This window comes from Triturus cristatus, chromosome 3_2, assembly GCF_964204655.1.
Source record: "Triturus cristatus chromosome 3_2, aTriCri1.1, whole genome shotgun sequence".
Taxonomy (NCBI): Eukaryota; Metazoa; Chordata; class Amphibia; order Caudata; family Salamandridae; genus Triturus; species Triturus cristatus.
In genome coordinates this window covers 345,206,128-345,277,041 of record NC_140584.1, presented here as the reverse complement: position 1 = coordinate 345,277,041, position 70,914 = coordinate 345,206,128, and the positions used below count along the sequence as shown (strand labels likewise).

Genomic DNA, 70,914 nt, shown 5'->3' with positions numbered 1-70,914 from the left:
GTCTAGACCTTCAAAGAATCCTAAAACATCAACAAAATGTCCTCATTATATTCTGGGAATGGGGTCAACCCTACTGGCCTATCCATTCACAGCACACTTCACCAGTGACAAGTGCTGCCCCAGTACCTCAATGCCAGGATGAAAGCCAGTGTGTCTTCATCGGGCACCGTGGAGCTGAGGGCGACCAGGCGGTGGTCTGACTGCTGAATTTTGCAGAGAGTCCAAGCCTCGCGTGACTTCCCTTGCTTCAGCCCATACTGCAACCTATTGCTGCTGCAAGTTCTGAGCCCTCAAGCTAGCAGCGGTTTTAAAAGGCTATGGTGGCTGATATTCAACGACGTCTGTGCGTGCACACAATCAAATGTATCCCGATGAACGGACCGTATCCTGTAGGCATCATGGGTGCACACTTTCTTTTTCTTTTTTTTTCTTTTCTTTTCTTTGTCCTCATTTATAGGATTAGTAAGGTATAGTTAGACAACATCCCCATCATTTGTAAGATTTCTAACTGGGGATTCAACTCACTTTTCTAGTGAGGGGATTGCCCTCCTTTCCCATAGTGAGATCGTGTCTTAAGACCTCCAAATTCTTTGAAGTAATCAATCGCGGAGCCACCATGATGATTCTCCTGAATTCTTTTTATCGCGTAATCATTGGACTTCCTTCCCTACCCTACGTTATGTTTCTGTCCCATATTTCCCAAAATTTAGCTTTCTTACTCTTTCCTCTAGACTTAGCTAATTTTCGAAACTTCTCTACAGAAAACTGCCATTCAAATACCCTTGGGGGAATTTCAATTACCCACTTCATGCAAATCTCTCTTCTAGCTAATAAAATTAACATAAATAATAATTGTTTCATGTTCTTTTTTTAATACAGGCAGAGAACCATTACTTTCTATTACCCCAAAAATAATAGTTAATGTGCTTACCTCAATATTCAACTCTAAAACTTTATCAATAATCTTACCCACTTCTTCCCAAAATATGGTCAGATGAGAACAGTGATAGAACATATGAATGTCATTCGCTTTTGGTTCCCCACACTTTGGACAGTTTTTAACCACCTGCCTGTTCATTTTGGTTATCCTTTTTGGTGACCAATACGATTTGTGTAAAGTAAAAAGATGTTTTTTTCGGAGAGGTACAGAAACCACAATTTGCCATAAAAAAGTGCAGGATACTTGTGTAACGTCCTGGCTTTCTCGGGGTTGGGACAAACAGACAACGGACCAGAGAAAGGGAGGTTAAGGAGGATTTAATAAACAGATAAACAACTACAGACAACAAAGAATACCGGTACTGGAATCACCAGTTAAAGTACGATACCCATTCACAGCTCTTCTAACCGTCCTCCGCATGCACACCGGTCCCGGTATGCTCCAACGGAGGGCACAGTGCTAAGCAGTGGCCGACAATGCCACTCGACCGCTGTGAAGGGTAGTTCCAAGGTTGTTGAATATACGGGGGCACGTGGGAGTCACCCGGCCGGGCTCTCTACCACCTGGGAACAGCCGCTCTACCAGTTTCCCCCAGAGTACTGCCACAACACAAAGACGCTGGGAACACCTCCTAGTGTGCGTCTCTTGTATCCGGGTTTAAGTGATGATACCCAAGGTGGTGCAGAGAATGGATGGGAGCAGCCGCTCTACCTATCCCAGTTCTCCTACGAGTGTCGATGGCTAAGACGCAGAAACACCTCCTGGATAGCGTCTTAGCTCTAAGCGTGTGTTCACCCAAGTAACGAGGGTTGGGAGCTTCGGCTCGCACCAACCTCGATTTCTCCAAATTGTCAGGCCGTTGGGAGCTTCGGCTCTACCAACGGTACTTGTGCCCAATGACGTTGAATAGGCTCTCAGAACGGGACAGGACACGGGCAGGAAGCACACGCCAGCACCTCTTCTCCGCTCCTTAGAATGTTCCTTCCGCCGCTCCACTCTCCAACGGGTCCGTGTACCTCAACCAGGTACTCCGGCAAAGATCAGAATATCCGACGCCGAGTCCCAGTGATCTTCTCCTTAAGTAGTACTCTCGGCGTTGTATAACATGAAAACTAGGCGTTACCCTTGGTGTTATGCAACCAGAACTCTTGAGTTGCATAACATGAAAACTAGGCGTTACCCTTGGTGTTATGTAACCAGAACTCTTGAGTTCCATGAGGCAATTGTTGCCGGAGGGCATTCTGGGAGTTGTAGTCCGCTCTCCTCCAAGCGCACCAGGTTCACGGAAGTGGCATCGTGGGAGGGAATCCATGTGCGGGAGGGGATTCCTGACAGTACATCCCCCTCCCATCAGCGCCCCCCATCAGGACCAGCACAGGAAGGATATCGACGATGGAACGACGATACCAGACGAGGAGCGTGAACCCCCGCCGCAGGTTCCCATGACTGCTCCTCGGGTCCGTACCCCTTCCATGCCACCAGATACCATAGTTTGCCCCTGCGCCACTTGGAATCCAAGATACCAGCCACCTCGTACTCCACCTCCGAATCCACAGTCACCGACACCGGCGTACGAGGCCTCACCGCGTTCGCGGGTTTCAAGAGGGAAACGTGGAACACGGGATGGATCCGCAGGGACTGGGGCAGGCACACTTTCACGTTCACCGGGCTGATGCATCGAAGGATCCTATATGGGCCCATGAAGCGGGGATGGAACACGCTACTTTTCTTGAATCTCATGTGCCGTGTAGAGACCCAGACGTAATCTCCAGGTTTGTAGACCGGTCCAGGCCTTCTCCTCCTATCAGAAAAGGCTTTATACGTGGCTTTAGCCCCCTCCAGGGCAACTCGAGAACTCATCAAGGCCTCCTTGATGCGGGCCACCCTCTTGGCTGTTGTCGGCAATCTGTCTTCCCTGACCGGGTGCAGAAACGGCAAGAACCGGGGATGATGGACGTAGTTACTATAAAAAGGGGAGGCCTTGGTGAAACAATGTGTGGCGTTGTTGTACGCGATTTCCGCGATCCAAAGTAGGTCCACCCACTCATCCTTCCCTTGCTCTACAAAACAACGCAGATATTGTTTGAGCGACTGGTTCAGGCGCTCCGTCTGGCCGTCCGTCTGCGGGTGATAACTCGTGGACATGGCAGACTTGACGTGTAACGCCGAACACCAAGTTTTCCAGAAGTGCGACGTGAACTGAGACCCCCTGTCCGACACGATCACGTTGGGTAGGCCATGTAGTCTCACTACATTCTTCAATAACAACGACGCCAGCTCTCCTGCCGAAGGTACCTGTTTGCAAGCGAGGAAGTGCCCCATCTTCGTGAGATAGTCCACCACCACCAGTATGGCCGTCTTTCCTTGATCCTTTGGTAGCCCGACAATGAAGTCCAAGGATATGTTTTCCCAGGGTTTGGTCGGTGTAGGAAGGGGTTGGAGGAGTCCTTGCGATCTTCTGTGGTCCGATTTCATGGATGCACAAACGGTACATGATGAACACCAATTCCGGACGTCTGTTCTCATGGCAGGCCACCAGAACTGCCGTCCTAGGCTCGCTACCGTCTTTTCGACACCCAGATGGCCGGCACAGGGAGACACGTGGCACCAGGTGAAGGCCTGTTTTCGAAGCCTAGGCGTGGGTAACAACATACATCGTCCTTTCACCGGAATCCCGTCCTTCATCTGCCACTCCTTGTGACTGTGAAGCCACCTCCGCCACATGAAGGTATGGGTCCCCTTCTGGACCCCCCTGAGGAACGTCTGTGGTTGAATCACCCCTATCACAACTCCTGGAGGGATGATGGAATGTTCGGCAACCGGCTGCGGATCCCTGGCATTCGATTGCCTCGAAAGCGCGTCCGCTTTCCTGTTCTCCGTACCGGGTCGGTATGTGATGTGGAAATTGAAACCGGAGAAAAAGATCATCCACCTCATTTGACGGGGAGATAAATGCCGCGCCGCCGTCAGAAACTGGAGGTTTCTGTGGTCCGTATACACTGTAACCACGTGTCTGGCCCCCATTAACAAATGCCTCCACTCAGCAAATGCGTCCTTTATTGCGAGTAGTTCCTTCTCCGCAATATGGTAATTGCGTTCCGCGTCGTTCAATTTACGAGACATGTACGCCACAGGATGGAGCAAACCCGACACCTCATTCCTCTGAGATAGAATGGCACCCAGCGCCACATCAGAGGCGTCCGCTTCTACCACATAGGGTAATTCCGGATTCGAGTGAGCTAGCACCGGGGCGGTGCTGAAGGCCTTCTTGAGGGCCACAAATGCCTTTTGTGCTTCTGGTCCCCACACAAACTCCTGAGACTTCCTTAGTAGTTGCGTGATCGGGGCAACCAAGCCAGAAAACCCCTCAATAAAACGCCTATAAAAGTTGGCGAAGCCTATGAAGCTCTGGACTTCCTTTACTCCTCGGGGCACCGGCCACTCCTCCACCGCTCTGATCTTGCGTTCCGCCATCTCCTGTCCGTTGGGGCTCAGCATCACCCCAAGGAATTCCACTGATGTGACGTGGAAGTCACATTTGCTGAGTTTGCAGTATAGCATGTTTTCCCTCAGTTTTGTGAGAACCGCGGATACGTGCTGTACGTGTTCTTCCTCTGAGTTGGAGTAGATGAGTATGTCGTCTATATAAACGACCACGTAGATATCCAATACCTCCCGGAACACCTCATTGAGGAAGTATTGGAAGGCGGCAGGGGCATTGCATAGTCCGAACGGCATGACGAGGTACTCAAAGAGCCCGAACCTGGTCTTAAAGGCGGTTTTCCATTCGTCACCGTCCCTCATGCGCACTAGATGGTATGCCCCCTTGAGATCAAGCTTTGTGTATATTTGGGCCTTTTTTACCTGTTCCAGGAGAACGCTTATGAGAGGCAAGGGGTACCGGTTTTTTATGGTTATCGCGTTCAAGGCCCTAAAGTCCACGCAGGCCCTCAATTCGCCATTTGCTTTCGGGATGAAAAAGAGAGGCGATGCGGCAGGGGATTTCGACGGCCTGATGAACCCCAGCCCTAGTAACTTATCCAAATATCCCCGTAGATGTACATTTTCGGGTTCTGTGAGCGCATACAGTCTGCCGCTTGGAACGCTAGCCCCCGGAACCAGGTCGATTTGGCAGTCGAACGGTCTATATGGAGGGAGCACCTCCGCTCGGATTTCATCGAAGACGTACCCGAAACTGTGATACACTCTGGGCAACTTTACGGCCTTTTCTGCTGCCGTGGCGACCATGTGCCCTTCGCCTACCTCACCTACGTGGGGGTCCTGCCGCATGCCGCACCATTGTTCACAAAACGGGGAAGTCATCTCAATGTGATGCGTAGGCCAATCCACCGTTGGGTTATGTTTTTGGAGCCAGGGTAGACCCAATATGACCCCGTACTGCGGGGCTCTGATTATGCTAAAATCGATACGTTCGTTATGCAGTTTTCCGAACTTCACCAGTACTTCTCCTGTGTGCTGTCCGATAGGTCCGGTCACCAGACTTCTCCCATCCACTGCATACACCTCCTCTGGTATCTGTTTGGGAAGGAGAGTGAGACCCAGTCTCCGTGCTTCATTGTAGTCCATGAACATGCCCGTGGCTCCTGAATCAACCATGGCTACCACAGGTATCCACTGGTCCTGCACTCCTACGTGTAAGGTAATAAACAAATGTCTTCGCCCTTTTTGATTCGGGCTCAACATGGAAGGGATGTGGGTGTGACTCCAAGATGCCCCTTCCCTAGACCCGGAGTCCCTCAGTTTTCCGCCGGTGCGTCCACCACTGCTGTCACCGTTTTGTTCGCTCGGTATCGTGAGGTCTTTGGCTTGGCTGGACACTCGCGTACATAGTGCCCCTTTTTTCCGCAGTAAAGGCAAAGGCCTTGCTTGCGGCGTGATTCTTTTTCAGTGGCTGTAAGGCTCGCCCTTATAGCTCCTATGTCCATGGGTTCTGTCCTGGTGGAGGAGTTGGTCTCAGGGCCACCCATCGAAACATACGATGGCAGCGCTTTCCCTTTCCTCTTGTGATCGCCCTTTCTTTCGTTCTCCAGCCGTAGCACCAGGTTGATCAAGCTCTCACATGTCTTGGGTTGGGGGTCGATTTGTGCTACCACATCTTTGAGCTCTTCGCTCAAGCCCTGGTGAAACTGCGCGGTTTGTTTGGCTATGGGCCACTTGGTTTCGGCCACTAACCGTCGAAAAGCATTAAGGTACTGCACCAGATCATTGTTGCCTTGCCTCAGCTCCAACATCTCTCGATCGGCAGTATACGAGTCCGCCCTTCGATCAAACACCTTCAAGAATTCCTCGCGGAAGGCTCCCCAATCACATAGGATAGGGTCGTCCCTGCTCACCAGTGGGACTGCCCATTGCGCCGCGTTCCCAGCAAGATACGAGATCAGAAAGGCCACTCTGGCTTGGCTGGTCGGAAAGGCCTTTGGTTTGCAGGACAGATGCAGTGCTACTTGAGTGAGGAATACCTGCACTGTGTTGGGGTCTCCGCTGTACCTCTCTGGTGTCGCCAAAGGAATGGCTACGGGCATCTCTACCACAACCGCAGGAGCCGTGGCCGTGTGAGAGGCACACGCCTGTAGCGGATCATTCTGCAGAGCGTCCAGTCTAGCCTTAACGTCTGCTGTTTCCTTTCTGGAAGCGGTGAGCTCGATTTGCATCGCGGCTAAGACTGCCAACACATCCTCAATCGTGGCCATGTCGTTCGCCCAACCAGGAGATAGTTATGGAAGAGGTCGGATATTATGTAACGTCCTGGCTTTCTCGGGGTTGGGACAAACAGACAACGGACCAGAGAAAGGGAGGTTAAGGAGGATTTAATAAACAGATAAACAACTACAGACAACAAAGAATACCGGTACTGGAATCACCAGTTAAAGTACGATACCCATTCACAGCTCTTCTAACCGTCCTCCGCATGCACACCGGTCCCGGTATGCTCCAACGGAGGGCACAGTGCTAAGCAGTGGCCGACAATGCCACTCGACCGCTGTGAAGGGTAGTTCCAAGGTTGTGGAATATACGGGGGGCACGTGGGAGTCACCCGGCCGGGCTCTCTACCACCTGGGAACAGCCGCTCTACCAGTTTCCCCCAGAGTACTGCCACAACACAAAGACGCTGGGAACACCTCCTAGTGTGCGTCTCTTGTATCCGGGTTTAAGTGATGATACCCAAGGTGGTGCAGAGAATGGATGGGAGCAGCCGCTCTACCTATCCCAGTTCTCCTACGAGTGTCGATGGCTAAGACGCAGAAACACCTCCTGGATAGCGTCTTAGCTCTAAGCGTGTGTTCACCCAAGTAACGAGGGTTGGGAGCTTCGGCTCGCACCAACCTCGATTTCTCCAAATTGTCAGGCCGTTGGGAGCTTCGGCTCTACCAACGGTACTTGTGCCCAATGACGTTGAATACGGCTCTCAGAACGGGACAGGACACGGGCAGGAAGCACACGCCAGCACCTCTTCTCCGCTCCTTAGAATGTTCCTTCCGCCGCTCCACTCTCCAACGGGTCCGTGTACCTCAACCAGGTACTCCGGCAAAGATCAGAATATCCGACGCCGAGTCCCAGTGATCTTCTCCTTAAGTAGTACTCTCGGCGTTGTATAACATGAAAACTAGGCGTTACCCTTGGTGTTATGTAACCAGAACTCTTGAGTTGCATAACATGCAAACTAGGCGTTACCCTTGGTGTTATGCAACCAGAACTCTTGAGTTGCATAACATGAAAACTAGGCGTTACCCTTGGTGTTATGTAACCAGAACTCTTGAGTTCCATGAGGCAATTGTTGCCGGAGGGCATTCTGGGAGTTGTAGTCCGCTCTCCTCCAAGCGCACCAGGTTCACGGAAGTGGCATCGTGGGAGGGAATCCATGTGCGGGAGGGGATTCCTGACAACTTGCCATTGTTGTTGCAAGTCTTGTGCTGGAAAAGACTTTCCCCATAGGTCTTCGGGAGAGTAAATTCTTCATCTCCTGCTCGTATCAGGTGCCAATACCACTTTGATACTTCTTTCTTGCTGGGTCACATTGTATTTCCTTTTCCAGCTCTACTGTATTTCCCAACGTTTTTTCCTGTTCCTTGGTCCAACTTGCCAGTTGATAATATTTGAACCTGGACCGTTTTCCTTCTGTTCCTTCAAGCAATGAGTCCCAACTTTGCAGTGTTCCTGCTTAAAGTAGTTTTCCCCATTTTGTTATTCCTGCCTTCTTCAATGGCCTTGCCAAAGTCTTTTAAACACTCGGGCGTTCCGGGTGAGTTCCAAATAGGTACTAGACAACTATAGTATTGAATCTTCCATATCCTTCTCATGTCATACCATAACTTACATACTGCGGCCAATAATTTTAACTTGATTTTTTAAAAGTATTTTGGGTGACCAAATTTGTATAAGCAATAGCTCTTATCAGAAACGGCTTTCCAATATGAAGAGTAAAAGGAGTGAGCTCTGAAAAGAATTCTAAAAATTTTTCAATGAAAGACTCTATAATAAAGAAGAAAATTGGGACTTACAATACCTCCCTGATTTTTCCTCCTGCGTAACTTTTTCCATACTATTCGCATGCATTTCAAGGCCCATATAAAACCATTTATTTTGCCTTGGATCTTTTTAATCCATTGGGTCTTGAAATCCAAGGGTATAGCATTAAAAATAAAGGTAAATTTGGGTAGGATGGACATTTTTACGATGTTAGATCGCCCCATAAATGAGAGGGATAGACCGCTCCAGGAACTGAACAGCTTTCTTGTTTCCTTCACCTTTAGATCAAAAGTTACTTGGGCAATCTCGTCAATATTTTTTAAAATCTCTATCCCCAAGTATTTAATTCCATTCTTTTCTCCCACTACTAATGACTGAGAGCCCCATTGCATTATTTCTGTTTTATGATGGTTCACTTGATACCCAGAAATCTGGCCAAAATCATTTAGCAAACTTGTAATGATAGGGAGAGATGTATTTATATCGCTAGTAAACACCATCAAGTCCTCAGCGTATAAGGCCACCTTCCTAACCCTTCCTTTAAACTTAAAGGGGATGACCTCTTTAGATCTTCATATTATGTTTGCTAGGGGCTCTATATATAGGTTGAAGAGGTGAGGAGAGAGGGGCAGCCCTGCCTTGTGCCTCTTTTAATTTGAATTTCTTTTGTTAAGTTACCTTTATGAGTATTTTTGCCACAGGGGCTGCGTATATACTCTTTATTGCTCTTAAAGATTTGTCACCTAAACCAAAGTGAGAGATTACCCTGCGCAAAAATGTCCAATTAACTCGATCAAATGCCTTAGCGGCATCAAAAGTAAGGACCATGATTGGGATCTTTTCTTGGATGGCAAGATCAATGGCTCCGACTAGTTGGTGAGTGAGGTCGTACATTTGTCTACCTTTAATAAAGCCCTATTGGTCGTTGTGTTTTAGTTTGTCTGTTATATTCCCTAGTCTTGCTTCCAAAATCTGTGTGTAAATTTTGTAATCATTATTTAAAAGGGATATGGGTCTATATGACTCACACATCAAGGGGTCTTTACCTGATTTTAGTATCAAACTAATGGTGGCATCATTCCACGATTTTGGGAGCGCTAAACCTTCACTAAAAATGCCATTGAAAAGATCCACCAATCTAGGGGTCAGTATTTCTTTTAATGCCATATATAACTCGTTTGGAAGAGCATCTGGGCCTGCTGCTTTCCCTCTTTTCACCATTTTAAAAACCCCTAACACTTCCTCAACAGTGATTTCTGTCTTTAGTCTTTCACATAACTCGGCTTCTAGCTTTGAAATCGCCGATTCTCTAAGATAGGAGTCTACTAAGTTACTAGGGACAGCCACGTCATCCTCATATAGAGATTGGAAAAAGTATGTGAGCGCTCTCCCAATCCCCTGTCTATCCACTACCTGTCCACCCGTGGGATCTCCTTGTATTGCCGTAATTGTATTTCTATTAGAGTCAGTCTTACTTTTCCATGCAAGAAGTTTCCCGCTGCCTTCCCCGTACTCATAATTTAGCAAACTACTGGCTTCCCACCTTTTCTTTACTCTTTCTTCCAAACAATTTGACAAGTTGCACTTCATTTTAGCAATTTCTTCCCTTACTCGTTCTTGTTCCGTACTAGAGGTTACCGCTTCGTGAATTCTGTATTGATCTAGAATATCAGTCTCTAATTGGTTTATCTTATGTCTAATCTCCTTGTTACTTCTCACTGCCAAACCTATCAAAGTGCCCCTTATAACCGCTTTGTAAGCATCCCATACTACCTGGATGGATGTACCTTTATTAGAGTTATTCTGGAAGTAATCTTCCGTTATGTATTTCAGTTTCCCAATAACCTGTTCATCTAAAAGAAGAGTACGATCCACAGTCCATCTTATTTCACCCTGGGACAAACCCTGGTTTATCTCTAAGTAGACTATGGAGTGGTCCGATAGATGGGCTGGTATGTGTTCGATTTTTATTACGTTGTTGCTCAATATTTTATCTATAAAAAAAGAAATCAATCCTTGACGCATGAACATACTTTTTTATAAGTAAATTTATTATTTTGATTGCCCTTATTCTTCCAAACGTCCACCAAACGCAAATCATCTCTAAATCTATTCAGCCATTCCCTCATTTTAGGAAGATGTAAAGCTTTCCCTGGGGATACCTGTAATTTTTAGGGTCTAGTAACATATTAAAATCTCCTCCCAAGATATATTAATTAATTGGGCATATGAAGATTGGAGCGGTGCTGGATCGTCCACGTTTGGTCCATAATACCCAACAATAACATATTGATTACAGTCTGGTTTAATTTTTGCCGCTGCCCATCTTCCCTTCGAGTCTACATATTCCTCTAAAATTGTTATTCCTGATTTTGTTTTTTTAAACTATTATAGCCACTCCCTTAATACAACAGGCTTGGTTTGTGCATACCTACCTAACTCTCCACCCATTTTTGGTATTTTATCATTTCCATCCACTCAGATTTTAAAAGATGTGTTTCTTGTAGAATTATAACAACACTTTTTACCATTTTCAGATATTCCATTTTTTTTGTACTTCTCCTCACTCTAAGCCCGTTTACATTCCAAGATATGATTTTAATTCTATTTCTGCTCAGGGGTTCAGTCATTATTTCTTATTCTCTCTCCCTTGCCCAGCCTAGAGATCTCGCTCTTTTTATGGGGTTCTTGTCTAACTTTTATTTTTTGCATATCGGACACTTCTGTTTTGTATTTTTTTCCCCTAATGCCCCCCACCCAAGAAAAAAGAAAAAACTGTGCTCTTGAAAAATAAGCCTACACCCCCATTAACCCACCGCCCTCTCCTGGAGAACCCTCCTTACTATCATAGGAAAAAACTATTGTCCAAATTCGAGTTCTGTTGTCACAAGGTCTGTCTTATTTTTCACTATTGGTGACTCCCTTTTTCTGTAACTTGATTTGTTCTATTCATTTTTCCACTTCTTTTGGTTCCCTGATGGTATATGTCTGATTGTTCCACATGATCCTTAGAGCAGCTGGAAAATTCATTTGAACAGTACCCCCCAAAGACCTGAGGTCTTGCATATAGTTTCCTAACTCCCACTGTCTGTCCTGTGTAGCTCGTGACAAATCAGACCTAATTTTAAAGCTGTAATCACCTTTTGAAAAGTTACCAGCTTTTAGGGCCTTACTCAAGACTTTTTCTTTCAGTGTGTACGTTTTAAAATTCACAAGTATTTTACGGGCATTTGTTCTCATTTTACCTAACCTGAAGGAGTCTCTATGTACCCTTTGAATATCTTCCTCAAGTGTTTTCTCATCTAATCCAGGAACAAAGTCAGTCAGCAATTTCACCACAAAACTCTTTATATTTTGCCCTTCCGAGCCTTCCAGAATATTCAGTACTCGCAAATTGTTTCGCCTTGAAATATTTTCCATTATTTCAATTTTCTCCCTGAGATCTTTTTCGTTTGTTCTCGACTTGTGGATTTCTTCTTGGCAATTTTTTACTTCTTCCCTGGTTTGTTCTACCGTGTTTTCCATTACCAGCACCCTATCAATTAGGGAGTTAACCTTTGATTCAAGTGCTTCGCATGTGGCCTGAATTTTTTGTTGATTTTTTTTCTGACCTTGCAAAATGTGTTCTCATCTCTATGATTAAAGTCTCTAACAAATTATCCGTGCCACTCTGCAAGGATCGCTCTGAATCGTTCCCCATACCTCCTGGAGGTAGACTCTGGCCGTCTATCCCTAAGCCTCCCTGAGAAGACATTTGGGATTCTGCCCCGCCATCTTCAATATTTTCCATCATTAGTACTTGAAATCGATTTTGTGTCTGTATCACTGGCCCCTTGTCCGGTAACCCTAAATCGGTGTGGTTTCTCGGTCTTCTCCTGAAGAGTTTTTACCTGCCTTTTCCACAATTTCGGCTGCACAAAGCCTTTTTCTTAGAGGGTAGTAAGATTATTGCTGTAATACAATAAGGGACTCCTTTTTAGAGGAGCTTTTTTGTACTCTCACAGAGGATGCAAGCGTTTCTGTGCACTGCAAAGGACTCTCTCTTTGTGATCTTGTTATGGTATCAGTAATTAACGCTATCCCTCTTTTTCCCATCTTCTCCCTCTTACCGGTTTCATGCACCCTGAGTCACTTTCATTTTCCAGTCTCTTATCTGAGCCTGGGCTCGAGGAGGTGTGATTCCAGGCTTTACCAGTGAGACCTCTGAAAATCACTCCAGGTGTTGCCTTCCGACTGTGAAACAGTCTCACTGCAGCTTCCACCCACACGCCTCCTATGAGCGATCATGTCCCCAGCCGCTCCTCTCTGATTCCTGCTTCTCTATGTTCGTGGTGGGGGCGGTGGTTCAAAACCGGCTTCTCCCGCATGAGACCAGCTGAGGCAGGTAAGCCTTTACATTTTCCGCTCCTTATGCCAGTCTTTCCTACCAAAACAACCGATTTTCCCTTCTTGGTGTAAATTTGCCACCCCGGGAGTCTTGTCTGATGCTTTCCGCGCCTCAGTGTAGTGGAGCTCCTGACCGGACTTCCTATCCGGCCGCCATGTTCTCCCCTGGGGTGCACACTCGAGTCAGGTATGTCTGCTCACTCAGATACGACTGGACAAGGCAATGTACTGTGTTTTACTGTTGGATACAACAATGGATCCATTACCTTTAGGTAGTTTTCAGCACTTAGCAGGAACTTCTTTTTAGCTGGTCCTGCGTTGGGCTTGCTGGTTTTGCTGCAGAGTAGACTGCCCTTGGTGCATAACTATCTGTTCTCAAAGTCCTCCTTCGCTGCTCAGAGGTTGTTGCTGGTAATTGAACAGCTGGCCTAGCTCTCTGGGACCGAAATGATGTCTGGAGGCACTGCAGGCTGCCAAGAGACCTTTCAGGACTTGCGACACATTGGAAACAACACCTGGTCAGCAATGAGCACCACTTAAGCATGGTGACTCAGTAAAAAACATATAGAGCTGCCTGCCGCCATCTGCAATAATCATCTGCTCTGTGTGGACTGTAACCACCGTCTGGAGTGCCGTGCTGGAATTTAAAATGATGACAAAAGGCTATCAGATCCACGTGAGGGCTGCAGACCGTGCCCCATCCACATAACAATTGAAGTGTTGTTCCCCTTCGCACAACTGCGCATCGCTGACCACGTGGTCTGCCCAGAAAGCCTGTTAAATGCACTGGGCATGGGCTTGATTGTTGGAATTCCGGCCCTGCCCTTGCTGTCAAACAAAACAAATTGAACATGCCATTGCTCACCCCTCCCAGATGGCCGGCTCAAATCTGCATAAAAATGTGTCAGAGACTCTGCAGCAGTGCTGCCCACTGCACTAGTCACTAAGCCAGAGCAGTGGCAGTGGGTCCATTGGGGGCATAGCCCCCCCGCCCGTAGCTCCCGCCCGTAGCTCCCTCGGCGTTTCTAAACTTAAGTAAACACTTAAGTTCAAAGACGCCGAGGGAGAACCAACTGACAATCATGTCAGTCAGCATGACGTCGGACCGCCCACCCCCTTCAGAGTCTGAAGGGGGTGGGCGGTCCGGCGTCATGTTGACTGACATGATTGTCAGACCAGGGGCAACAGGTAGCAGCACAAGTGCGAATGAGTGGGGAAGGTGAGCGAATTTTCACCCGTGCCCAGTCATGCGCACTTGTTTGCACTGGCTTGCGCATGCCCATTAGGAGCCCCTCGGTCTCATAATGGGCAGGCGGCGGGCGTAGCGTAAGCTGTGCCTTCAGCCAATCCTTAGTTTTTTATTTAATATTTCATTCCCCCCCCCGTGCGCGATTCCCCTCCCTCCCTCCTCCCCCCCTTGCGAGCCGTGACTGTCTGTAGCCAGTTTAAAGAAATCGATTTGGTGGGGTTGTGCGGATAGCAGCGTGAATAGTCACCTGGGGGCAGCAGAGTGAAATGTGGGTATTTCAACAGGAATCTAGTCTAGCCACTTTTAAATCACAAAGCCGCTGCATGTCCTACTCCATTTAAGGTTACCCTTATCCTTAAAATAATTTTCTATTGCGTGTAAAACAGCCGAGCGCGACTTCCTATGTTACGTACAATACTGATGTCGGCTTACAAAAGTGCTTTCATGATCCACTGCAATACCTGCAGGGGGCTTGTTTTAAGGAAATCGTTGAAAAGTGACACTGCAGTCCGACAGACCACGTCATATAGAGATGGCTATATCGCAAGACCTTTGACTGCCACGGTATCATTGGATTTTTTAATTAAAAGCTGAATGGTGAAGTATGGTAATAAACCGTGATAATTATCTTACGTTAGAGGGTTTCTTTGTATTTACAGGCTAGTCGGCACATTGGTTATGGGGGGAATGCTGGGAATGTCAGTGTCATGTAGATGCATTCCATGCTGACTTGTAAAGCTTTGGCTGGTGCCGGCAGAGAAGCAGTTGCGTGTTGCAGGAAGGCATACATCCCCGGTCTCTGGGTCATACAATCCATAGAGCGCCAAACATGCAAGTTATTTTAGTTTATAGATTCTCAGCGCATCAACTACTCGTTAATCACTTTTCGGTGCTTTACAACCGGGTTTCAATTGGAAGCTTTTTATGTTCCTGCTTGGGAAAGTGACTTTTTCAGTTCTCTGAATATAAATGGAAATACGTCTTGGTGAATAGGCGCTATATCCCTAATAATGCATTTCATCGGATTGGTTTAGAAGAGATGGCTCAAGCACCTCAGCAGCAGAGGCTGCCACAGATGAGGCTGTGGGTGGTGAGCAGTCACTAATGCTGAGGCCACACGACATGGAGCACGCCTTGCAGTGGGGAGGGTGTTGTAAATAGACTTGTGCAGATTGTTTAAGGTCCCTGCATTAATTCACCGTGAGCTTGTGCCAGCAGGACACTGTCTTTGTGTCGCGTGTTTGTTCTGTTTCCCTAACTTATGCGCTACTAGCATTAGGATGAATAAAACACAATCATTAAACACTGAAATTGCCCAGAGTAGCCAGTTTAAGATTTGTAAATCCAACATAATGTCGTTCATATTTGGCTGGTGAGAGGCGGGAAAGGCATCGTCCGAAAATGAATGTAACTCGGGGCTAATGGCTTTCTTCATTAAGCTTTCCTTTCTCTGCTTGTGCGACTCGCAGTGAGAGATTTTTAATGAATTCCCTTCACACTTCAGCAGTCAGTCCGTGGTAGAAATAAACCGTAAATGGATATTACAAGTTGCATGCGCAGGGCATTTTTCACTGGCAGGCTTGATCAGCTACTATGGGAAAATGACAGACATTTTTTTCCAGAGAGAACATGAATGGTGCTTTCGAGACAGGGAGAGAGAGTGAGTCTCTGAGTCAGCCCAGTTGGTATCTGGTAACGAAATGTCATCATTAGATCTGAGAAATGCGTGTTTAGCACCATGTGAGCCCTCCATGCTCGACGGAATGTGTTTCTGGAACATGGTAGCTTACGCCTCACCAGTTTCAAATTCCACCAGCCGCCACTGAGCCAGAGTAACCCAAAAGTGTGCTGGCTGCTTTTGTTAAATGCTGTCAGCCTTCTTGAGCGCCTTGTATCAAGTGGTCCCAGGACTGCTGTTATGCGTGACTAATGCATTTTAGCGCGATGATGCAGACACCAGTACTAAAATGTATAAGTCTAACACCTGATGCGTGGTAGTTAGCAGGGCTGCCCTGTTATGAGTAAGATATACAATAAACAGAGTATCGTTCCCAAGCAAAAAAACATTTAGCATTCACAAGCAAGACAATCAGTATCTGTCTAGAAAGGAGATATCAGCGAAATTGGCTATGTTGTTATGCCTTATTTCATGCAAGGGGGCGTCAGATGTTAGAGCTTTGGATCTCACGGCACAGATCTTTACCCCGGAAGGGGTCACTTTTACCATCTCCAGGAGAACCAAGACGAGTACAAGGTCAGTATCTTATCCTGCTTTTCCAGACTCCCCAAAACTGTGTGTAGTGAGATGCCTCAAGGCCTATGAGGATATGACATTGGAGGTACGGCCTCCGGGCGAACGGCAACTTCTGATTGCCATTAAGAAACCGTTTAAGGCGGTATCTTCCCCGACCATTGTCAGGTGGATTATGACTGAGGCCGGTATTGACACTACTGAGATTGGCGCACACTCTACCAGGGGAGCAATGGCTTCTAAGGCCATTCAGGTAGGGGGTAGATTGGAGGACATTATGAATGCGGCGGATTGGTCTTCAGATTCAACTTTTAAAAAGTTCTACTTTAAACCAATCAATGAAGCGCCCGTTTTGGTGGTAAGGAGGCTTTGAACATGCATAATCCTCACCTCCGCTCCTGCTGTAGAATGAGAAATTTCCTTTTTATTTTTTTTTTATTTTTATTTATTTACAGTTTTTATTTACAACAAACAGTCGGGCAATGAGCAGTGAAACAAACAAGCAAGCATGATATAAATGATTTTTGAGGAAGAAAAAAAAGGGTACATAAAAGAAATGGAGTAGATCCCTCAGATCCATTTAGTGACTGGGTCCCAGATTTTCAGACCTTGTTTTTTTTTCCTTATCCCCTTAAGTTTATACATGGCCAATTCTAAATGATAAATAGAGATTAGCTTGCATTGCCAATGATGAAAGGTCGGAGGTTCCTTGTCAATCCATCGAGAAGTGATACAAAAACGGAAAACGGACATGCAGATGAACAAAAATGCATCTTCAGGGAAAGATCTTTTCCCAAGTTGATCTACTTGAACACCAAAAATTACCAACTCAGGAGAAAGTTTTACGAGAATCCGTAGATTATTATTAATAAATTCTATATCTGTGATATAACGAAGTAATTTTTCGCATTTGAAAAACATATGGATAGAGTCCGCATCCACCTCATTACAGCGGTTGCATCTAGAATCGCCGCTGACCTTCCACTTGGCGAGCTTAGCCGGGGAATAGTAAAGATCGAAGACAGACATATAATGCTGGCTTTGAAGGGATCCATTGAAAAGTACCTTCATGGATATCTCGATGGATCTACCTATATCGACCTTTAGTATATCTAGCCTCCTTTGCCATTTACTCTCTATAGAGTCCTCGGAATGATTAATGATCATTTGATAGATTGTGCCTATTTTTTTTGTTTTCTTAATAGTTTCTAAGATCTTATGACGATGCATAGATGAGTTAATGAGAAGTCCTTTTGATTCTAAAAAGCTACGAATCTGGAGATACTTGAAGAAGTGATGCTGTGGTAAGCAATATTTAGCTCGAAGAACCGAAAATGAGAGAAATTGAGCGGGGGGCAAGATGGCGATCGCTACTCTAGCGGTGTGAGCTGCCTACCGTCTCGCTCCCAGAGCTTTTGACCCGATGAGAGTCGATACCGACGGATGAGCAGCTGACCACCCGATTTTATTCGTTGGTTATCGACGCGAGGCATGAAGCAGTGTGTAGTATCACCGGCACGATCCTGCTGTCTCCGTTTGAATTTTTGATTCTGTTTAGTGCCATTGGCTCCACCTCTGTGTTCCGGAGTTTTCCTTTGTGGATTTCGGCTCGACTCTCCACCTGTTGACCTAACTCTGCCTCGCAGCACTAGGATTGTCTGCATTCGTTCCTGCTGCTGTTTATGTGGTCTCTCGTCATCCGTTTACCTCGGCTGCGTGATTTCACCCGGCATCTCTCGGTCTGTTGGGCAAGACAGTTAGCGCTCTGCTCCGCATACACCATGCCGCCGAAAGCCTCTTATCAGCCGGTGAAGTCTCTTAATACACGCAGCGGCAAGAACAAGAACAAGATTACTCAAAATGCCGGGACAGAGGAGTTGGAGGCTAGTAATCGAAGCTCTGCTACACCTGGTGAGTCCATATCTCTATCACCATTTTTGTTGGCAAAAAAGGGAAGTGTGGGAAAGGCTCCTAATCAAACTGTCCCTGCATTTTTCAACAAACAAGCTGCTAAAAACGCTACAAACTCGAGCGTAATGGTACAGTCTCCATCCATAGCACCTGCGGATATCTCCTCAAACTCTGTTTTTGATCCTATTCTAGTGCCATCAGGTTCTCCCGATTCCGTGTGTGCGCTTGGATCATTATCGCATAGCACTCTGGGAATTGTAGTTCCAATCAAGCCTGTACCCTCACTGACTAATATTGTTGGAGATGAGGCGGCTCTGAATTTTAATACAAATGTTCAGACTATCTCTCGGACTACATCTGCTCAGCCTCCACCAGCGTCTATCGAAACCTTGTCTCATGAATCTGTTCTGGAGTCTACTGAAAATTTTTTTTCTATGTCAGACCTCACATCTGATGAAAGTATGGATAAGGATTGGGCTGATTATCCAGAAAATAGCACCTCGGACGAGGAGACAGGTGCTAGTGAGTCCTCACCCGTTTCTAGTGTCACAGTGAAGAAGCATAAGTCCAGGGCCAAGAGAACACCTCCAATTCGGAATAAGTCTAATGACACAGGAGACTCTTTATCTATTCAAGCTAAACCTCCAAGTGATTTTGTTATACGTGAAGAGCCGGAGCCTGAGTCCGATCCTTGCCCGGAAATAACTCTTTCTGTGATATATCAAACTATGCTAGCTCATCGGTCAGATACTAAGTTGGAGATTGCTCGTACACAAGGCACATGTCAAAAAGTTAAAAACGCCGTCCGTCGCATCTCCAAAATCTGTACTGACATGACGGCCAGAGTTCTTGAAGCTGAAACCAGGATATCTTCTCTCGAAGATGAAGTTGCTATACAAAAAAAAGAGCTCGCAGTCGTCAAAGCACAACGGGATGACGTCAGCTTCAAGCTTGCCGAGATCGAAAATCAATCTCGGAGAAATAACCTACGTGTGCTTGGGGTTCCTGAGAATTTAGGTGGTTCAGACATTCGAAAGTTCATTTGTGATCTCTTCTCGGAGGCATTCCCCGAACTTACATCTTGGAATTGGCCTCTGATCATTGAACGTGCTCATCGTTTTCCGTTTCAAATCAAATCCAGACCAAAAGAAGGGGACTATCCGAGAGCTATTCTGGTGAGATTTAATAACTTCCTGGCAAGAGAGGCTATCTCTGATCTCGCCAGACCAGACAAAAAACGCTCCGCTAAGGGCTGTTGTTTTTTTGTTCGGCCGGATTTTTGTCAGTCCACTGTCACTAAGCGTTGGCAATTAAGACAATTAATGGCTGGTTTTCAAGAAAAAGGTGCTACGGTTTACCTACAAAATCCAGCCAAACTCAAAGTCATTTTCAAAAATCAAACCAGATTTTTTGTATCTGAAATTATTGCAAAAGACTATCTTGACTCTCTTTGATTAATGTCTACTCTCAAAAGTATGACTTTCAAATATTAGAGTTTTGATCTAGTAATTTTGGGCTGACTTCCCCGGCTGGTTTAAACTCATCTCTGAATTGTAATTCTCTCCCCTCCTTTTTTCTTTTTTTTTTCTTTTTTTTTTTTCTTCGGGTCATCTGGGAGCGGGGCAGGAGGGCACTCGCTGACCCCAGGGATTGGCTATCCCAGAATGAGAAATTTCCTAGTTAGCACGAAGGAAAGTTTCAATTCTAATAAGGAGGCGAGGATTATCCCACCCGGGCATGTTTCTCTTATGCCTTCCCGCCCTCGGTAAATTCTGGTAAGGAATCTATGAGCGGAGTGATCCAAAGTTTCGTATCAGGGAAGTAACTTTTGAGACTTTTTTTGTCAATGATTATTGCTGATGTTCAATACTTTGTTTTGCATCTGATTTGATGTTATATCATGATGTGGCATTCTCGTATTATACATCTATTTCTGTTTGATTTGGCAAGGTTTGCAATTGCATTGATAACATACGTAGCATGTTGACCTTGATGAATGGCATGGTTTTGGTAGCAGACTTCACTATTTGTATTTGTCATCCTAGGTTCCGATTCCAAGGCGGAATAGGACCCACAGGGCTTAACTTACTGCAGCAGAGAAAGAGGAAGGACTATGGAGACTGCTACTGTTTATGGGATGCATCGTTGTTAAAGATTGGACTAATGGTTGCCACGGTTACTCCCGAGCTTCATGGGAGTTGTGGTCTTTTGTTTTTTACAATGTGTCTTTTAACTTGCTGTTGAATAAAAGTGAGGAAAGTAATGCATAATCCTCGCCTCCGCTCCTGCTGTAGAACAGAAATTCAAATAGGACAGGCGTTTATTCTTAACTTCCTCCAGTGAAGGAGAGGACAGGAAAAGACGTCACACAGTTATATACACCAGTAGGACTATGGTTACTATGGAGACTCATCCCCTACGGTTCATGGGATATGCAGTCTGTGTTGTTTCTTTCCTTGAAATGTGTTCTTTGAATGCTGCTGATTTAATAACTGCTGATTTAATAAAGTGAAGAAAGAAATGCATAATCCTGCCCTCTTTATCCTTAATATAATTGAAACTGTCCTCCTTAGCTAGGACATTTTTCATCCTTCTAATAAAAAGGGTTGGAAAGTTGTAACTCTGTTTCACGGAGTATAGATCTACTGATAAATAGCACCACGAGAAGGAAATAGTTATTGCTCGGAGAGTCTGCAGCCGCATAGCGAAACTTCCTTCTAAACTTCCGGGTCCAAAGCCCTCACTCTTGTCTTATTGGTCCGTACTATCTATTAAAACACGTGCCTCCGCCAATGGAAGGAGGTTACAGGTCAGCCTAACTCAGGGCTGCCAATCAGCCGCCCTTTCAGTCACGGTGCGTCTTGTGATCTGACTCAGAGACCGGAAATGAAAAAGAAGAACCAAAACAAAAGGAAACGCTAGGTACTAGGAAAGAGGCCCTGCGGCAGGAACGCTTTCCAGGTAAGTTTAAATGCATATAGGGTAACATAAATACGTGCAGAGGAGCGCGATTCAGTGGCAGGCGCAGGCTATGCGGAAGGAAGAGTACCATTCCTATGATACGCCCAAAGCGTGTCAGTATGATTAAAGCACATCTTAGAGGCGAACGTCGATTGAAGAACACCGGTGTTTGTAGCATACACATAGTTCGCATGTAAACGCCAGAGCTCAAATGGTAGTCTGCTGCATTAAACAGTTTGCTCTCTTTTGTCCAGTAAAATGCGCATGATAATATTTCTCCTTTGTAATTGCGCATCTTTTTCTTTTTATTCCTATGGGTGTTTAGGGGCTGTGTGAGTCTCTTTGTCACTCCTCACCCACACTTGGCTATTTAACCAACATTTTTTGCGTACTGGGACTTGTCATTTCGTACTTCTTTTTACTTTTTCGACTCGTGGCAAAGTTCGTGCTTTTAAAAAAAAAAATCAGGAATCACTTTTTGGTGACATTTGCCACTGTCCTGTAATGCCATACGCTTACTTTAAAACAAGAAAAAAAATATGGTTTGGATATACGTGGATTGTAGCAGCTTCCTAGTAATGCCGCATCCATTATCAGTGGTTCAACTATTTCCTTAAGAGATAAATATTGGGCAAAGGCAGGCGCGCAACACCCATTGGGCTCACCGGGCTTCAGCCCCCCCCCCCCCCCCCCCTGTCATGTGTGTCAGCCCGGCTGAGACAGCCTCGCGGGCTGGCGTCCGTCAGCCGGACCCGAGTACTTCACAGGTCTTTAAAAGACCATTTACTCGTTAATGAGGCTTTTGTTGTGTTTTCACCCCTTCTTACAGCCACTCTGCCCATGGTTGGAAGACTTAGCCCCCCCCCCCGAAAACTTTTTCAACCCCCCCCCCCCCCAGCAACTTGGATCTAGTTGCCCGCCCGGGCAAAGGACAAATCTTAGATGCTAACTGACATGCCTGTCTTTTTTTTCGTGAATATTTTCACTTACACAAACTTACTTTCTGTACTGCCTCCCCGTCTGTTTTTTTGCGAAGTGTGATGAGGAAGCCAGCAAATAAAGATTAAGAAATGTGGCTTGCAAGTATGTAGTTGTTCTGTGCACTGCTTTTGCAAGCAACACTACATATTGCAATGAAAGCTCATTCGTTTATGGGACAGAAAATTGATAGTGTGCTTATAATAGGTCAGATTATAATTAAAATAAAAAGCTGGTCTATAATAATCAATTGGCGTCCTTGCTTAAAGCACGTACGGAGTTTGTAGTCTAAAGTCTGGCGGTATCTTTTTAAAAGCATGATAATACCCAGCTGAGCTATCGGTTTAGATTATGCCTTTATTCTAAGAAATGTAAAGAACTGAAACATTGAAGTGCAAAAGTAATTTGTAGTCGATGTTTGCCTACAAAATACTACAAGTCAGAAAGTATCTATAACATGCTCGGGTATGTGTTGTCCCAAGGAAATCCCACTGAGAGAGTGTCGTCTTCCACATAACAAGCATTTGCAATGCAATAGGTCTCGCATTTACGCGCATTTGAGCTATTAGCATTGTAAATGACAATGCGTTTTATTTGTGTTTTGGTTTTTAAAACATAAATAAAAGGCATTGTCATTTATAATGCCAAACTCGCGTAAATGCGAGACCTATTGTATTGCAAATGCTTGTTAAACTGGCCCTGAATTATATCGACAACGCCCCTATAAGAGACCCGCCAGTTTTTTCATCCCACTTAAAGCCCTGATGTTAATGCAAAGTCTCTGACTGCAGTGCCTTTGGGCTGATTTACTGTTTCACCCTGAGAGCCGACTTCAAAGCAGGAATGTCGCTCTTCAGTTGAGCTGATTTTCTTTTCCCCTTGGGAACTGCGAAGGCTGGCCTTGAATTGCCGAGATAAATCAAGCACAGAGGGTTGAACGGAAAAAAAACCCAGTGAAATGTAAAATTAACACAACACTGGAGCCCCCGACACTGAAGAAACAGGACAGGAAGGAATTTTTTTCATAATTCAATACGTATGGAGTTAAATTAAGAGAAAAGGGAGAGTAAGAACGAAACTGAAAGGCCGAGGGAGGAGGTATTAAATATGCCAGAAGGAAGAACGACCGGCCCGTGCAGCGGTTGAAGAAAAGCCAAGTGGGCCTGCTGGAGGAAATAAGGCTACGACAGCGTGCTGAGAGGAGGAGCGCGAGAGACCTCAGGCAGATGCTGTCCTTATAGTGTGAAGATAGGAGACGCGCTGTGGAAATAGATTAGCTTGGATGCTGGTGCATTTTTGATTGAAAAAAAATCATCTGCCCAGAAAAGGGAGAGTGGAGGGACGAAGGAGAGAGGAGGGACGGGGCGGGAGCAAAGGTAAGACGGACGGGTACTGCTCGCGCACGGAGCACATTAATGATATTTATAAAGGGAATGAGCAACAGCGGGTAAGCAAGAAACTAGTTTTATATAGCGCAAACTACACCTGAAGGTATCTGTGCTTATATGAGCACTAGTTGCGTTATCGACACGTTGGCCAGCGCCTGAGGGAGTTGGCGACAGGAGGACGTGGCACCGCGCATGGGGTATGTAAACAAGCTGACTCTATTGTGAAACAAGCAGGAAGTGGGATAAGGGAGGGGGTGGCAAATGGTGTGCACTTTCGCGGCCGCTTTGATGTTCTCAGTGGCCGCGCGGCTCACTGAGAACATCAAAGCGACCGCGAAATGATCACGCAGGCTGCCATATGGTGCGCGCGCCCGGCGCACATGCACTGTAGTTGGTGGCCTGAAAGCACTAGTTTGCACTTTCAAATCCCCCGCTTACAAAAGCTCTCGCGAGAGCAGCGCTAAAGGGCTGGCTCAGGCGAGACCTAAAAACTGTCATATCTAGTACATGAATACTCCAATTTAAACCGCGTTTTAGGGTTATTTGCTGATGTCATCTGATGTGGCAGGTGTAATTACTGATATTCTGAGCAATGGCATCGGTGATGCCATCACTTTTAGTAAGAAATGTGATTAGTATAATATACCAAAGCATCTGTAGGGGCTCGATAGCAGATGCCAGAAATTAAGACAACAAATCAGTCTTCAGCAGATGCCGAAACCTCTGGTGTGAGTTCTATTCTTATTGAAGCAGGGAAAGAATTTCATAATTTTGAAGCCAAGGAGGAAAAGCTCCTCCCTCCCATCCATACATATTTATCACAAAATGGCTGTAGCACTCCTGTGCCGGAAGATTATAGAGGTAAAAAAACTATATTTAGGGGTATAACTAGAGGGCATCCTGGGCACCAATATTAGATGAGGCTTCAGAAACGTGGCCTTGTCTCTTTAGGTTAATGATCAATCTTCTTTCGAAATATGTTGTGACCTGCGTTCTTTTGTAATCTATAGGTATAAACTGTCTTGATGAGAACTGACATAAGCACCAACAAAAGGTGCTCTTATATCAGACAGTAAAAGATGTAGAATTTGTCATAGTTGATCAGTGTGGAAATTGGTTTTGTTACTGCTCCAGTTTCACTAAACCATGATCTGTGCAACTTTTTTACCACTGTTCAGATTAACACTGCATGGCCTTAACCCAACCCCTATTCTGTCTGTATCAAAATCCTCTTTTCTCTGAGCCCTGAAAAAGAGTGTTTGGTATTTTTACACTTTCTTCTTGATGGTATTTTAGCTTTTAAATAATTACTCTGGTCATTTGCATTATTTTGCAGCACATATAGTTACAAAGCTGAATGTCACCTTTATACCTAAAAAATGATAATGCTAAATACATTTTTGTAAAAGCTAGTGTTCTCTTTTAACAGGGAACCCAAAAATGTCGGGGTATTTGGATCGAATGAGCTGCGCCGAATGTATAGACTGGAGTGAGAAACGGAACACCGTTGCATCCATTGCTGCTGGAGTCTTGGTATGACACACATTTGAATTCTTATTGTTTGTTTCAGTCATTCCATTATTTTGGAGTTCCAAACATTGTGATGCCAGACTTGTATTATTTTGTACACCCTATGTTTGTTTTCACGTTTAGTATACCTTTTGAATAGTTCAGAGAGTATGCATGTTTTTAAATACATTTTGGTCCGTAGCTAAATAGTAAAGATCGAGCTTAATCTAGGATAGTATACAGTACATTTTGAAGGCATGTTTTAAACAACTCACAACGACTTCTTAAAAAGTAGAGGAACATCCCTCAAACTTTACTGGACCATGCACTGACAGTTCCAGGGATACCCTTTTTATACCTTTTTAATTCCATTGATGCATTTGCGAATAGGATTTTGCTTGCATTAAGTTATCATCGTTTCAAAATTATGGTGCTAAAATTAGATCAGTACCCAGAAAAATCTATAGCAATGCATAGTGCAAAGAGTTTCCAGCCAGTTGTCTGCATTGACTCCAGAAAGTAGTACTACCAAAATATGTTGATCAAAATACTGAACAGAGACGTTTGATATAAGACCTATTTCAGTAAATTTTTTCTGCACCTAGGTCTAACATAGTGCTCAAAAGTTGGGTAAGGGTAATGACATGAAGGTGTTGATTCAGAGAATCATAACTTTTTTTTAACTAATGCTAATCCACTTGTCTGTACAAGAACACTTACACGCATAAATCTGTGCTAGTGCGCAAGGAAGAGGAAAGGAAAAGAGTGTGTCACATAGAGGTTGCCATGTCAGTGAAAAAAGTCTGTAATTAGACTCCTGTTTTTACCAAAATTGCCACATAGATAATAACAAAAAACATATTGCCCCATGGATCTGCCGAGGAGAGACAAAACGCATACATTTAAAATTGAAATAAAATGTATAAAAGATTTCTTCATCCAACCTCCTACAAATACAGAGACCAGATGAATTTCAGTTGCTCCCATGATCAGTTCATCCTTTTTAGTCTCGTATTTTGCATAAAATAGACTTGCCCTCTCATTTATATTTCAGAAAGTCCCCCTGATTTAATTCCTTTTACTCATCAGTATATTAATGTAAGTAGTGACCTGTTCAACTAGATAGCTAAGGAAATTATTAGAATGGAGGACATATCCGCTCTAATGCTCAGAGTTAATGGATGCCAGTATGCACTTAGGCTTACTCACAAAGAGCACATCAACAAAATATAGAAAGAATACTCCATCTCCAGGTTATACAACTCACAGGTTTCTTATTCAGGTTGTTCCAGTCTACTTTCACATGTCTTTCCTACCTTAATGCACATTGAACCTTGCCTTTAAGTAAAATGTTTAAATAGGGGAAACCAGCTCCCCCATATAGTCTGACAAACTCAGTCGCTCAGGTAACTGGGTACTCTTAGGCAGTCGACTAGTATTTACCTTACTTTCTGCAAGAATTATCACTGTCTTAACGGTGTGGTTTCATGGTGTGCCCACAAGGAGCTGCTTTCCTGAGTGTGTTGAGGCCAAATTCTGTGAATTTCCCTCCTGCAGCTCCTACCTTTCATGACTGCTGTAGTTGCTCCAGACTCAACATTTTCTAAAGAGCCAGTCGCCATAGGCAGCCACTCTTGCCATGGGATGGTCTAAGATAGTAATACAAAAGCTTCCATTTATAGTTGTATCCTATGCCTATATATCCAGTTCCGTCTTCACCAAAGAAGGAGCAGTGCTTCTGGAGAGCGGACCATGGGCACTTTAGTAATCATTCTCCACTACCTTTCTGTGGTATTAGGTGTTTGATGTCCGGACCACCATGTTTGTAATTTAAAATGGCCAGAGGCATTTTTCCATAGGTTCTTATTTGTTTCCAGTGCCATCACCTGTTGAGCCGAGTTGCCATTAGAGGAGTAGATACTAGCATGAAGACACTTAATCCTGTTTTTTTTATCCAGGTGGAAAGGTGATTCTTGGATGGCCTTACTGAAATGCACATGATTTTTTATTTTGAGCAATTAACTCCTAAATCAGAATTAATAAAAAGAATAGAAGTAGGTATTGGAGCCATGAGAGAGATAGTGCACGTTGTTGACTGGCATTTGTTATGTGTCTGTTTCTGCTGTACTTTAAGAAACAACATTCAGTAGGTCTGCATCATCTTTTGGTTTTGTTTTAGAAGCAAGAGGACATCAAAAACATTTATAAGGCGAAAATATGTTTTCAAAATCTTACAGCAAAAAGTAAACTGTCTTTTTTTCTCATTAATCGGGTCTGGCTGATGTGGCCACAAGAGAGATTGCTAGCGAAGTGTTCAGTCATCCAGAGCATTTCCAACAATGGGCGATTGAAATACGTAGGCTCGAGCCATTATGATATCCAGGGCCACTGCTTCCAGTTAAGTCCACCATTTCAAATTTAAATTCAAAGGAGTTTCAGGAAAAAACTTCAGTCGACAGACGCATAACCTTGAGAGTAGTCCTGGATCCCAAATTTCCATCCACTAACATGCAAAATCTAATGATCATAAAATCAATAAACTGAGCTCAACAAAGAATGAGACAAACCCTAGCTACAAGTGAGAAAACACAAGAATCGTTCTGGCTCCCTTAAGCATTAGATCCTGCCTGTCCCTGATGACCAGAAAGTCTCTCCAAAGGAAAACTTCGTCAACATATGCTCATGGAATGTACATGGTTTCGGTAAGATGCACTATGACACCGATACAAGGGATTTCCTGTGAAATTTCGATATCTGTTTACTACAAGAAACATTGAATCTAAACCCAACCTCTGTAATAAAGTACACAGAGCATCATACTCCAGCAGTAAGGTAGTCATGTTATGGTCATAGTAAGGCAGGTCTTTCCTCGCACACTTCAACAAAATACAGCTGGACACAAGAAAATACAGATTTAGGAATAGAGTGGCTGCAAGCAATGGAAATAATCATAAAAGGGTGAAAAGCATTACTCCTCCTAAATGTTTACATCCACCCAAGTAAATCTAAGGAAGCTGAAAGGAGCACCCCTTGGTAAATTTAATAAAATCATTGCTAAACCTACACCCGAATATGTTTTTATATTCACAGGGGACTTTAGTTTCAAATTAATACAAAAGCCTGGCAGTGCCCCATTCACAGTCAGAAAAGATACAAATTCCGTCAGACAAGTTTCAGATTTAAACTTGCGACAGAAGCTAGGAGCTTAAGATCTAAAAAATTCTACATGGAGTGTGAAAGGAGGATACGCCTGCATCTATAATAACCTACGTAAGTGGCAGAACGTGCTCAATCAAAGGCTATGCATTCATCATTGGTCTAATCTTTTCAATCCAGCCCTTGACCTTAAAACGTCCACTTTTCGCAAACATTTAAAATCGAGCTAACGCTGCGAAAACTTACTGAAACAAAAGGATTAGCATTGCTGCTTGAAGGTTACAATAGAAAACAGCTAAAATGGCATAGTGAGAATTGAGAGCAAATAATGGTACACACTCAAGTATAAAATGTAAAGGGGCTGGGTGCAGATGCAGAGCTTCACAACTTACTAAACCGAACAGAAAGCTACCCGTTAAATTTCCAGTTAACAAGCGGTTCATCCCAAAAAGGCAGGAGGCCCTATAATGAGTGGAGATGGAGGGGAGAGCTAGTATACAAAGGAGCTGTGAGACTTGAAAAAGCAAATGGCTAAGGAAGTAAGAACAATTACCGCGCAGGCTAAGCGGGGTCATGAAAGTGATAAATGTGAACTTCGTCAGAAGAAAGCCTTATACAAAAAAGAATGTTGGAAAGCAAAAAAGGGAAAGCATGGAATACGTTCTTGCAGTCTAGCAAGTCGAAAAACAGCAGAGAATTCTGGGGGCTGATAAACAGGCTCAGCCGGGGCGCAGACTGTCATTACTATGCAGGGATCTCAGAAGAAGACTGGAAGTCACATATTCGTAAAATGTACACGCCACAGCAGGAGAAGAAAACAGAGATGCAGAAAAAGGAGTAGAGACCAGTCCTCAGGAGGACAAAGAAGGCACAGTAAACTTTACAAAGGTCGTTGACAACGCGAATGCACAGACTTCAACATTTAAAAATAATGACGCACACCTAATTGATGACAAACGTTTGGAAAAAATACTGAAGAAGCTGAAAGCAGATGGGGCGCCATGCCCAAATGTCCTTTCAAATGCTCTCTTTAAATATGATATAGAATTCTGGTCCAAATATTTAAAAAAAATTGTTCAGTCTGATTTACAGTACAAATAAGATCTCCACATCATGGAAAGGGAGCATCCTTCATCCCATATACAAAAATGGCTGCCAACTTTCACCTTTGAACTATAGGTTAATCGCACTGACCGATGTTAAGCCAAATTGTGCTTCTCCTATCCATATGAAGATCTCCAAGCTTGGGCTGATGAGTAGAAGCTAATTCAAAAAAATCAAACTAGTTTCAGAGCAGGTATGGGGACAATCACAAACTCATCAGTACTAAGTATATTAACAGAAAAAGCTATACATCAAAAAGTCACCTATTTACCTGCTTTGTAGATCTCAAAGCTGCCTTTGATAGAGTGCCTCTTGGACGCCTCTGGACAAAACTTGCAGGATAGGTTCTCCCGGGCAAATTGCTTAATCAAATTATCACCCTATATTGTGAAACATGAACACAGGTTAAGATCAGAAATAGGTGTAAAGTAACAGCCAAAATACGTACAAGCCATGGATTAAAACAGGTCTGTGTCCTAGCCCCCACCCTGTTCAATTTATACCTGGCCGATCTGAACCAACATCTGGCATAAGGCGAGGGATTTTGCCCAAAATTCAAAACAGTAAAAATCGGGTTCCTACAATATGCAGATGATCGCGTCCTACTAAGTCAGACACCTATTGGGCTTCAAAGGACAATAAATGCATTGGTCAAATATAAAGAACATGAGGGGTTAAAGATTAATTTGAACAAAACAAAAATTGTTTGCCTAGTAGACAAAAATTCAAGTCATTCTCTTCTTTTTTGATTTCAAAATACTTTATTGATTTTCAAGAGGGAAGACAGAAAAAAACTGTAACAGGTTTAACATAAGATATCTAAGGCAAAATTATCATATATACAATCATAAAGTGAAGTTATTACGCCTATATGGGTATCACGAGACTAACCCCAGTGATCAATAATAAAAGAAGAAAAGACAGGCAGAAAGGGAGGAAAAGGGAAAGAAAGAAGAGAAGGAAAGGGTGAGCGAAGGCAATTCGAGCGATGACCTTTATTTATATAATTCTATGCATATGTTGGCACAAGAGCAGTCAGATAGTGATAGGCCTAACATATAACAGCCTAGTACAGGTATCAACAATTAAATACAAATATTCAAGTGATACGTCAGTAAAGGCACAGGATATGATTCAAGGGCATACAGTAGTGTTCATGGAGGTTCGTAAGAGTCTAGATAAGTGTCCAAGGAGTTCCACATCATTCTCATGGAGAGCAAAGGACAAAAGCATGGAAGTAGCAACAGCTTACAAATATCTTGGGATCCATGTGGAACGCCAGTTCTTTTAAAACACACCTAGTTTCCCTACATACTAAATAAGGTGCAGTCTTTAATTTATGCATTTAAGTGGTTACAAAAAAATCTCAATTGCTTGTCACATAACCATCTTTCAAAAGTAATGGAAGCCAAGCTTCTACCTGCTTTGGCATATGGAACAGAAATAATGCATGTGAAGGAAGTATCAGTTTTGAATGTGATGCAAACAAAAGTGTACAAAACCATCTTTCGTATGCCCAAGTCAAGCTCGCCACATTAAGTACTGTTGGAATTTTTTGACAAAAAAAAAAAACAACAAATACAAAATTGGAATGCTTTTGTCAACCTCTTTCGGTCATTTCGCGCAGCAATGAGCAGGTCGTTGAATAAACTATGCTGGTCAGAGATGGTGTACATCAAGGGGAGTGTGATGACCCCTTGATTTGTAATGGTTTTACGTAACTATGCAATAAACTTTACTTTCTTACTAACTGTGTCTGTTACCCCTAAAGGACTGAGTTCTTGGTTGAGGAAAACTGAATTATTTGAGAATAGTGGGTCTTTCTGCTTTATCAGTGCCGTATAGTTCAGCTATACAAATGTTTCGGCCCAAAATTCAGTACCATGATCCAATTTGTAAACCAGATGTGCTCTTAATTAGGAAGACATCATGCTGACTTTGTTATTCATGTGTTCACAGTGAATTTTGCAGTGTGTGGAGTCTTACATTATGTATCTTAACAGTTTTTTACAGGATGGTGGATTATCATAGATGCTGCTGTTAAATATCCAGACATGGAACGATTCAATCACTCGTATCATGCATGTGGCGTTATTGCAACCGTTGCATTTTTAATGTAAGTTCAACATTTTCTGCAGACCTTTATCAAAAATTACATATGAACTCATGATTATAAAAATGGTTGAATGTGTATTTTCTTGTAAAGTGGTGACTAAAATGTTTATATAAGATCTAAATACTATACTTTATAGTGTATGGCAACAGTACACCTGTGCACAACCATTCAGAAGCAGTATTACGATTAATGCCTTTGTCAGTAATTCCAGCAGGGACTGCCATGGTATGATAACATATTATAGAGGCATTTGTGAATAGTGAGGGTGGTGAGATATGGGCATGTCAGAGTTCCTGGACCTTATAAAGAACTTGTCCAGCTTTCTAAGTAGTGGTGCAGAACTCCTCATCTGCTTGAGATATGATAATATGGTTGGTTGGGGCACAGCTGCATTTATCCTTTATATGCTACCTGTGTGACTAATGTTTTCGTCTTTTCTTAGAGCATGCAATATAGTATTAGGAGATGTGATGCCATTACTCTCCTGATATCAGTTCCAGAAAATATCAGTTAGAGCTATTAGGCTTATTTTCTAATGTCACAATAGCGTCACTTTTACTAATTTTTCCAAACTCAAAGGCCACGTATGCACTGTAAACCAAGCACATGTGGTCATTCAGACTTTCACATTTGCTCTGAAAAGCCTAGCTTTTGTGTAATGCAGTGTACAGTTATAGGTGTGTTCTGAGCGTTGGTGAATGGTTGTATGTTTCAATAGTGTGTTAAGTATTCTACAAGATAAAATACGAGTAATCGTACCATACATGATTTTATCAATCTGCATTGGTGCTTCATTGAGTCACAAGAGACCTGTCCTAGGACCTCCACCTTAATGGTGTTGTAGAACTGTTATTTATTCTTTGTTCTTTAAGTGATCTTTAAGCTACTATGGCAAAATGGGTGCTGATTGATGAGATCAGCATCTGATCTGCAGATAGCGGTGTCAGATCCGTGTGCGGTGTAGCTGCCACACTGTACAAGTAACAAATAATTGTCCTATGTATTTATGATATGGCTCAGTATTCAAAACAAAATATTTATTTGCATTTTGAAATACGCACGTGAAATTTATCAAAGATGGAGCTTATAAATGCTAATTCAAGCTGATGTAGATATTATTTATATGGCTCAGATCTGAAATGGCATAGGAAGAGAGGCTGCACTAAGTAGATAAGCACACTTGGAGGTTACTATCTTGTTTTATTATAACTTAATGACAACTTTGTTTTATATCCAAGTTAGGTTATTTATTCCCTCATGTTTAGTTAATTGGAACAAATTGAGAATAAGGCAGTGAAGAAAAATGATGAAGTTTTATAAATGTTGTTTTGTTTCAGCAAACAGAACCTCTTCTATAATTCCTGCCAAAGCAAATTTATAATAGATAGTATGTCCATTAACATATACACAGTTATTGTCCATGGATGCTTGAATAATGGGCGTTAGGGCAGCATTGTATATGACATCAGAGGAAATAATGATGAACTGTCACTGCCCATATTGAAACCTGTGACCTGCATATGACATGCTAGTCTTAGCAGTGAGTGCTCAACCCACATACTCTTACTGCTTGAAGATTCATTTCAAGAGTCTGAATGGTGAGAACAATGCTAGATTAATTGGTCATAAAAAGTAACATATCAGTGTGTTTGCATTCCCTTACAGGATTAATGCAGTTTCTAATGGGCAAGTCCGGGGAGAGAGCTACAGTGAAGGGTGCTTAGGCCAAACAGGTAATACAATAAATATTTCTTTTTTACAGTGATAAATATCTCCATCTTCTTATTCTGTGGCTAGTTTGTATTCCACCAGCATTACTTATTGTTCTGTATACTCAAATGTATTTGTATTGCAAGCATGCTTAGGACTTGGCTTTCCAGATATGTAGCACATGGTTCATAATAGGAAAGCCTGCCCCTTTTTGCTTTATCTTAATTTTTAAATTTGACAGATAAAGTGAGCAGAAGTCCCCATTAATACATAATCCAGCACTAATAACTCAAACAAGATAAAACCTGCCCTTGCCACATTAAGGTCAAGGCTTGTCTATTGTACTTCCTTATACTTTTGGCTAAAATGCTGACAGTCCTAAAAGAGCAAAAGCAAGCCACAAAGATGGTTTCAAGCGCCAGGAAAAGGTCTCCTAGACACCCAGGACTGTAATTGCTGCACTGGCTGCAGGTGGTATACAAGGCCCAGTTTAAAAATACATGTATGCTACATGAGTGAGTCAGAGGACTTTGATCCCACAGGCTGAACATCCACCATTGACCATCTCGAGATCAGAAATAAAGTTAAAACTAGAACCTATTAAATAAATAGATTATCAGTGTCATTGGGATCTACTTGACATCCACATCCAACTAGATAACGATTTGTTTTACAGCAACATCATCACCAAACATCTAGATCTTGTAGAACTTTGGATGAGAAAAAGCTCTGTCTGTCCAAACCGATCTTAAAAGTAAATCCTAGTTGTCGGTGACCAGGATCCCGCTTCTCTCCTTTTTCAGTAGGACCCGCTGCCTACACTACAGAGAAGGCTAAAATTCAGGGGATCAACTTTTGACTCTTCATTCACCACTCAGATTAACAAAGTGATCAAGGGGGTCAGCATGTAACTTTCCACATCCTGCTTCTCTTGTAAATCACATCAAATTGAACTTACAGGATGTTTGGTTTTGGGATGGAGCAATAAGTATGTTGTGGTTTACTCAGGTCTGCCGAAGAATTCGATTGACAGGTTGCAGAGACTCTAAAATCAAACAGTTTAGAAGTACTTAAGTAAAAATAAGAAATTAGGTACGTTTTAGTGTACCAATAGCATACATCATAAAAGTAAAGACTGCCTTTGTATGTAAATGATTTACAAAGATATTTAAAACAGTAACATGGTATGCTGTGCAAATGTTTGCTGAAAATTACTTATGCAAGTTTACTGATCGAGCAAGTTTTTACTTCTAAGCCGAGGCAGGATAGCTCTGACTTGAAGCCAACATATTTACTAGGTATTAGAGCAGCCAAATCATATGGTTTAAAAACAGATTAATGCATCACAATTACTCTATTTTTGCTACTTTGTCTTTTGTAGCTTTATTTATTAAACAGTTTTGTATCGCAGCAAGAGATATGAGAGTACTTTATTTACATAGTGCCATGAGAATGATGCAATGGTCATGCAGAGACGTGGACCAGGAGATCGAAATTGGATATTTTGCATGAGTCTCGGATAGATTCTGCACAAGGGAAGGGACAGTAAAACAAATGATGAGCTGAACTTACATGGCAGTCTTAAACAACTGTTTGAAGATGATGTCAAATCCTAAGGTATTGGGGGGTTTTCAGTAACAATCACAAATTACCTGGTTCAGGAATGCTATCTTGAAAAAAACTACATTTTATTTTTCAGACCCATAGTTTGCATGAGTAGACACAACACGTAGATTCAATAAAGAGCTTGTTGACAAACTATTGTTACAGAAGGTACTTTTCTTATAATATTAATAACTTTTGGTTTCATAATTTTGTATTCAGTGACTTAGTAGAACTTTTTCCCTTTTCAGGTGCCCGCATTTGGTTGTTTGTTGGCTTTATGCTGGCTTTTGGATCCCTGATTGCTTCTATGTGGATCCTCTTTGGGGGATATGTCGTTCAAGGTAGGAGCATTGTTTCAAAGTGCAAGTGGTAAAAGTAAAGGAAAAACTAAGCTTTTATTCACAGCAAATAATTACATTAGAAAATGAGATAAATCACTCGGTATGTGTGTAAAAGTGAATTCGTATTCTCTGATAAAAGTGGGATTCTGGCAATGCCCTTCCTTGCCCGAGTGTGTTAATGCCTTCAAATCGCAAAATAAACCTTGCTCTAATTTTTTGCTGACACATTTACCTTCTAACATAAACCATTTTTAAAGAATGCCATTAAAATCAAGAATTCGTTATTGCTGCTTTCTGGCTTCTTCCCACCTACTTTCTGTTGCTGCTTCCCAAATGCTGCTTCTTTGTGGTATTTTTTTTTTTTTGGAGAGCCAGATAGCAAATTGCTGCCATCCGCTGCCTTTCACGCTAGTGAACAAGATTTCTTTTTTTTGAATGATTCATCTTGGATCACAAAAACAACAAGCATTGGCATAGCCAATAGGTCTCGCCTTTGGGACCTTATAAGTGTTTAGCCATGCAGCAGTTACAAAACTAAATACTTATAAGGTCCCAACAGTGAGACCTATTGGCTATGCCAATGCTTGTTTAGGTATCTGATTCGCCAATGGGGGCCATTTTGGTGTTCTGCCCTATTTTCTGTCCCAACCGACCCTGCACAGTGCGGCTGTTTTTAAGGCAGATTGGTGGGCTCTCTAATCTGGGACAGTGCGCGTGCTGCAGGTTCGGGGATCCAGGCCCGCTCTGCCCCCCTCTCCAGCTCGGTGGTAGTGGCCGTGGCAGCCAGGGGTTAGATCAATGTTTTCTGTTCCTGGGAACTGTTAATCCCGGGAGCTTGCAGAGGCCCCGGGCACCTTCACCTTGGAAGGGCAGTGAGTAGGCCTCGCAGTTAATGCTGATTAAAAGGGAGCTTTTAATAAGCGTCTAATTCCCTCAGCTGGGTATTTATGGCCAAGTTAAGGAATGGTGATGAGCTCTGCGCAGACTGTCCCCCTCCCCTCTGCCCTGACTCCAATGTGCTAAAAACTCAAAACAACCAAAGATAAAGGGTTTCAAAAAAATTATACATACTTTTAGAGACAGGTGCGTTTGGGTCGCTCCAGAATGTTCTCTTTCCAAGGGCAGTGGGTTTACCCTGAGGGGTGTTCATGTGGTCTGTGTGGGGTGGAGCACCCTGAATAACGCGGCCTGCAGCACACGACCTCCAGAAAGTGTAAGCACACAGAAGAGGAGGGCCATTTAGGGGCGTGTCCTTAGGCCACCTCATGTCACCTCAGGAATAACCCGGGGTTAGAGTGGTGCCACAGGGCAGGCCCGGCTACACTACGGCGCCCATGTGCCCCCCCGTATCCCTGATTGTATACGTGCAATTGGACCCGGGTACAGCACTGTGTGGGTGTTTGTACATAGTGCGAGTAGGTATCCGTGTGTCTGTGTGTGCGTGTAGTTACAATACATGAATGTGTGCATAGTGCAAGAAGAACGTGAGCACTGTGCGACAATGTGTGTGTGTATGTGTATGTTCACATACCTGCAACTTCACGGGGTTGAGTGTGTGGGTCTAAATATATATTTAAATATGTATAATATAGGATCTTGGAATTTTGGCGATTGTGGAAGCATGCATTATCTAGCTGTCTTTGCAGATGCGCATGTCGGGGCCTGTGTGTGTTTGGTTGTTCGTGTGTTTGTGAGTGCATGTGCATGCTTTAAGATTGTGTTTGAAGTTAAGTATGGGAGAAGCATATCCAAGTATACTTATTTTAACTTTCAGCATCCGTATGTATTTGTGTGTGTGTGTGTGTGTGTATGAGAGAGAGAATGAGTTGACAGGTGCAGTAGTTTGTGTGTAGGGATGGTACGTGTGCCCTATAACGACATCATGTGTTTGTGAGTGCCTTTGGTAGTAGTTTGTGTTTGTTCAGTTCCATATGTCTGTGAGTGTATTGGCATTCATTTTTATTTATTTTGCAGTGACTGTGCATGCTCAATTATGTAATTGTGAGTGTCTGTATTTGAAAGTGGATTGTCTGTGTTGTGTCTTTTTGTATTTTCAAGTGCATTGCTTGTGTGTATTTGGTTGTGCCCATGTGTTTGTGTTAGATGTATCTGTGTGTTTCTTATGTGTATGTGTATACACTTGCACATATGTATTTTTGTTTGTTTTTCTATATGATGTGGATTCCTTGCCCATGACACGTGCGTCTTGGTTTGGGTGCTCGTTTGTTGGTGTCTAGCGTGGGCCTGCGTTTGTGCTTGCTATTCGTTGTTTTTGACTGCATGTGGTGAGTTTTTGCATGTTTTCATGCGCCTTTGTTTTGAGTGCCAATGTGTGCGTGAGGGAGCTGGCCTGTTTCATGCGCCTCTGTTTGTGTTTCTGTGTGGAGTGTTTTGTCTAGGTGTGTGACTGCAGATGTGCACCCGTGCGGTGCTGGGAGTCTGTAGACCCTCACCCACACTGGCCTGCTCCCCCAGGCTGCTCCCCATCTCCCAGCAGCCCCTTTGTGTCACATGTGCCCCCTCCACAGTGTCGCCCTGAGAGGTTAAAGTGCCGGCTCCGGATAAAGAGCCGCACACGTGAGACCCCACATTCTGCGTTCGTGTCAGCACACCCCCCTCTTCTGTCTGGGGTGCTGACGATGGAGCAGGCTCATAAACAGAGCTGGAACTGGGGTGAGAATATGGAAAGAAATAAGGGGAGGGGGAGGGAGGTCAGGGGAGAGGGGTGCTCGCTTTAGGGCCAGTGCTCCGCGGAGTGTGAAATTGCAGCCCGTGATGCTCCATATTGTACCAGAAGCTCTTCCAAAAACATCCTCCGCCGGCGAGAACAGTGTTTATAAATTATTTTACGTCCTCGCGCACTCTGTCTGCGAGGGGACGCACACAAAGCACGGTGCGCAGGTCTGGACGGGCCGCCTGCCATGACTTTAGCAAATATACTTTATTGCGAAATGTGGTTAAAGCGCTTCAGCGCCGACATGGACAGAAAGCGCTAAACAAATCTCAACACAATATATGTGCGTTTCTCGTGTCAGTCCCAGCTCCCCAACCCCCCCCATCACTCTCCACCCGTACACAAGCTGATCTTTTTAAGGTGGGTCCAACCACATGTTCTTAAAGTACCAGTAATCACGCGTGACAGGATGTCTTCAAAGTTAGGTCCTTAAGTCTTTAGCAAAGCCAAAGGTATCTTCTCCCACCCTACTGCGATAATAAAATCACATCCTCAAGGCAGGCCCCTTTTTCTATACATAACAAAAGGACAGCTCCCAAGCAAAACATGCAAAACACGAAGGGAGCTGGAATATCATGGCAATGCAGGAATCCTCAACAGGACAATATAGAGCAAGACACCATGAGGCGAATGTTAAAAACATATGAGATGCAACTGTGAAAAAAAACAAGTGATCTGTCCCTCCGATGACCGGCCCTCCCTCCCGCACAGGCGCCTGCAGAGGCCGTGATGTGCCCAGCGCTCGGCCGGGTTAAGGGGCTTGGGGAACTTTAGCTGCCCTCACTGCCCCGTTATGTCCCTGCCCAATCCGACCCTGCACAGCCCAAGAGATGTGCACATAAATGAAATATCTGTAAAGAGTCAAGCGTTCATTCCTGTTCTTCTGCATTGCTTGTGCTTGTTTTGCATTCGTCGTTTAAACCCCACTGCTCCCCAGTCCGCTTTCACTTTCGTCCTTTACGAAAGCTTTCTTGTCTTTATGGGGCCATATGTTTGAAACACATGGCCCCATAAAGATAAGAAAAACTTTTACCACGAACGTAAAGTAACCGAGCCAGTCCAACTGGGACGGCTCTAAAAGAGAAAAGTGTACGTCACTAGACGCTCTTTTCCAATGGCTGGCCACCGTTTAGCATAATAGAAAAGAGTGGCGGGGCTTAAAGCCCACTAGAGAAATCTACCCTAACTCATTAAATCTCGCCAGCGAGACTCCGCATGTCTGCGCAGTCTACGCCAGGCGAGACCTAAAAATGGCTCCCGCATCATTTCGTATGCATGCGTGGTGATGCACGCCTAGGAAATGATGTCATCTTGCTTTTTCGTCTTTCTTTTTTTAGGTCTCGGGTGTCGAAAGCAGCGCATGCGCTGCTCTCGGCATCGAGAGCTTCTTGGAATCAATTCTGATTCCGAAGCTCTCAGAGGCGGAGTTGAAGCCTCGCCCATCTTTCTCATTCGCTGGTGTCATCCTGCAAGCAAAACGCAGGCTCACCATTGAAAAGGAGGCTTCTTAGTCCCTCCTTGTTGCTGCCTTGTCTCCTTTTAGCCCCTCCCACCAGGATTGGATCTCGCACTTGTGGCGTCACACACTCGCCTTAATTAGCTGGGACGCACTATTTTTCTACACAATGCCGCTAGCTTGTTGGAGAAGGGCAGTTAAACCGATCATCCAGAGTAATGCGATCCATGTCCCGTAAAACCAGGAGTGGCTGCTGACCCGAGGGCATGCTTTCGCTTACTTATTAATTATACGAAATGGGCAGGTGAGTTCTATAAGTTCCTGGGACAATAATGAATTGGTTTATAAAATGCGCCGCGTTAACTTTACATAGGAGCAGAGCTGAGCACCATGCTCTGCACGGCGCACTGTAACTCCTCCCCTTTTGCTGCTCTACGTAGTCCTGCAGCTCATCAGGTTTTTTCCAAACGTTCCCCTCAAGACACCGCTGCCCGTTCTCTGGATCAAGCGAGGCGCTTTCCGAAGATGTGTGCATAAAGGGACTCGGGTGGACTCCGAGCCCCCCTCCAGCGCCAGAACAGTCTGCCAGAGATAAATATATACACACAAGCCCTTTTCGGCTCAGCAAACGGCAGTTTCATTAATGCCTCCCTCGGAAAAAAGAGACAGAAATGAACTCTGCAAAAAATAACAGCGAGCTCTGAATCTGCATGGGCCATGCTTCAACCCTGTGGTGAGAGAAGAGAGCAGGGCCGGGGCCCCACCGCCCATCACCAGGCTGTGTTTGCCTCTCGGCCTCTGCGTCGAGGAGCTTCAGTCATTTCCCCCCTAGCAGTCACGGGGTGCAGGGCCTAGCGCCGACGAGGGCCTCTCTGGGCGCTGCGGGGCGGGTGTCGAGGCTCGTAGGTGGAGGTGCGCCTAGAAGCTGCTCTGAGGGATGCTTCTGTGAAGCGCTGCTAAGAAGGGGTTCAGGTGCTGCTGGGCAGGGGGTTGTATAACATGCATTGTTAGAAACGTCCCTCAAAGCACTTCTCTGGACTTCTCGGCACTGGACTCCGCCTGACTGAAGCCTGCCGATCTGTCACCAGAGGAGTCACCTCAACATGGTTGCACCTGGGCTCCTGTTGGTCGCCAGCTGTCTTCCTGTGGCGGGTTGTTGCATCCCTCGGACCCACGGAGACCAGGTACTGTCCTCCCTGTTTCTTTGGTGCTGTGTGAGGTCCAGTCCTGCATGACCCCTCGAACCTTCTCCCACAAGCCCCAGTCTTGGCTCACGTGCTCCTGGCCAGGGCCTCCTGTCCTGTTTCACTCTTTCTTTTTCTATTGATTCAGGTTATGTTTGATTCCTTCTGACAGTTTTCTCTCCTTTGTTCTGGCCCCTGGGAGGCGTTAAAGGGTCTGAGGCCCCGAGCTGCGTGGTTGACCCTGTCATGTGCCTCGGGACTGTAGTCCGGGGCAAGCAGCCCCTCGTACCTGCCCCCTCAAGGCCAGGACCTCCCACATGTGCCGTGTACTAACAGGCCTCAAAGGCGCTCATCCACAGGCGCAGCGCTTAGCCGCCCCCCCCTGCAGCTTCCAGGCACTAGGAGGATAGGTCCCTTCACCCAGCAGCTTTTGCAATGTCTCCCCGACCCCCCCCCCCATCTCTGCCCTCGGTGCCGAATCACTTGCTTTGGAATCGGGTAACAGGTCACCTGTGTTATCCTGGCGCCTTCATTTGGCCAGACTTCTGTGATCTTGGGCGAGTTACTTTCCAAGGCAGCTTCTTCGCTCCTCGAGATGGTTTCTAACATGTGGGGATTTAAGTCCAGTATATTCGAGCCTCCGCTGCAGCCCCTGAGTGAACCACGGACTGATCGCTCGTGGTGCTGCGCTCTCTCCCCCTCCCTCCTTCCTGCCCCCCACACTGAGCTACCATACGTATAGCCCTGAGAGACGATCTCCTCTAGGGTGTGTGGGTACAAACCACATCCACACAGATATACACACACCCCTCACCCTTCTGCACTCCCCATCGGTGGGACACAGGGTTTCTCGTCACTCTTTTCGAGTGGTCAGGAGATGGAGTTTGGGGGTTAGAAGGGAGCTAAAGGCTTTCGTTTCATTAGTCCATAACAACGGCTTCCCTGTGCGCTCACCAACCTCTCTAACCCCTGCTGCAAACCACCAGGGACCAACCCCTGCCGCAGACCACCAGCCAACCCCTCAGCGCCTGCCACAGACCAGCCACCAACCACTCTAAACCTCTGCTGTAGACTAGTCACCAACCCCTCAGCCCCTGCCACTGACCAGCCACCAACCTCAGTGGCGATGGCTAGGCGAGCTTCCCTGGCACCTCTCATCACCTGGCATCAGAGCCACAGTTAAAGGATACTACTGAGGCCTGCAGGGGCAGAGTAGGGCTTCCTACCTTGCCCCACAGAGGGAGGCTACGGGCCAACCAGAGACAACTCCCCCCCCACCGTATCACCCCCAGCTCTCCAGGCATCAATAGTGGAGGGGTCAGGTCAGTGCAGCGCAAAAACATAAATTGCTTTATACTAGCAGTTTACAAACCGCACCAAAAAAAGAAACCCCAAACAACTGATGCTGCGGGTTGAAGGGGCTTCTGCGGAGTAGCTCTCTACTCTGGCACCTGGTGTTGGTGGCTAATTCACTGGTTATTGGTTTTAGTCTTGTGATCTTCATGTGTGCTGGACAAGCTAAGGGAGGTGATGTGGCCTAACGGCCAGAGCTGCCGGCCTTGGCGCTGGGGAACCAGATTCGAGTCTCTGCATCGGCTCAGCACCCTGTGATTCTGGGCAAATCACTTAATGTCCCCGCGCATACCAAAAATGAATGTGTCCTTGTGTAACGTAACTGATGCTCGTGTAGAGCGCTCTGATACCTTTGGGTCGAGTTTGCGCTATATAATGTGCAAAAAAAAGGCATTAAAAATGCAATAGTTCTCGCCTTTCATTAAGTTAAAGCCATTTGCATTGCTATGCAATACCATTAGCAAAGCAAATGGGTTTAACTTAATCTAAGGCGAGACCTATTGCATTTTCAATGCTTGTTTATTTTACTCCAAAAGGCGAGACCCTTTTGGCTGTGACAATACTGGTTATCCAACAAAGTTTAAAACCAGTATTTTTCCTATGAGTGGGATGTGGTAACATAGACCAGATATGTTTTTTTTTTTTTTTTTACGAGAGGCGGTTTGGATATAGGCTGGAAGATAGAGGGTGAGGGCAGGCTTATGGCAGTAGAGACAGCGTTTCCTTTTCTTGGGTAGGCTGGCAGGAGAAAAAAAGATATATTTTTAATTTCAACTGGCTTTGGCAAACAAGACCAATTATTTTCACTGTGAGTAAAGAGAAAGGATGGAAATGCTTATTTTATGGAGGTGAGGAACGTGAAGGTATGTGGGGAGGCAGATAAAGCAAGAAACACAATCACTTATTTTTAAATAAGTGAGGAGTGGCTTTGTATGCATTGTCGAGATTGAGAAGAGGATTAATTAATGTATTTTTTGGTGCTATGGTACAATGAGATCTGTGCCCTTCCCTAGAAATATGTGCATTCCCCCTGCCACCCTAAACAACTGACTTGCTATACTCTGTTCCAGCACTACTTCTAAAGGTAGGCATGGAGATACTGCAAGAGGAGTGGTGTGGTGGCAGGGGTGAAGATCCACCATTTACATTTTCATGATCTAGAAATTCCCCTCTCTGCTATGTTGGACTCCTAAAAGCAGACAAATAATGCTTCACTTAGGCTATTCTTATTGTCTGTCAAGCGGCACCCCTGTTGAACAGGCAGGTGCCTGGGTGATGGCTACATGCTTTATGTATCCTTTATGCACACACCAAAGACTCTGGATGACCGGCTACAACCATGAGGTCCATGACTCACTCCAAATCTCAGGAGGGTTGCCATAACATAAAAGGCTTACCCATTAGCCACTGTTGGAAAGTTTTCCATTCTTTGGAACGGAGGGTAGATAAAACCTGAATATTTAAATTGAGTAAGCATATGGCCATAATTGCATCCAGCCACGATTTGCTTTCAGACGTTGGAACTAGAGTGACATTAACCTTTTAGGTGTTGTAATTCTCTACAGAAAAATTCTGCACTTGTAACAAACTAGGTTTAAGCCCTAATTAAGCATGAATGCCACATATTTGGGTTTATTGCTGCATGACATTTACTTCAGATGTTATAATTACCTCCTTTACCTTCCTAAACGTAGTTTTGTCTGTAATATGACTCTTGAGTGTATAGGTGTCCAGGAAGAACTGCCACCATGTATACTCCATCTGGCAAATAATGAGATTGGTTGACCATTCAGAATACATTACAATAATCTAAATTACTGCTTTGTGTTGAAAGCCTTCCTGATGTTGGTAAAACTGAAGTGAAGGATCATAAAGCAGACCCGGGTAGGGAGTGTTGTGTTTACTTGCTTGTAGAAGTGGGGGATTACAGACACTAATCACCCTTTTTTCCTGAAGTAACCCAGAATTAACCACTGTTAATCACTCTTCCCTGTCATTGAGCACCATCAAGGTCTTCTGCAGAGGGCAGTAATGCTTAATGTTCATTTATTTGAGTCTATTTGTGTTATCTTGATTATAACTTTTTTTATATGCAGATGATAAATCAAAAGAAGTATATCCCGGAATCGCAGTTTTTTTCCAGAATGCATTCATATTTTTTGGGTAAGGCCAATTTCTTGCCTTTTATTTACGTTCATCTTGAGATTTTACTGTGTACTTTCCTATTTTCAGCTTCAGGTGAAAAATACTAACCCGATGTTTGTTCTCAAATAAACCAAGCAGCTTTACCCCATCTCGTTGTGCCAAACCTCAGTGTTGTACAATGTATCTATGTTCAAGTGAACTATTTGGTTCTGTTTTCGTAGGTATAAAGAACTTATAAAGGTATCATACAAATATATATTCGCCAGTAGGTAGTTATAGTTAGAACCTAGTTTCCATAGGAAAAGCGTGTTTTGATTTGGTAATAACTTTGGCGTCGTTTGACGAATCTTCGCGAAATTCTCAAAAAATAGTCTATCCAGGTCAGCTCCTATCCTGAAAGTTTGGGGGTGATTCGTGAAGCGGTGGCTGAGAAAAAAGGGGGGTCCCAAAACGCGTTTTCCCCATGTTAATTTCCTCAGGGAATTTTGGGACGAGCTACCGCCTGAACTGCTGAACGGAATTACCCCAAATTTGGCAAAATGGTAGTGCTTGATTCAGAAAACGACCTTTTCTAAAATGGTGTAAATCCGTTCAGTAGTTGCAGAGAAAATCAAAAAATAAAAATGTATATATATATGGCAGAGGAGGGTTCGCGAACCCTCCCGACCACGAGCTTTATTCTAATTGGCTGTCAACACTCCAAAAGTCACAAGAAAAGAGAAAAACAAACTCGAAAAAATAGAAAAGGGGGCAGGGTAGAAACATCCTGACCCCCTAGGCCTGCTCAGGGGGTACCACAAGGACCCCCAGGGCCCAAAAAAGCATTAAAAAAAAAAAAATCGGCCGAATTCGCGCTGGGGGCGAGTAAAAATAAAAACGAAGTATTGAAGTCCCCGGGTGGGTCAGGTCCCGGTGCACTGAAAAAATGTGTGTGGGGGGCCCCAATCCCCCCCACAGTGCCCTGGGGACCACCACCTCCCTGGGGTTTGATTTAAGAGTTGCGGGGGAGGGGGGGCACGCAGCCATCTTTTGCCTCGCACACGGGATAAGGAATCCAATGCCGTAGGAAGAATCTGGGCATTAAACATCCGAGGAGCTGCTGGCAGGAGTGGCAGCGGAAGCAAGCCGGGACTGGGACAATTCGGCACCTGAGACGGGAAGCCCGGAAGTGATAGAGTGGCATGAAAGAACACATCTGGACCAATCGAGGCCTGCAAAGGTACGGAAAGCGGCAGCCGAGACCGGCATCCCGTGATAATCCAGAGAGCAATCACCTAAAATGTCCATGGAGCGTGTGCCCAGCCCACATGCAATGCGTTTTCCTTTCATGCTCTCCTAGTGGAGTGCCTCCCCTGTGCCAGGCTGCCTGGAGCGGGGTCGGGGCTGGCTTGGTCCAAGCCTCTGTCATGCGTACTGCTTGCCCTGGGCGCTGATCGCTCTTCCTGCCTCCGTGGGTCGGGAGCTCTGCGAGGCGCTGGCACGGAGCCCGGCCAGCAGCCCGCTGTGGGCATCAGTCAGTCTGAGCTGAGGACGGGGAGGGGGGAGGCTGAGAGGCCTGGGGAGAGAAGGGGCAAAGGAGGTACAGACAGAGGGTGAGGGGCGCGGAGGGAGAAGGAGCAAAGGAGGCGCATGAAAAGACTGAGGGACCCGGAGAGAGAAGGGAAAAATGAGACGCAGGAAGCGGGTGAGGGGCCCGGAGAGAGATGGGGGAAGGGAGGCTCAGTGAGAGTCTGAGGGGCCCGGCAGAGAAGACGTAGAGGAGACGCGGGGAGAGGGTTAGGGCCCCGTGGAGCGATGGAGAAAGGAGGCGCAGGAAGAGGAGGGTCCCAGGTAGAGAGGGCCCAAAGTGGTAGGAGGAAGGTAAAGAAGGCACACAGAGGGCGAGGGGCCCGGGGAAAGAAAGGGCAGGGACAGTGCAGTTGCATTTTATATTGCGCTTACTAGCGCTGCGATGCGTTGATGGGGCACAACAGGCACTGTGAGAGGGGAAAGTGACTAAGTCGGAGAACAGAGGGGACAAAGAGAGGGGGCACGAGTCATTGGGAGAGACGGGGCAAAGGTGGCACAAGGAGAGGGCAAAAGGCAAAGTGGGCGCAGGGAGAAACGTGAATGCTAAGGGAGCGAGAGGGGGTAAAAGAAGCACAGACCGCAACAGAGCATTGAGAAGAGAGCAAGGGGCATAGAAAAAGGCCAGGAGGCATACGAGAGACGTGGGGGGAGGGGGAGAGAGAAAGACGTCTGGGGAAAACAAGGGACAGATAGTCTCTATGTTCTCTCCCTGTGCATCATTTGGCCTAAGAATGAGACCAGATAAAGAAGGTGCAGCCAGCATCAGGAGCATAGAGGAGAACAAAGAGGCAGAGAGAAAGTGTGAGGGGTCAAAGAGAAAAGGGGAGGCATGGGGGGTGTAGGGAAAAGGGAGATGCAGGGCAACTGTGCCCAAGAAACAAGGGGAACACGAAGAGATGGAATGGAGCCTAAGAGAACAAGAGGGCAAAGAAACACAGCCAGCTGAAGGGGCACAAAGAGAGTTCAGGGGCTATGGGCAAAGGGGCCACAATAAAGGAGCTATGGAAGAGCCCAGGCTAGGGGCTACCTGGTGAAGAGGCCTAGGAAGGTGGCAAGTGGTCACAGGGAGAGGGCACGGGAATATTGAAAGAGAAGCCAAAGGATCAGAGAGATGGTAAGGATGGAGAGGGAGACAGGGCAAAGATGGCACAGGTTAGGCAGGCAAAGGGGCAGACGGAAAGATTGGGGACAGAGAAAGAGAGTGGGCTAAGTGGGCATAGGCATTGAAGGGGACACATGGAGAGGATGAGGAAAGTTAAGGATACAGGGCAAATGGGGCACAGGGAATAATGTACTAGGGCAGGGGGAGAGAGGGAAAAGGGGCACAGGAAGAGAGTTAGGGAGCCCAGGACAGAGAGATTAAAGAGGACCAAATGGAGACGGACAGGAGATACAGTCCAGCAGGGCCACAGTGAGGGGGGGTGTGCAGAGGAATATGGGGCACAGAATGGCAGGGTAAAGGGGACATAGCCAGCAAAGGAGGCACAGACAGGGTAAGAAGAGAGGGTGGTATGGCACCGAGAGAGCTGGCAGAGGAGGGACAAGTAGAGGACACCTCGCACAGGGTGAAGCAAGGTAACGGGGCAGAGCGATTAAGACCCTTGCGCCACAGTGCTTACAGAATGCATGCAAGTGCATAAGAATATATATATTCAACAAGGCAGCTGAGACTGCTGAACCGTGTAGATGTTTGTCGTTTAAAATAAAGATCCGAGTGACCTAACCCTTCTGAAGTGCTGGACGATTATTTCCTGAGAAAAAGAGGAGAATCTTATTTTTGAATATATATATATATATATATATATATATATATTCCAATCAAACGCCCAACAATTGAGGTGCCGCACACGAGCGTGTTTTGGGCCTTCTTTAATGGTAAGTTGCAGTGAAAACAGCTTCGCCCCCACAGCAAATTGCACCAAACATATTTCGGGCTTCAACGCCCTTGATCTCTGGTATCCCACGGAAGTCACAGCTGCAATGTCTCACGCCGCACTCGCGGCTTCTAATTAACGTTCCGCCCAGTGGGTGTGCCTCACAGCAGCATTGTGGTCTAAGTAGTTCAATGGTTCACAGTCCATAGTGGAATGCCGCTGTGTCTTCCAAATTGTTTCAATCCTATAGTAGCTTGCATGTCGAGACTCAGACTGGGTCCCTGCTTGTATCCTTCACCATTAGTGGCCACCCTGTTCCTATAACGCTGCAGTCTTTGCCTCGTGTTGGACCCGTGCTTCCACAGCCGGGCACCTCGCGTCCCGAGCAGGGCCGCTACATATTCCAGTCGAAAACGCCCAACAAATGAGGTGCCACACACAAGCGTGTTTTGAGCCTTCTTTAATGGTAAGTTGCAGGGAAAACAGCTTCGCCCCCACAGCAATTGCACCAAAGATGTTTCGGCTTCAACGCCCTTAATCTCTGGTATCCCACGGAAGGCACAGCTGTTGGGTGTTTTCGATTGGAATGTGTAGCGGCCCTGCTCGGGTTGCGAGGTGCCCCGCTGTGGAAGCACGGCTCCAACACGAGGCAAAGACTGCAGCGTTAAAGGAACAGCGGGGTGGGTATCTTGGTACGTAAACAATCGCCACTCATAATACATAGAACGAAGACTGGCACAAATGGCCGCTTCGCGGCTCTGGTGGGACAATGGGAGGGACACTCTATCAACATAGTGTCGGTGTATATTCCCCCGGCGCTACAGGCAGTTGCGCTTCCGGCCCTGAGTGACTTCCTCCTTGATCTCCCGGAAGGAGAACTGCTGATTGGAGGAGACTTTAATGACGTGGTGGACGGGGACATGAACCGGCACCCTGTGAGGGAGCGGGCGATGGGGGGGTCGCGTCTCGGGGGTTTTCTGGAGGCAATGGGGCTGGTGGACGCTTGGCGGCATCAGCCCCTCATGGCGCGTCAATTTACTTTTCATTCTGCGGTACATAATAGCTTGTCGTGAATAGACTACTTTGTAACCTCCTCGGAGAGCCTCAAGCACGTAGACTCAGTTGACTTTCGGCCTAGAGGTATTTCAGACCACTCGCCAGTGGTCCTAACGTACACGTATCACCAAGGGGGAAGGCGGCGAATATTCCCCATATTCCCTGGATACTTGAAAGTTCCCAAGATCATGAAATCCATACGCACCTCGTCACAACAATACTTCAGGGAAAATGCTTGGTCGGTCCACTCCCCATCCACCCTCTGGGAGGCCTATAAGACTGTACTCAGGGGGCAAGCTATCTCTTCTATAGCAGGCTATAAGCGAGAGCAGCGGCGGGAACTTACTGCCTTGGAATTGGAGCTCCAGTGGGCTGACACACAGCATTCACAAAACCCGACTCCCATCACGGCCCACGCCCTACACCTCCAACAACAACTGCACAGGGAACATTTGAGGGTGGTGACCGCACTTAGACTTTCGGCAACGAGACATAAGGTGTATGAGGCCGGCGATAAAGCTGGGAAGCTTTTGGCGTGGCTCGATAAAAGGGAGCGAGATAGAAAGTGGATAGCGCAGCTTAGAATGACAGATAATGCAATGGACACTGACCCACGGGCCATAGTACATAGACTAGCGCAGCACTTTCAGCAGGTGTACACATCGCGATGGCAATGGAAAAGACGCTGACCTATATCCAAGGATATTCCGATGCCCAAGCTTGCGCCGGAGACAGCCCTCACGTTAGAGGCGGATCTGACGACCGAGGAGCTACAGGTAGCAATTGGCTCCTTACAGTCAGGGAAAGCGCTAGGACCGAATGGAATCCCCGTAGAACTTCACAAAAGGGTGGCGGGGACAGTGGCCCCGCACCTACTCAATATGTACCGGGACAGTTTGACGAAGGGAGAACTCCCGCAGGATCAGCGTGTAGCCACAATAGTGGCGATCCCGAAACCCGGGAAGCCCCTGGAAGAATCTACATCATATCACCCCATTTCCTTAATTCATGCTGAAGCCAAAATATTAGCAAAGATCCTTGCGCTACGGCTTACTCCGCATCTCGCAACCCTGGTTCACCCGGATCAATCAGGGTTTATGCCTAGTAGAAACACGGCGTTAAATCTGAGGCGACTGCATGGAGTGATGGCCCGTATACCTTATCTACAGGACCCAGCACTTATCCTGTCATTGGATGCCCGTATGGCGTTCGACATGGTGGAATGGCCCTTCTTGTTTGCGGTTTTGTCGCACTTGGGGTTTGGCCCAAAGTTTTGTGCATGGGTACGCCTGCTCTACACAAAGCCACTGGCCCACGTAGTGGCTAATGGGCACATATTCAATGACTTCCCACTGTCCCGAGGCACGCGTCCGGGCTGCCCGCTGTCACCGGTATTGTTTGCGCTGGTGCTGGAACCACTGGCGGCATGGATCAGGTGGGAGCCCCAGATAAGCGGCCTGCGATGGATAGCAGACTGGGAAGATCGTATATCGCTGTATGCGGATGACGTTCTGCTTTATTTGGCCTCACCCAGGCGATCCATCCTGGTACTTCTCAATTTATGTGACCAATTTGGTCGTGCATCGGGCTATACTAACAATTGGTCCAAATCAATAATTTTGTGCTCCGGGGCCCGCCGCCACAGCTCCCAGAGGACTGTCCACTGCATATCTCGGTGACGGGATTCCGATATTTGGGAATCTACATCACGGCGGACCCGGATGAATTCTTTAAGAAAAATCTTCTGCCTCCCCTGGAACGTCTAAAAAGAGATGCCGTCCACTGGGGGACACTCCCCCTAACGCTGCTGGGGAAGGAAGCGCTTTTTATGATGATGGCACTGCATCGATTCCTGTATGCCCTCGAAAATACGCCGTACTCGGAACCGCCCACCTACTTTAAGCACATTGCGGCTCAGGTCTCGGTGCTAATGTGGGGGAGCAAACCTGCACGCATCGCACAGCGCAAGCTCACCAAAGGGTGGTACGATGGGGGCATTACACTGCCGGACGTACAGCTATATTATTGGGCGGCGCACTTGAAAGTTATCAATCAATGGGTGCATGCTCCACAGACGAATCCCGCCTATATGGCAGATAGATATGGGCTCGGGCTGAAGGCATGATGTCCGCACTTTACAACAAAAAGCATACACCGATACTACTCGGACCCACTAGGCAGACGGTCGACATCTGGCATGCAGCACATGCTAAAATGGGATGGGCAGGGAAGGTAACCCAGCTCACTCCTCTGTGGGTGACACAGCGGCTGGGCGGCTTGAGGCACTGCAAGGGCTTTGACAAATGGGATACAATTGGAATTTCGACAGTGGCTGATATGTGGCATAAGGGAGGAATAGCCATGTTCGAGCACCTCCAGGCACAATACGACCTGGCGCCCTCTGAATGCTTTAGATACCTGCAGATCAGACATGCGCTGCAGGTGGCCCTACCACCCGGCACCGAGGTCCCTGAAGCCACCCCCTTAGAGGATAGGCTGTTGACCGACTGCATGTATAAACGAGCTACCTCTTTCACATATCGAAAGCTATTGAACAATCTCCCGGACCCCCACGGGGCACTCGGGGGCGGGGGGGGGGAGGGGAAATGGTCACGAGATGTGGGCGATTTCGACGACTCTGAATGGCAGGAGGCACTTGCCTCACCACGGGAGGTGGGGATACCGTCTAGACTTAAGCTAGTGCAACTAAAAATCTTACATAGAACTTATTACACTAGAAATATCCTACACACAATAGGGTCGGCAACACACCCGTACTGCCTGAGACGGTGTGGGGAGGAGGGTACTTTCCTTCATACCTTGTGGGAATGTCCCAAGATAATGGAATAGTGGGTAAAAGGGATGAGGACTATATCACAGGTGGTGGAGATATCGCTGGCTCCCGAGCCTAGGAGATCCATTTTAAATGTGTGGGAGCCGAACGATCTTACACGCCCAGCACAGGAATGGGTAACAATGGGGTTAATGGTGGCAAAGCGCAACATCGCACAAAAATGGGGGGCGAGAGAGGCACCGTCGCTTGCTGCCTGGTGCGGGGATCTTGATGTGGCCATGGCGGCCGAGAAAGCAGTGTTTCTAAATCGTGGCTGTCCGAGGAAATGGAACAAGGTATGGGGGGCCTGGAATAAGTACAGGGGATACATTTGTGAACCCCCCGACATAAGAGTAGAGGAGGATGCGGACACTGACAACGGAGGGGAACTGGAAATGTAATGTGAAGAAAGTTTGCATTTATCGAGATGTTTATGATTCTATAACACCAAGTGCCATAATTATCAACAATGCAAATTTAATGTTTATAAGTATCTGGTTAATGTATCGGAATTGTCTATGCCCTGAATGTGAAAATAATGTATTCTATTTTGAAAAAAAAAATAAAGAAGACTCAAAACACGCTTGTGTGCGGCACCGAAAAAAACATAGGTTTCAGGGACCTTATAGTTTTAAAGTAGCATTGAAAAAACCTTAGAAATTCACTGAAAAAACCACAGGTTTCAGGGACGTTAAAGTTAGTTGGAGATTTAATTCGTACAAAACCAGTGAAATTTGACCATTGTAGTTAGTTGAGCTAACTATAACTCGCGCCCCCGCAATGCACTGCTCATGATGTATTACATCATTCATGACCTGGTCGAGGACATCACTGATGACTTCACTGATGACACCTTTCCACATTGGTAGCACACCGAAGGAAAGTGGTCTACAGCAGGGCATGTTTTCTCTTTGTTTGCCTGTGTCTCAAGAGAGCTCCTGCATGAGAGTGTTTGGGGGAGAGGGGCAGTGGCACTCCTTGTTAATTAAATCCTTGACTTCTGGAGAGATTAAATAGAGATACTAAGTATATGCCAGATATAATGGATTATTTTGGGTGACAAGCATGCACAAAAGTATATTTAAATGCAAATATAAATTATAGAAACCTATAACTCCGCTCCGTTGTCTGAGAAGAGGGGAAAACTGAATGAAAGAATCTGGTAAGCAAAGAGCTTAGTATCTCTTGGAGAGGGGGTCCAGGTAATGACTCCAGAATTTCGTCAATATTTGTTTTGTAACACGGGGTTGACAGTTGTTACCCCATGGTCACTCTTTGAAACATCGCCAAGCTCTTTTCATTATTTTAAATGATGACTTTGTACTGACCAAGCCTCACTATTTCAGTCCTTTTGCAGACCCCACATGACAAACACTACCGTGGCCTAGAGTTTTTTAGTTTATTGTTATTATGCATGAATAATAAAAATTCTTGCATACACGTATCATTAACAAATTCATTTATGTAATGCAATGCAAGATAAAAAAGAATTAAAACCATCATAAAATGCAACATATTAAAATTCACATTTTAGGGCTCCTACAACTCATCAGATTTAAAGTGCCTGTGCTTCAACATGTAGTCTTTCAGATTAAGTAACAGTAAGAAAACGGCTGAGCTATGTTGTTATTCAATGTCTGGTTGCAAAGTACACTTGAGTCTTGTGTCCTTTAGTTTGGGGCAGATGATATGCACAAGGTCCTAGTTTCCTTTTTCGCAAAGGTGGCAGATCTGCTCTCCTGGTCTCCTTATCCAGGGCGGCAGGTGCGGAAGAATTGGTAAAATGCCAAAGCGGAGCTTTAGGAACTTTTCCTTTATCCTCATTTTGACTCCTGTTTTTAAATAAAAATTGAGGGTTAAGAACTTTGTAGTCACTAAGCACTGTCCAGCCATGAGCCCTTTTAGCCAGTGCTTCCTTATCTTCTGTAATAAACACCATTCTTATCACTTTTGTTGCGATCTTTTTAAAGCTCTTGTGATCTGTAGAGGTTGACCAGAGGTTGGTCAGTCCCAGTCGTTTCAGAGAGTCCAGCAAGTGCTCCCTAGTGAATGATTTTCCACTGCATGACCGCTCATTCAAAAGGTGCAAGTTTGGGGATCCTGCTTTGGCACCTCTGATCTTGTGCCAGCTTTTTATATATGCACCCCTCCTTTCCACCGATTGTTTTTGTAGTCCAAATTCTAAGCGTATTTGGACAGGTGACACATAGTTTAGTAGATAGATAAAACAATCAACCAACATCTACAGAGCAATTTTCCAAGGCCGCTGAATCTCTCCCTTGCATTGATTCTCTCCCATACGTTAGCATTGGTTGTAACTTTGCTCGAATCACCTGTAGTTAAGGGTCAAGGGTTAGGTTGTTACCGAGTCTAAACAATGCCTGTCCAAGTACCAGTTGATCTTTTTCCTCTTATGATAATTTACTGTCATAATTTTGCTTAAGATTTATATTCAGTGTATTACGTTGAGAGAAACTATTAGTGGTATTCATGAGAGGTTGCAGGCAAATGGGAGTCTCACTTAACAGCACCAGGTCATCTGCATATAACAGGTTGGACAGCGATTTTTGTCCCAATTTAGGGGCATGTGGAGTGCTCTTGTCCAGTTCCCGGGGGAGGCCGGCCAGCCAAAGATTAAAAAGCATGGTGTGCTAAAACGCACCCTTGCTTTAGCCCTTTAGAGTTGGTGATTCGCCTTGAGGTGCGTCCCTGCTCCTAGTTTGATGTTGACCCAGGGGTCGGTGTGCCGCGATATCAGCTGGTTTAAAAGGGGTTTCTGTATCCCCCACTTATCCAATTTCTGCCATAGTTTAGCATGGTCTACATGATCGCAAACTGCGCTATAGTCTATGAAGCATACGATTAGGGGGTACTTTGCCACCTTAGCCGCATCCGTCAACAGATCTAGCATTAGTAATGGTTCCCTGTCCTTGATAGAACCTGGTTTGGTTCATGGGGATGATGGAATTTGCCGATGCCCAGGATGTTAGATCTTCAAGGATTATTTCCACATAGTGCTTAGCTTCTATATCAATTAGGGCAACAAGTCGATAATTGTCTGGAATATTCCTGTCGCCCTGTTTGAAAACTGGGCTGATCGTCGATCCTTTTCATGACTCTGGGATTGTTTGTGTGTCCTGTATGTCCTTGAAGACTGGGGCCAATGCTTTGCTCCAGTGTTCTGTGTCGTGCTTTTACAGAATTGGATGAATTCTGTTGGGGCCTGGGGCTCCTTCTAGCCTCCCTTTGGCTATTTGTCTCTTGATCTGTGTTGTAGTTATTTTGTAGCGATCTTCATTGCTGTATAGTGATGGTTCAGGGCCTGCCGCCACTTCTACTTCAGGGTGTTTTTGTTTGCTCGGGGGGGATCCTTATACGTAGCTTTGCTGGCCTTTTGTGTTGTTTTTCCTCTGGGCTTGATGCCGCTGTCATTTTGGATTGTATGATTGAATTGGTATTTTGCCCAATTAGTCTCTGTTATGTTGGAGTTTATTCCTTGGTGAGCCAGTTGTTGGAGACTGTTAATCGTCTGCCAGAATCAGGCGCTGTTCTGAAGTTTGGAGTCATCCATTCCAAGAGTTTTTCATTCTATTGCCTTTTTTATTCCATTTCTTCTGTTTTTTAATAGTGTCTTCAGTTTCCGCAGGTTGCCTTGCAGGGCTAGATTTTGGGGTGTTTTGCGAAGCCTGCTTAGTGTTTGGTTTATTGTAAATTTGAAGTTCTTTATCTCTGGTGTGGTTGCCTGCCCAGGCAAAATGGACGCTGTTTTTCCCGTTTTCATTACTAACCTGGTGGCGAATTTCTCCGTAAGGGCTGTTGTAAAATTCCCCCAAGCTTTTGTAGGTTGAGTTGACGTGTCATTTTCTTGGCAGAGGGTAGTGTCTTTGTAATTTCAGATACTTCCTCAATTGAATTGGGTTTACACCTTATTCGTTTGTAATCCAAGGTGTATTCTGAGCCAATTGTATAACATGCCTCCATTAGCTGTCCTTTGTTTGCTTTTAATGTCACCTCTGTGGCAAATGTTCACTTTGTTCGTTGTCACCTATTCTAAAGGAGTCGATGTTGTGGAACATTTGGAGGGTTACGAAGGTGAAGGCTAGGTAAGAAGATACAATTGTGAAGTAAAAAGTCAGGACTGGCGGATCGTCCTCCTTAAATCCACCGTTCAGAGCTCTCATATTTAGTTGTTCGAGATCTTGGAGTAGATAGGTTGAACTTCAAATTGGTTTGTTACAATATGCTGGGCCCTGGTTTGGTATCCCCCACACTGTGGTTAGTGCTTCCGTTAGTTCATCTTCTGACGCAGTTTCAATAAGGTGAAGATTAAAATCGCCTGCCAGGATATGTTCTGCGTCCTGCTCTTCTATAATCCTAGTCAGCTCTTTAACTAGCTCTTTTGCAGCTTTTATCCTTTGCTTAGGGTGCACATAAGTATTGATTATTATGATTAGCTGGTCTATCTCATGAAATTTGAGTGTTGTCATTACCGCCTATATGGCACTTGGCTCAACTGATACAAATGCTCCTATTGTGATTATTGAGCCAAATATAATCAGACCCTCTGAGTGATGGCCAAAGTTAGATCCCTTTCTGGCCTAGAGGGAATGTGGTTTTCCTGCATGCTCAGCTTATTCCATTTACAGTGCGTTTTGCTTCCCCTTTCACCAACTCTTGCAGCTTCTCTATCAAAAATGCACACAAAATTAGGGCATGAGGTGAAACTGGGTGAATTTTCTTGAAATCATGCAAGCTCCGATGAGGATGGTTTTATGAAGCATAAAGAATCTGCATGGGCGCTCTTTTCACCACATTTAAGTCTTCACGTTTGGGACCCTCCGAACTTCGCAGCACTTTGCTTTATTCCTGTTCCACTCTTTTCTTGGATTGTAGCTCACTTTGATATGTTTGCCTTCCGAGTTCCCATCGCCCCCCCAAATACTCCAGCTCTTGATGCACCCCATGAAAATCTGATTGGATTCCTCTTGTGACTAAGCCACTTTCCATGACTACTTGAGCTCTTGGGGGTTATCTTGCTACATCAGTTGTATGCATTCCGTTGAGGAATGTCCTGTGATGCAGGAGTACGAGCCTTCTTGACTTCACTGATTTTTGCTTCTCTGCATGCTCAGCCCAGCAGGGATAGGCTGTCTTATGGCACATTCCCTGATTAACTGGTTATAAAATCTTTTATGATCATTCCTCTTGGTCTGTAATCAAATGGCTATTTTTTATCATATCCTACCTGAGCATCCAGTTGTCCTTTTGAGGGACCTGGGCCTCTGCTTTCCCATTCCATACATCACTTCTTTGTGTTTCGCAATGAGACATCTTAAATAAGGAAGGCAATGCCCATAAATGGGTGCCGTGCGGACTGTGCCATTGGACTCAAGCTTTCCCTCACAGACACCCCCCAAAAGGTTGAAGCCAGTCTGGGGATGCTTGTGTTTCTGTTTCGATGGGAACTGACCTGCTAGAGCAGGTTGGACTGTTCCTATTGGAGGAGGCGAAAGACTCATTTGAATATGGCTGGTCTCTGTCTACAGTAGCCTAGTAGGCCAAACAAATAGACTTGAATCCAACCAATTAATTAAAAGTGGTGGAGATTATATAAGCATTTCGCCTATTAGTCTTTTTCCCCATGTAAGAGAAAATTATCAAAAGCAATGCTGGCAAAGTATAGGTTGGAATTGATGGTAGCGAGTGACATGGAACCCTGCAGTTTTGGGTATCCTCTCAGAAAAGAGTGAGTGAGTTGCAGTACTTCGCAGCTACCGAACCGTATATTATGGTCATCAAGGACTGAATGCCATTTAGGAGTCATTCCTTGTTCATGTGCCAAATCCTCTTTCCTTACCTTCTTTCCAAATAACAGTGCTTTGGGAGTAGGAGATAAAATACATAAGCTGGGAATCAGACTAGCCTTCTCGGACACACTCCCATTACCTACCCACAGCATTTACAATCTGCTGTATTTGCACAGAGTAATAGTATCTTTACTGGTCAAAAGATACATAACAAGGTAACTAAGCAACCTGCACCTCTTTAATGTCTTTGCAGCACACTGAAACCTCTAAGGATGTAAGAGGAATTTAAAGAAATGTTGTTCTAAAATAAATATTGAATGTTGACTGGGCAAAGGACAGTTGAAACCTTCCTTATTTAGAACTCCAATTGATGACACAAGTACTTCTTTACCACCCTGTATTCTTCTGTAATCCCATAATCTGCCCCTTAAAGTCAGCCTCTCTTCTGGGAGCGATAAATGTCTGCTCTCTCAGAACCAAGGCACTCCAGTTACTTTTCAGTGTGATGGTGTATGCATGATATAGGGCGGGTTGCCATCTGGGCTGCCATGCATGCCAACAATAAGCTCTGTTTAATGGATTAACATTGGACTGTTCTTGCTGGTTTTGATCATGTGACCTTCTGTTCACCTACAGGGCATACTTTTGGATCACCTCCTCTGTTTTATCCTTTCAAAATATTGTTCAAAATTCTTGACCACATCATTGAGCTAAATTTCGACCAAGTGGGTTGTTGGCATTCCACCCATGAACCTCTAGAGCATTCATTACAGGTATATTCGTGATGCCATGCAATCAGTTGATTCTAGGCAGTTTTACATCACAGCTGTCCACCTTTTGTTCCACGCTGCCTGGATCCTTGTTAAATTTCCACATGGGGCCATTTTTATAATCCACTTTCTTTTAAGTCATAACTGGTTTAAGTTTGTGCATTCTTGTTTTCTGGACTTCTAGAGCCTTTGCAACGTTCTGCATCTACTGCCACTGGCTTGCCTTAAAAGGATCACTGAGGCAAATCTCTCAGCTAATCTTGTCAACACAGAGGCCATATATTTAGGTTTCTGGACAACAACAAAGCCATTTATTTGGGTCTCCTTCAAAACTTCATGTCCGCTCCAGGTCAGAAGATGGAAGCTAGCATGATCTTGGGTCTTTCTCGTAGAATACGTATCTCTGATCGCTTGCGGAGCAGTCACTAATTCACCTTGTATAAACATGTGGTATTCAAGTGCTTGTGCATGCGTCACAAGGCCTTACTGTGGCTAGGACCTCTGTTCCTATTCATCCAGTTTCAAAAACACATTTCCTCCTCTTTTGTAATATCTGCATCAGCCAATGGTTAGGTCCTTCTCTGCATCTTACGAATTATTCTATGAAGTAGCAACCAGATATCTTGGTTTAGTCCCTGTTCGTGCTCCTTAATGTCTCTGCATTCCATAAAGCAAGCCAGAATGTCAACGTTTTACATATTGTCTAACCTGAAAATCTGGCCTAATGTGGACATTATGGAGTAATGCGAACCTCCTCTCTTCACACTTATGCTGAGCCAGATTGGGTATGCGGAACACCTCTATCTCGTATTGATGCTGGACATATTGAACCCCAAATGGCATCTGTGTGCTTTAAGTGCACTCTACAAGAAAACATCAATAAATGGAAAGTATAGCTTCCAGGACACTAGGAAAAGTGTCTTCATTCTCATTTGATGAATGACGGCATATGACCTCATTTGAGAGTTAATCTTCTTATGACTTTTGACAGCGCAAGTGCCTTTTTTTAGGTCTCGCCTGACCCAGCGCATGCGCTGGTCTGGCGAGACTTTTTGAGAGGGCTCCAAAAAGTGCTACCAGGCCAGCCTAGAGCTACAGTGCATGTGCGCGGGCGCCAATCTTGACCGCGATCACTTTCACGGCCGCTTGTTTACTCACTGCCCTTTTGTCTGCGCTTAGATGTATAACCCCAACCAGCAAGCCTCGTCCGTTTGCTTACATAACCATATCTGGCTCACGGGCTTAAAAGCATGCTTCGGTCCTCTCTTTGCCACGTGATACCTAATCCTCCACTAATGTGGAGAGGCAATTGCGCCTTACATATTGTATCACTTATTCTTCCATTCGATTAAAAAATCTTTTCACTTTTTGGATCTAATACACTGTGTGCTAGGTAACGCGATGTATACAACACATCTTGTTATGTGACCAAATCTCGGTGACCTTTTGAGGAGCCAAACCCGTATCCTTAAAGTTTGTCCATCTAAATCCGGGCCCGTTTATCTGTCAGCGGTAACACAAAATCCCTGCTTTGAGCATTTTACAAGACTTAATTGTCTTGCGGGTTTGAAAAGTACGCTTGAGTTTCTCGTTTACAGGTTTAAATCTTACAAATGCGAAGTTGCACTCGATTCGAGAGAAAGGCCTTTTTAAAGCTTTTGCAACTCACTCGAACATGGCCCTCCTCTGTTAAACACTTGGAAATAACGCAGTATTCAATTTTTGCCACTATACTGAGTAACAAATGATTATTTTTTATCCTTTAATTTTTATCCTTTACCCTGCCGGTTGCCTCATATGGCATTCCCTTTGCGACCGGAAGGTAACGGAGCACTTTACGTAAGCACCAGTTCCAAAAATGTCAGCTCACTGTGCTAAAATTTTACAACAAGGATATTTGTTTTATATTCAGCGCGACTGCTCTGTGCACTAATATCAAGGAATGTTTAATTTTACTTTGCAATTAGGGGTGCACAGTTGGGAGCGTTTCAGTATCTACGCATGCTAACGGAGGCACCGATTTCCTGTTATTTATTTTGCAGTTGTAGCACAAACCCAGGGCCGGACTGGGAACCAAAACCGGCCCTGGCAAAGTGCTCGGCGGCCCCACTCCCCCCTCTCGCGGGGGGGTTGTGGTGCCACCGAGCTCTTAGCCAGAGCCGGTTTTCGGACGATTTTGTTACAGGGCCGATTCGGCCCTGTAACAAACACGACCTCCAGGGGCCCAAAACTGGCCCCCACCCGTGCGGCGCACCGGGGGATTGCCCGGTGCCCGCTACGGCCAGTCGGGCCCTGCACAAACCCGAACGGAAGGTATTAGAGTTCTTTACATGAGCTCCAGTTCCGAAGTGGCAACTCGCTGTGCTTACATTTTACAACGAGGACATCTGACGGCATTAGGTTTGCTCTCTGGCTCACTTGCTGAGCACCATGAATTCAACAAACGGCTCTTACCCTCTCTTTCCTCGATTTGTACCCCTGTGAAATGGATCCAAAAAAGAAACGCACACTTTGGCTGCAAATGTTGTCTTTTTCTGAGATGTTTTCTATTCCAAAGTGGAGCCTCGGACTAGAGAGGAGGAAAAAAAATGGTTCAAAGCACGAAAATTGGCCAGATTGGTTTTATTCACAACCAAACACATTAGCACTACTTTGCAAAGTTTGCCAGTAAAGAGCTACTTTCGTTTTCTCTTCTTTCTTTGAACAGTGTTCACTTCTCCTGCTCTGCTGCTGCCCCTCCACCCCTCTCTCTTTCTATTATCCCTCTCTTTCTGTCTCGCTCCTCTTCACTAGTTGAAAACTATGACTTCAACAAATGACGCCTACCCTCTCTTTCCTCTCCTTTATTTGTTGCGATGTGAAATGTATCCAAAAAACACTTAGGCTGCAAATGTCGTCTTTGTCAGATATTTTTCTATTTGAAAGAGCAGCCTCAGCACGGAGAGAAAAAAAAAGGTTCAAAATACGAAAAATAAACACTAAATAAAGCAAGACAGAGTGGTGGCAAAGAGGGCAGGTTGGTTTTATTCACAAACTCACACTAGTGCCACTTATAAGAGTTTTTCTAGTGAAGTGCTACTTTGGTTTTCTCGTCTTTCTTTCAACAACATTAATTTCCCCGGTGGGAAAGTACACTATTTCTGGAAGTACCACCGTACCTTGTTGATGTGTACAGTGGAAAACGTTTAAGTTGGCTCGTCTTTGGTCCAATCGCAATAAAACCAACCGATAGCATGGATTTATCTTTCTCACCACTGTGTAGGGTCCCCCTTCTAAATATGATAAACTCAACCCCTCACCATACGCATGTCCCACCTCCCTACAGTGTTCACTTCTGCTCGGCCGCTCCCAGCCATGCGCTCCCTCTCTTTCTTTCTCGCTCCTCCTCACGTGTTAAAAACCATGGCTTCAACAAACAGCTCTTATCCTCTTTCCTTTATTTGTTACCCTGTGAAATGGATCCAAAAAAGAAAGAAACACTTTAACTGCAAATGCTATATTTTTCTGACATATTTCTATTCCAACAAGCATTGGCATAGCCAATAGGTCTCGCCTTTGGGACCTTATAAGTGTTTAGCCATGCAACACTTGACGTTGTTGCACCAAGGATATTGTGCTGCATAACTTCAGCACAATATCCTTGGTGCAACAACATCAACTGTTGCATGGCTAAACACTTATAAGTACAAGGTTTAGCCATGCAACAGGTGATGTTGTTGCACCAAGGATATTGTGCTGCAAAACTAAATACTTATAAGGTCCCAAAAGCGAGACCTATTGGCTATGCCTAACTTGTTTAAATGTAGCTTTAAGTTGGCAGGCGAGCGTTTGTCCATACTTGTCATATGTGCATGAACCTACTGTTAATGAGGCTAATGTGTTTTATTTTTCTTTTAATAATTCTAGGGGCTTGGTCTTCAAGTTTGGTCGTACGGAGGACTTATGGCAGTGAATGTGTTGAAAGAAAAATCATCTCGCCTGTTTTATAACACACTTTTCCACGATCATGTTGAGTCACTTTCTGCCCGTTTGTGTCACGTAACTGTTCTTTTGGTGTCATACAATAGACAATATAGAATTGTGAGAAGCTAAATGCATATTTAGGTTTTTTTTTTTTAATTGCTTAACTTTTGCATTGATGTTTTTTGTACTTTCACTGAATTATGAATTAAAAAACACTAAGTTGTTTTTGAATGTATTCTGTTGTTAAATATGTATCTATTGCTAACATGTTTAATAAAATATATACCATTCTACCAAATGTTCTTTGTACTAGTAAACGTTGCTAACAAAAAATGCTTTGAAACTTACAAATCCAGAATTAGTTCTAGTGCTGGAGCTGTGCCTTTGAAACAAGTTTTAAACTTGTCTGCGCAGGTTTAAGATATCCGTTTAAAATCAGGTTTAAAATATCAGTTTTCATAAATGTGCCTCCTGGAGAGACTGGCTTCACAAAATCGGGGACACACCCCGGGCGGCTAGGGAGAGGGAGCCATTTCAAGATTGGATGGGCTGATGCGGCTTTTTAGGTCTCGCCTGAACCAGCGTATGCGCTGCTCTGGCGAGATTTTGTTAGTGGGCTTAAAAAATCCGACCACATGCTTTTCGTGTGGCCTAGAGTGTGCGGCTATGCGCACAGGCGCCATCGGGCTTTCCTCGCATTGCTCGCGGGCACCCTTCCAGCACGCAATCACTTTCACTTTTACGGCTGTGCCGCCGCGTCACTTTCACGGCCGCGTGGCCAATGCTTGTTTTTAAAAAAAACTTTTGAGGAGCCATTTTAATTTTCAGCGTGAGGCTACACACCCTGCACTTTCGCTTTCGTTCGCAGCCCTCACACTACCACGGCCGCCGCGCTTCAGTGAATGCCAGCTCAAGCCATTACAAAATGCTACACCTCCTGCAGCCCATGGTGTCTGTGTTGAAACCTAAGCCGGCTGCTGCGGAGCGAGAGGCGGGAGGCCATTGTCTTCATAAGGAAAGAATGCGGGGTTCCTTGGGCGATCGTAATGCGTGCAATTCAGACTGGAAACATTCCTAAACGGCCTCCGGACCTCCCACATTTGAAATGTTTGCTACATAAAACCCGATAACTTTGCCATGTTTCTTTTTTAATTGCTGGGCCATTTGGTTTTGCCTGCCTGCCTCTGCCCAGTGCTTCCATGCACCCCCGCTGCAGGCTGTCCCTACATTCAGAATGGCAACGCATATGCTGGCGGGGGGCTGTGCATACCGGCGCAGCAACAGATTGGCAGAAATATCTAAAGGCACACAGAGGAATGTGTGCGTCTTCTACCACTGTTTAACTGGTGTAGGAGTTGAGGAGCTGTGAGGGGATGATGGGTGCAGAGCACGGGCTTTTAAACAATCACTCTGGTGACTTCCCTTTCAGAGCACAGCTGATCTATGGGTCACAGTGATGGGGAGCATGTGTCTCGGAGTCCTACGTGTGCGCCCTGGTGTTTGTTGCCAGTCCAGCCGAGCTGCCACGGCTGCCTTCCTGTAAGGTAGCAGTGCTTGCGTTTTTCAGCGGTGCTACCCAGTGCAATTTACATTTTCAAGCTCCCTCCTCCTGTTTTTTTCTGGGTATTTTTTTATCTTCTGCTCTTTTAAATGCATGAACGACGAGCGGAAGCCCGTGTCTCCCTCCACCTGGTTCGCACTCTGTAAAACTGCAGAAAGACTTCCCTGGTGGAATGGGACCCCAACCCCTGCCATCCGGAAAGTGTGGAAGGGAGAAACTTCTTCATAGCTTCACTCAGTCTGCCGACTGCCAGCCCAAATCACACTTGGTGTCTCTGTTGCAAACCTCCAAAGGTCACGCAGTTGGTATGTTTAAAAGTACGGCGATGCCACAGCAATGCCCGACCCTGCGCTGTTGCCGAATAACTCCAAAGGGCAGGAAGGTGTAAATTACCACCACCAAACCCAGCATTCTGTATGTTCTTGAGCGCAAACCAGATGTCGTGTTCCCTCCCCCCCCCTCTCCTGTCCCCCCAGCATTGCCTTGTCCTAACACCGTTCATGGTCGGGCATGCACAGCACACAGGCTCAGGACATGGCTACTCCCATCAAACCCGTTCGCATAGTTTTATAAGGCAGGCCTCACACCTGTGCAGCTACACTTGAAGACTCATTTGACGGTGCCAATTTGTGGTAATCCGAAATTTAACATAAACTAAAGCAAGCAGTGCTAAAGTCCTATTTTTAATTGCCATTTGATCCATATTGTTGTTGTTGTAGTAACTTTATTCGATATGTAAAAATATCATAAATGTATAAAACATTATAAAAACAATATTTAAAATAAGAACCCCCTACAACAGCAAATTTCCCATATGTACAAGGAAAAATGTTGGCAATATCTAAAACAACATAATTCATAAGCCCCAGAGAAAAGAATGTTATACAATGGGTGCAGCATAGAGAAGGGACAAATGCGACAGTAAACAACTTTACATACGGCTAGGAGCTAGGGCAGAGGTAAAAAATGCTGACGTTCAACTCAGTGACTGAAACTTCTTGAGGAGCCTCTGTCTGATCCTCCAAGCCCCCCCCAAGAACTTAGCAGTCCCATAGATGACACTGGGGACTGTCATCTCATAAGTTAAGATGCGCAGGGCCACCTTGTACGACCTGCAGCCCAGATTGGCACATACGGGTTTCAGCCATCTAGATCTAACATGGCTATAGGCCCGACAGGCAAAAAGGAAGTGGGCGATAGATTCCGTGGGGGAGGCACAACCTGGGCAACCCTTGTCAACCCCCTGCTCGCCTCTCCACCCTGTCTGGAACTCATGTATTGGTAGAGTACCATACCTTAATTTAAGGTAAAGTGACCTGTCACTAGGGGACTCGATCAGGTCCAGAAAGGCCTCCAATCTGGGCGCAGGTTTACCTAAGAATTTCTCACTGAGGATACCTCTCTGAGACCTCAGAGTAACGGCGTTAACCCAGTCCCAATAGATTTTTTTTACGATGGCTTTGGGAGGGGGATGCTGGTTCTCCCAGGACTCACCCAAACCTAGCTCTACCACCAATTTATATAAATTGGATACCCACGGGATCTTATAACAAGCTCCAAGTTGTAATATGTCCTTCAGAGCGGATGCATACTGGCCTAAATCCGGGGACCTTGTGAGCCTTACCCAGTATAATATAGGGCGCAGCCTTGCCACATCACTTATGGGATGTCTACCAAGGTCACTGCGGAGAGAAACTAATGGAGTAGACCGGGGAAGTGAGACTATGTCTCTGAAAAACTTATTTTCTGATTTAGTCAGATCTGCGACATTATCAAATCCCCATAGTTCCGCCCCGTAGAGAGATGCTGATAAAGCCTTCCCCCTGGAAGACCTCGATTGCTGCAGCTATTGGACGGCTATATGACAGCCTCTGATGTCTAGCTATAGCTCCCGCTGCTGGTTTATGATTCAGGAGCATTTTAGATAGGTGTGGGGCCCAGTTCAGCTTGTTGTTAACCCGCACCCCAAGATAATCAAAGGCTGTCACAAGCTCCAGATTAGAATTGTCCACCCTGATGTTATTCCTAAAACTTTTGGAAGGGGACATGGCCATTAGCTTGGTCTTGGATGTATTGATCTTAAGGCCCCTAGTATTGCAAAAATCAGTAAAACGGGTCAAAAGTTTTTGGAGGCCCATAGGACTCTTGGAGATCAGCAGCGTGTCGTCTGCAAACAGCAGGGAGGGTGATTTTTCCCTGCTGAGGGTTGGCGCGTCTACCCCGTCAACCCTCAAATAGTCTGCCACCCTATTTATAAAGAGAGAGAACAGGGTCGGCGCTAGAACACAGACCTGGCGGACCCCTCTCCTTACTGCTATTCTCTCGGTCATCTGTCCCTGGTGCCCCCACCTGACTCTTGCAAAAATTGCCTTCGTGAAGCCGTTTGAGAAGGTCCAAAATTAAGGAAGGAATGCCCAGATCAGCCAAGACTTGCCACAGCTTTGGCCGGGGTACCAGACCGAAAGCTGTTTTAAGGTCAATAAAAGCCAGATAGAGGCTACCCTTTTCAATAGTGACAGATTTCCAGTATTTGGTACAAAATCTGAAAACCTGATCGATGGTTCCAACCCCTTGCCTAAAGCCGGCCTGGAAGTGAGACAGAATGCCGTCTTCATCAATTCAGGCCTTAATCCTGGTTAGGAGGACCCTGCCTACCACTTTTTTAATCACATCAATTAAACTAATTGGTCTGTAGTTGGCAGGGTCCTCTATTGCCTTTTTTGAAAATGGCCACCACCTCTGCCCCTTTCCAGGAATCTGGTACAGGGTATCCCATTGCGATGTTATTCAGGGTTTGTAGGATAAACTCAACCCAGAGTTCTCTATCATAAAGAAGAAGGTCTCCTGGGAGACCATCAGGTCCGGCTGCCTTACCCGGCGCTATCATTTTTATTGCCGAGTGGATCTCGCTGAGGCAAAACTGTTTTCTGCCCCCCCCCCCCCCGGGAACGAGAAGCTCACGGGCTGAACCCTCTACCAGCGGAGAAGAATCTTCCCCGGAAGAATATAGGCCGGAGAAATGGTCAAACCACTGGCGTCCAGTTATATGGTTTGGGATTGGATCTGCCCCACCCCTTGCACTAATGTTTATAAGATCCCAAAACAAAGTTGGGTCTTTCCGTCGTGCTGCACGTTTCAAGTCCTGCCAATGATCTTCTTCCCAGAGTCTCTTAGCTTTTTTTATAGAGCTGTAATAAGATTTTCGAGCACAGGCAATAGAGGGCTGATCCCTTAATTTTAGAGCCCTAGCAAGTTCCTGTCTCCTTTCCCTACAATCACGCGAGACCCACAAGTTTTCCGTATTTGATCGGGGTGGCATACGGTCCCCATTAGAGTTTGATTTGAAGAACTTCCCCACCTTTTCGACGGTCTCAAGATATATCTCATTGAAGCCCCTAGTTAGCGAGACGTTAGGGGAACTGGCCAGGACAACCTCCAATAAGCCAGTACTTTCTACCACAATGTTTTTAATCCTATCCAGATCTACCTCTCGCTTGGCAACTCTAGACCATTTGAGCCGTCTATTGCAGTTGGACGGGACGACCTCTCTGGACCAGAGTGTCTGGGCTCCAATAGGCTCAATAGATGTAGTAGGCATTTCGCGCTTAAATTGCATGGTTAGTGGGTTGTGGTCGCTCTCCTGCCTAGAAATAACTTCCATATCAATGAGATCCGACCACAGCTCGACATCCAGGAAGATGTAATCTATGCGCGATGGGACCCTGGTTCTGGTGAATGTAGGTGCTCCCCTGGTATCGGAGCGGGTTCTACCATTTGTCGCCCTTAGGTTGAACTCTAGGGTCAGGGCAGTAATTTGGACAGCCCTTTTTGACCACTTTTTAAGTGGCGGGAGACCAAGTGGGGGATACCTCGCTTAGAGTCAGCCCCTTCCGTGCCCAGGATGTCATCATCGCTAAGGGGCTCAAAAGTACAGTTGAAGTCACCAGCTACTACGACACCCGAGGCGGTGGAAAGAGCTGAAAGTACAGAATCGAGGGTTAATAACGTGGGGCTTACTTGCGCACCAGACAATCCTCTGGCGTAGATGTTTCCTGGAGAAGGATAATATCGAATTTACTGATAAAGTCGTTCCACACAGGATCGGCGAGATTCCTTTTTAAGCCGGCGATGTTCCATGATAAAAACTGGATAACTCTCGGGGAGTGCAAAATGGATGGGGGGACTACAACTCCATCCCTACTTATTGGGCGCCCCCTATCTGGGCCCCGCCCTGGAGCTGCACCTGGTATTACAAAGTCAACTGGGCTGTCCCCTGGAGGGTCAAAAGGAGGGCAGGAAACAAGCCTGTGCCCTATAGTGAGGGACTTTCAGGGGTTAGTAAAGGGATGTTTACATGGGGACTGTTTAGTCAGTCCACCTGTCTAAGGCCTGAATCCACCTGCTCACTATATTGGGACCAGACCAAGGAACTACGAATTTGGATGGAGGAGTGTGTGGGTGGTGACGTCCTATATTCCAGCAAAATTACATTTTCTGCTAGAGCTAGGTCTCTAAGCTCGATCTCCACGCAATCCAGTGACGAATCCACTCTAGATAGCCGATGCACTCTCAATATATCATCACTGATAATTGATCTGCAGCCTCTAGTGTGCCTCAGCCAATGGATAACTTTATTGTGCAATGACTCACTTCTTTCGAATCCACCTCGATTAGTCATTTTCGGAATATGTGTCATATAGACAAAGGGCTTTGCAGGGGAGTGATGGAGCCTGGGACCCCCAACCGCCGAGTATGGAGAAGGGCCATGCTCGCCCCTAGTAAATGGAGGAGTTGCGTTGTTACCTGTCCTAGCCTGGAGGTGAGTATTTAGCAGCCTGTTAGAAACCAGGTTTCGTGTAACATCGGCAAAGGACTTAGTGGTGGGAAATGGCTTGTTGTTACCCTCCCCTAAAACCCTGTCTTGGGGCGCAACTAGAGGGTCAATTGGCTGGGGGCAGGAGAGAGGGACCGGGTCACTCATCTTCAGGGTAAGTATAGACCCCGGAGATGGTGCTGAAACGGGGAAGGCCAGAGGCATGCCTCGGTCTAAAGCGAGGCTCGTCACCCTGTTATTAAGAACTGCAACTAACTCTTCCAACCTTATAATCCTAGCCTGCAGTTCTTCCAAGGAACCAGCTGAAAACCTGTCAGGGCTTAGATGAGTAGAAGGCGCCCTATCAGGTGATAAGCTGGGTTTGTCAGGATTTGAGTTGAGTACGGAAAACCTATTAGAACATAAAACAGGGTTATGAGGGGGCTCATATATGTGTAGATCTGGGACAATTACATGCTCAATTAACGTGGTCTGTGCTACAGTAGCTGGGGGGTCAACAGCAGTCTTTAACAGAGGAGTGGCTAGGCCGTGCGCATTGTGTCTTTGTTGTGGGTTAGAGAACATCGATGGACGGGCTTGGCCACTTTGCATCCCACTTGAAAAGTGGCATCCAAACTCCCACTCCCAAGCGACTCCTCACAATCGTCGACAATTTCCTCAATTCTAGACAGTACACAGTTCATGGCAGCATGGGTTGTATTTTTAGCTTTTTTCCCTCTTTTGCTACTAGCCACCAACCCTCCCTCTGTGCTTTTTCTCTTGCCCATCGTGGAGAGCCCAGGCAACTGTACGGTACAGAGGGCAAGTGCCAATGTAGACAATGAACCCAGTCACAATCCGGAAATAGGAAGCGTCTCGATGTGCTCAGTCTGATAGCCCACAAAGGATTAGTATGTTCTTAGAACGGATCACAGTACCTTAATGCTTTCGTCGTTGGCAACAACTCGAGATTTCAATCCTCAGGGGGGTGGCCCTGCCCCGCCTCTACCGGCTCCTAAGGGCCACAAATGGCCCGCCCTTTGCCCGGGCTTAGCCAGGCGTTCGCCCGCGCGCATCCCGCGTTGTGGGAGGCGCGAGGCGCTGAAGTACGGTCCCCGGTGACAGGCGGCAGGACCTCCAATGCTTGTGCTGCCCCTCAGGCTCCTGGGGCGTGTAGTTCTCAGCCGTGGCGCTTGCTCAGGCCTCAAGTGCAGCGAAGCGTCTCCCGCGAAGCGGGAGGCGCGAGGCGCTGAAGTACGGTCCCCGGTGACAGGGGGCGGGACCTCCAATGCTTGTGCTGCCCCACAGGCTCCTGGGGCGTGTAGTTCTCAGCCATGGCGCTCGCTCAGACCCCAAGTGCAGCGAAGCGGGAGGCGCGAGGCGGTGAAGTACGTGTTTTGGTGCAGCTGATGTTTACACTTTCAGTGCCTGATGGTCGGTCTTCTTTGGGCGTCTTAGGCGTCACGTCTCTCTCTGAAAGAAGCTCTTTACCTACGTGGCAAAGTGCATTAGTGAAACACCGATCCTGCACATGGCTTCATTATGATAAGTAAACGCTGGTCTGCAGCATGGAAGTTTCCCTCGGCAATGACTGAGTGACACATACTTTGGGGCATACACTTCGATCACCAGCACATCTAATTAATGGTTGCCGGCTATACCACTACCATGCAGACTCTGGAGGCACGGCTTTTGAACAGAAAACTACCATGATTAGAAACCTATGCAACTGCTTTCTAAGTGCATGCCATTGAATGCCTGCCACATCTTAGCACCTAGCAGCGCTGCTCTAAGCACACAGCTTCCGTGTTAAAGAACACTAGATGTTGTAGCACCCGGTACAATGTGCTGCATTGCTAAATACATATTAAGGTCCCAAAGGCGAGACCTGTTGGCTATGCCAATGCTTGTTTCTGATAGGTATAGCTGTGATTTGCTGCTGCGAAGCAAGAATGGGGGCTGGGGGGGGTTTGAAACATTCTAATGTAATACTTGGAGTTTACACAAGTTACAGTTCCAAACGCATACGAAGCCTTGAGGTTTTTTAGACTTTTTTTTATATGTAAAAACTGCATAAATGGATTTCTTTGGTTCAGTTTAGAAAATAACTTAATCGGGAAGATACGTTTCGGATGGCCCCACCCCTCCTCCTCAGCCGTCATAACCCCCTCTCAAGACCTCCCGTAGCAGTTGAGCTCACTGCGCAAGCTGTGCGCAGAATGAAGCTGGTATAAAACACATTGCAGGGTTGCTCTCAGCCCAAAGGCCAGCTAGCCCTTTTACTCCCCGGTGACAGGGGGCGGGACCTCCAATGCTTATGCTGCCCCTCAGGCTCATGGGGCGTGTAGTTCTCAGCCATGGCGCTCGCTCAGACCCCAAGTGCAGCGAAGCGTCTCCCGCGAAGCGGGAGGCGCGAGGCGCTGAAGTACGGCTGAAGTACGGTCCCCGGTGACAGGGGGCGGGACCTCCAATGCTTTTGCTGCCCCTGAGGCTCCTGGGGCGTGTAGTTCTCAGCCGTGACGCTCGCTCAGACCCCAAGTGCAGCGAAGCGTCTCCATATTGAAACGCATAACATAGGTTTCTTGTACAGAATAGCGAGACAGATCAGTAGCGAATGGTGGCGATATTTCATTCTTAAATTGTATATTTTTGATTAAAAGGGAGCACCCAGTGCTGTTACCCTCGTAAAAGAGGCCTCACCCA

At 45.6% G+C, this 70,914-nt stretch overlaps 1 protein-coding gene across 1 annotated transcript; it reads left to right on the top strand.

Moving 5' to 3' along the window:
* The first annotated feature begins 21,048 nt into the window (after window positions 1-21,048).
* TMEM50A (transmembrane protein 50A) lies at window positions 21,049-62,135 on the top strand. Its single transcript, XM_085647839.1, has 7 exons — window positions 21,049-21,186; window positions 24,982-25,085; window positions 31,325-31,437; window positions 33,103-33,170; window positions 35,001-35,093; window positions 43,917-43,983; window positions 61,781-62,135. The coding sequence occupies exons 2-7, from the start codon at window positions 24,993-24,995 to the stop codon at window positions 61,824-61,826; spliced, it is 480 nt and encodes a 159-aa protein (XP_085503965.1). The 5' UTR covers window positions 21,049-21,186; window positions 24,982-24,992; the 3' UTR covers window positions 61,827-62,135.
* The last annotated feature ends 8,779 nt before the right edge of the window (window positions 62,136-70,914 follow it).

Excerpts from the sequence above, each read along its gene's own strand:
- TMEM50A (XM_085647839.1), top strand. The coding sequence starts at position 24,993 with ATGTCGGGGTATTTGGATCGAATGAGCTGCGCCGAATGTATAGACTGG. Across the intron at positions 33,171-35,000 it reads AGGGTGCTTAGGCCAAACAG|GTGCCCGCATTTGGTTGTTT; the intron begins GTAATACAATAA and ends TTCCCTTTTCAG. Across the intron at positions 35,094-43,916 it reads TGGGGGATATGTCGTTCAAG|ATGATAAATCAAAAGAAGTA; the intron begins GTAGGAGCATTG and ends TTTTATATGCAG.